The sequence below is a fragment of the Gossypium hirsutum genome, chromosome D07, assembly GCF_007990345.1.
Source record: "Gossypium hirsutum isolate 1008001.06 chromosome D07, Gossypium_hirsutum_v2.1, whole genome shotgun sequence".
Taxonomy (NCBI): domain Eukaryota; kingdom Viridiplantae; phylum Streptophyta; class Magnoliopsida; order Malvales; family Malvaceae; genus Gossypium; species Gossypium hirsutum.
In genome coordinates, this window is record NC_053443.1 from 44409201 (window position 1) to 44481289 (window position 72089).

General features: G+C 33.5%; 2 protein-coding genes and 1 non-coding gene across 4 annotated transcripts; 2 read left to right on the forward strand and 1 right to left on the reverse strand.

Moving 5' to 3' along the window:
- Positions 1-14353: 14353 nt before the first annotated feature.
- Positions 14354-22953, forward strand: LOC107957217 (protein CROWDED NUCLEI 1). Its single transcript, XM_016892671.2, has 8 exons — positions 14354-14932; positions 16349-16558; positions 16834-17087; positions 17283-17553; positions 17630-17713; positions 18383-20460; positions 20956-21070; positions 22340-22953. The coding sequence occupies exons 1-8, from the start codon at positions 14720-14722 to the stop codon at positions 22601-22603; spliced, it is 3489 nt and encodes a 1162-aa protein (XP_016748160.1). The 5' UTR covers positions 14354-14719; the 3' UTR covers positions 22604-22953.
- A 2516-nt stretch (positions 22954-25469) lies between these two features.
- LOC107961171 (uncharacterized) lies at positions 25470-26898 on the reverse strand. 2 transcript variants are annotated; one of them, XM_016897386.2, is made up of 3 exons: positions 26766-26836; positions 26596-26671; positions 25470-26264 (listed from the first exon to the last, which is right to left on the reverse strand). In XM_016897386.2, exons 1-3 carry the CDS (start codon positions 26799-26801, stop codon positions 25663-25665), a joined length of 714 nt encoding a protein of 237 aa, XP_016752875.1. In that variant the 5' UTR covers positions 26802-26836; the 3' UTR covers positions 25470-25662. The 2 variants fall into 2 exon arrangements, 1 of the variants encoding a protein (XP_016752875.1); XR_005916257.1 differs by having other exon boundaries at positions 26070-26264; positions 26472-26671; positions 26766-26898.
- Positions 26899-58051: 31153 nt separating this feature from the next.
- LOC121219767 (small nucleolar RNA R71) lies at positions 58052-58158 on the forward strand. Its single transcript, XR_005916658.1, has one exon. It is a non-coding gene; the product is annotated as a small nucleolar RNA R71 (small nucleolar RNA).
- The last annotated feature ends 13931 nt before the right edge of the window (positions 58159-72089 follow it).

A 72089-nucleotide genomic window follows, 5' to 3' on the forward strand; every position in this document is an offset into this window, starting at 1 on the left:
GAAACATAAATTGGTTCTAATTTGCTTATCTGTCATCGCTATTTTTGCATGTTTTCGGTAAAAGGTAAAATTTTTCTTTTGATGGTATACTTATGGTTTGACCTATTTAGCTATTTAATTTTTTACACATGAAACTTTTCAATAACCTACACTTAGTGGGTAAGAAATTTTTGGGAATTATGAGTTTGCTTGACTGCTTACCTTTTATCATATGTCAAATCTGTAGAAAAAAAAGAATAAAAATAATAATACTCCTCTGATACGAATGTTAAGAGTGAGAAATTGGGGCTGTACATCGGGCTGAGTAACCGGAACGTGGTGCTTGGGTTGTCATCACATCTCGCATAAAAAGGTTCGTGTGGCTGTCCAATTTCTTTACACTCACTCTGCTAACAAGTTACCATGAGTAGGGCGAAATAACCTGCTTAGAGACGTCCGAATTGAGTAACCGGAACATGGTGCTTGGGTTGTCATTATGTCTCGCGTAAAAAAATTCGAAATTGTCCTAAGTACAAAAATAAATAAATAACAAAATAAAATGAAGGGTAAGTCTATCTCTAATAAATTCTGAAATATATTTACTTACTCCTTAGGCTAGGTTATTTGAGATGCAATTGTTGAATTGTGCAAACCATGGTAGTCAAGTCCTATTTTGGAGAAAATTTTTCCTTTTGCAGATACATGCATAATGCTCGAGGACTAGCATGAGCTAAGTAGGGGGATTTGATTAAATGCTAAAGGTACATATTTTATGTAATTAAATTGGTTAATTTATGAGAGTGCACCACTAATCTTTCCATGTTTATATTGAATTTTGTGCAGGGATGCAATTTGGGGCTAAATAGAAGAAAAAGGAAACAATTGGGCTAGATTGAAGAAAGAAACAAAGAAGGAAGGCCAAAGCAGAATTTTTCCAAGATTAATTAGCTAAAATTTTTGTTGACTTAGTAGGAGATTATGTTGGGATTTTTTTGTATATCATGGAATATTTTCCTTAATTTTCTATAACTAGTTGGCTCCTAATTTAGTAAAGCCACTAGTATAAATACAGGCTACATTGTTCATTTATCCATCAAGCAAGAAATCAAGCTTTTATCCTTGAATACATTCTCTCCTCTCTACCAACGAATTTATTTGTAGTATTTAGTTTCCTTTACTTTCAATTCCTTTCCAGCTTGTTACCTCTTAGACCATTTACAATTCCCTTTTCAAACTTTCTTTTCACTCCCAGTAGCTAACCCACTTTAATACATCACAAAAATTCTAGCCCCTCATACTCAATCATGCCACCCATCTTTTTCACCCATTTTTACCTTATTTAATTTATCCAATACCAACATGCCCCAAACCTTAGCCAACTAAATCTATTTTCAACTTTAGGTCGGAATTAGCCTCGTTAAGACCCGTGAGTTACGAACCCGAGCAAATTAACTCCTAAATTCCAATACTTATTATTTCTCCAGATTAAGAGTATGATTTTGTCAACTCACAAAGTCAGATCAACATTAAGTCAAAAGAGACTTGATTTAGTGTGGTTAGACGTACAGTTGGAATTCCAAAAGGATCGATTCTAATCGATTTTCTGTGAACACATTGGCGTGCCAAGTGGAGATTGTTGTTGGGTTCCGTTAAGAAAAGTAGTAACCGGTTTTAAATGTCTCACGCGGTTGAGGGCATTGGTTCGAGCTAGGCTCTTCTAGAATGCAAAGCTGCCAGAGTTCTAAATCACGAATGTTTCGTGGTTGTTCGATCGATAAGGGTTAGTTATTGGACGTTCCATAACTAATTTACACAATGAAGAGTTGGTGTCCTAGGCGTCCTTGGTAGCTATAACTAGCTTATTGGAAAAGGAGAGTTCATCTAATTTTGAGGATTGGTTTAAAGACGAGGAAAAATCCGTGCCTAAAGCTGAGCTTATTCTAATTAATTTTTCTTCAAATTTATTTAACTGTTTTTTATTATTTCATTTTCAACTTTTAATTTTTACGCGTTTTATTTATTTATTTCAGGTTCTAGGTTTTCGATTTTATCCTCCCCCTAATATCTTGGGCACGAAAACTGCCCCGACATAATTCTGGCCAAGAGAGCAACAATTTGCAGTAAACCCAGTCTCTGAGGGATCGACCCTACTCCCTATACTGCTCAAATTGCAAATTAGGCGTAGATTTATATTGGTGGACTCGACTCCCATCACGTTGTGAGGAAAGTTTGCCAAAACTATCTTGTAAATATGATTCTACACATCTGTTTGTAAGTGTCCACGAAAAAGATGATTTACTATTATGAGAAGGTCACTTCACCTATGTTAATGGTTATAATGAGGCGAGTTCAAGTTATAAAGGCAAGCTGGCTCTGCACCTGACTCTGTTCTTACATTTTTATATCTACAGTAGTTACGAAATTCAATATGCTCCGAGTATTCAAATCTGATTTTACAGGTCTGCTGATAATAAGTTCGCAAACAAATTGTAACGCCCCGTACCCGAGACCGTTGCCGGAGTCGGACACGAGGGGTTCACAGACTAAATTCGCTTACTATCGCAGTCCATTTTAAAAATTTCCAGACAGCTGGCTAACTGTGTCGCTGTCACCTTAAAAATCATATCTTGAGTTTCACAACTCGAAAATAAGTTTCGTGATTTTTCCCTGAAACTAGACTCATATTTCCATCTACATATTGTTTTATAGAATTTTTGGTCGGGCCAATTAGTACAGTTTATTAGTTAAAGTCTCCCCTATTACAGGGTGTGACTACACTGACCTTCATGCATTACAATTTGGATATCTCCCTGTACAGGGCTTCAATACTGATTCTGTTTGTTTCTATAGAAACTAGACTCAGAGAGGAATCTATACATATATGGCATGACTCCTAATTATCTTTGGTTAATTTATAATGAATTTCCAAAGTCGGAATAGGGAATCCGGAAACTGTTCTGGCCCTATTTCACAAAAACCTAATTATCTCTTAACATACCACTCGTATGACCGTTTCGTTTCTTCCATATGAAAGTGGATTCATCAAGGTTCATTTAAATAATTTATTCACTATTTAATTCCATTCCTACTATTTTTAGTGATTTTCCAAATCTACATCACTGCTGCTGTCAGCATCTGCCTTTAAGGTAGACTTTACCTATTTCATAGTTTCCATGATTCAACTAGCCCTTTTAGCATAAATAGCACAAATTATGATAGTGATTAACCATTCCCATGGCCAATCCTTGTTAAGCATATCCACACCTCTCAATAACCATATCCATACCAAATGATTATAACATTATGCTCAAACATATATAAGCCATTTTCGCATGGCTATCCAAAATTATACAAAACCGAAGGGTACATGACCAACAACAAAAGGGTAGTCCTATACATGCCATTTTCAGAGTTCAACCAAAAGTGTACCAAAAGGGTTTTGATAGTGTGGGCGACTTCGACTTCAATAATCCCGAGTCCGATAGCTGACGAACCAAAATCTATAAAACAGAGATTCAAAGAACGGAGTAAGCATTTAATGCTTAGTAAGTTTTAAGCAAAACAAAGTGTTCTCAATCACTATCATTGCTCATTCATTTCAACTGTTCGATGAAGTTAATCTAGAGCTTCATCTCGATCTATAATATCATTAAACGCAACACTTGGCTGCCATATATATACTTTCGAATAATAATGACCTAGATGGTCAAATATTTCCAAAGCACATTCTTCATCGATTTTCAACTTTCAATAATCCTTTCCACTTGTTCATAATCACATCCATACTTTTAAGTATTTCAACATGACAAGTACTAAATTACCATAGGCACATAAAGAACCAACATATTCCTTATCACATATATGTAAGCTTACAAATCATAATCCTTACCTTGTACTGGCACATCTAGCTCAACCCAACCCATACTCAGATCATAAGGCTTTTGGGCAGAATATGCACTAATATATAAGAATATTTCATCGCATACTTTATTATACAAACATACCATTACCAATTAGATCATTCTCACATTTGGAGTTATAATATTAATCACATTTACCTACCTCTTTGATACTGATAATTCACCTCGAAATCACTCCACCGATGAGTAAGTAATACGTACCTGAACATCTTGAATACATAATACTTATTTGATGGTAACTTAATGCAGATACTCAATATCAAAGTCTTACTTGAATCCTAGCATTTAGCTTTCGGGTCTTTAAAGCTCGGATATAGTACGAGCACGAAGCCTACGGACATTAATCAGGATAATATTCTCGCATAAAGCCTGCGGGGTTTTAACCCGGATATAGTACTGACACAATTGCCCTTCGGGACTTATCACATTTATACACTTCCACATCCATCACATTGGCCATTCGGCCTTATCACATATATACACTTTCACATTCATCACATTGGCCATTCGGCCTTATCTCATATATGCATGTTCACATTCATCACATTGGTCATTCGGCCTTATCACACATACACATGTTCACATTCATCACATTGGCCATTCGGCCTTATCACATATATATACACTTTCACATTCATCACATTGGCCATTCGGCCTTATCACATATATACACTTTCACATTCATCACATCGGCCATTAGGCCTTATCACATATATATACACTTTCACATTCATCACATCATGTACAGACTTGGTCTTGGCCGAATCTACATCCATCACTTTCCAATGAATAATTCAATTTTACGCCATACTATCATTTCATATTCGAATACTCATAAGCTTACAATATCACGATTTAGAATTCAAGTATGGGTTTAATCAATAGCTTATGAGCAACTAAAACAAGTTTTATCCATGTTTACAACAAAATCACATATTCACTACGAGCTGTTTTCCTGAGCAATGGTCACTAAATTATTTATAACCAGAGCTACAAAACTCCAAATCACTTGCCGTTAATTTTTCCTGAATATAGACTCGTATATCTTCCATCCATAAAATTTCCAGAATTTTAGGTTTGGCCAATCAATACCAGATTTTTCTTAAAGTTTCCCCTGTTTCACTGTTTGACTAATCTGACCACTCTTCACTACAAATCAAATTTCTCATTTTACAGAATTCAAAATGTGTTCTATTTGATTTCATTTGAAACTAGACTCATTAAGGAGTCTAAGCATATAAATTTTATCTTATAACCATTTTTGTACAAATTATAATGATTTTCTAAAAACAGAATAGGGGATTTCGGAGTCATTTTGACACAGTCCCGCACAAATTTAAATATCTCTTTATAGGCAATTTCTTTGCTTACAATGTCTCTTTTATAAGAAACTAGACTAACTAAGCTTTGATTACATATTTTATTCAGCCTATAATTCCACACCAACAATTTATAGTGATTTTCTAAAATCACGTTACTGCTGCTGTCCAAAGCAAATTATTACAATTTGCTCTTAAATTTCCAAGTCCAAACTCTTATGAACTTACCATTTGCGTTTAAGACATATCATGGCCACATCATATCTTATTAAATCAACTCATTATGTCCTATTATGATTGAATTTACTCAACGTTTAATCACTTAAAACTTACCTCGGAAGTGGTCGACGATTAGATATCCACGGCTATTCGTTTACTTTCTCTTTTCCCCTATCCGACTTTGATCCTCTAAGCTCTTGAGCTAAATCAAACAATTTACTTCCCAATCAAACACAATCACACGGCATCCATATACATTTTAGAACCATTCTTAACATATTTACTACTCATTTACAAACGAAATACTCATGGTTTTTAACCTATATTTACGATAATTGGTTTTATTTCTATTCTATTTTTACTAGCTAAGTTTTCAGGTTGTAATTGGACTTTCGGACTTTAGTTTTGGATTTTAATTATCTTTACCTTATGGATTACAACTGCTAGTAGTAGGACACCTTAGTTTTCAAAAGAAACAAATGTTTTTCCTAAACGAGCGATTGTTTAATCTGTTTTAAAAGCTTCCGCAAACGAATAACGTTTTGAAACTATCGATTAAATGAGCAAGACAATTTTGGAACTAATAAAATATTAAGATAAGGAATTCAATGGAAATGGTTTTAACGCGACAACTCAGTTTTCAAACACCCTATCATGTGACATTGCTAGATTCGGCCATAATGTCTGGGCCGGGTTTGGGGTGTTATATTTAATGGTATCAGAGCCAAGTTGCAAAACTCGACTGTGGATTATGGGTTTTATAAAAATTGGGCTTTCGAAAAATTGATTGATTTCCAAATGATTTGAAATGTTTTTATTGAGTAAGTGGTACACTAAGTCTCCGGCGCCGATCCTGTAAGTACTCTGAACTGTGATTTATTTTAAACTACTATAGGTAGTAAATTATACTGAAAACACTTTAGTTAGTGTATACTGAAAATTGTAGAGAAACTAGAAACTATAGTAAGACTGCGATTTACGAAAACGAACTCTGAATAACTGATACTATTTTACAAAAAACATATGTTAATAAACACTGGAACTGTAATTGATTCATAAAACTTATAATACCAGATAAATGTGATTAGATATGAGCATACGAGGTATCCACAGAAAAGGTACTAGAGGCCAAGGTAAAGGCCGTGGAAGGGCTCGAGCTGAATCCACGTCATCGGGCAGTCTGCCAAATTTGGATACAAGTGAGACGCCAGTGTCACCGCTACTAAGACTGGGTCTCAAAATAGCATGGCTGGGGACGATACATTGTCCCAGGCTATGCTAAAGATTTTGGAGAGGGTCGCTGGGCCCAATACTGGATTTGGGGGCCGAGGGTCGGTTACGAAACGACTCCGGTCTAAGCGAGCTGAGTTTCTTCAAGGGTGTTATCGGGTTCTCCCCTAATATGGCCGAGTACTGGATTAAGGCCACGGAGAGGATCATGGATGATCTAGATTGCACCCCTAAGTAGAAACTAAAGGGTGTAGTCTCGCTACTGCGGGACGAGGCTTATCAGTGATGGTTGACCGTTAAGGAGGGCACTCAGCCCGAACGTCTGACCTGGGAGTTCTTTAAGACTGCCTTCCAGGGGAAATATGACGGAGCTAGTTATGTGGATGCAGGTAGGAGGGAGTTTCTGAATCTTACACAGGGGGATCGAATAGTGGCCGAGTATGAGATCGAGTTTCTGAGACTGAGCCGCTATGCGCGAGGTGTGGTGGCATCTGAGTATGAGTGATGTGTCCGCTTTGAGGATGGCCTCAGAGATAATTTGAAAGTTCTGATAGCCCCGCAGAGGGAGTGAGATCTTTCTGCCCTGGTCGAGAAGACGAAAATCTCCGAGGAGGATATGGAGGTAGTCATGATTGGAGAACATCGGTAAATAGTGAAAACATATTTGAATATTTAGCTAGCATGGGTTACATTAAAAATGGACCACGCGGCCAAGGCCAATTTGGGCCAAGTGGGCCACAGGGCAAACCACATGGGTGTGTGATCCCATTTTCACTGAATTGATTGTTAAGGTTGCATAGGCCGCCCAAGTTGACTGTGAACCTACTGTAGGGTCGGTAAGCATCACTTAGACCCCTAATTGTACGAACTGACTGTTTGATTTATATATGTGTTGAGCATGATGATAGTATGCTTGTATACTGAACTGGTTATATTTACTGATATCCTAAGATAGCATGTCATGACTTGTATATTGTATTGTATGAGTTTGGGTTAATTATATTTGGAGGAAGTGTACTGGAAGGCTCTTAAGCCTAACATACTAGCAGCTTAGCTGCAAATTACTGTTTTGTGCCGCATTTGGTACTACCTGGTATGTAGGGATGGGTGGGTTGATTTGATCCCCACGTGGAGTGTAGGTTTGGATAAAGATGGTGTGTAAAGGCTGGTTGGGTAGGACTTTATTACTGAATATTGTACGATTGCTACTGATACTGTGATGGGCTAAGGCCCTACTGCATATTTGATACTCTACTGAGATGGGCTAAGGACCAAACTGTTATTGATATTGAAAAAGGGCTTAGGCCCAATACTGCTTTAATTGTGCTCTGTGATTTGCTATTGTTTGTTTTCTGTAGGATTACACACTGAGTTTTCGTAAACTCACCCCTTTTGTTTCAATGTGCACCGGTAATCCCCAGATCTAGACGGATCGGTGCGGCAGAGGACTCGGCAGTGACCACGATTTTGGACTATCATGGTTTTTAACCCATATTTACAATAATTGGTTTTATTTCTATTTTATTTTTACTGGCTAAGTTTTTGGGTTGTAATTGGACTTTCGGACTTTATTTTTGAGTTTTAATTATCTTTACCTTATGGATTACAACTGCTAGTAGTAGGAAACCTTGGTTTTCAAAAGAAACAAAATGTTTTTCCTAAACTCACGTTTGTTTAATCTGTTTTAAAAGTTGCCACAAACGAATAAAGTTTTGAAACTATCGATTAGATGAGCAACACAATTTTGAAACTAATAAGATATTAAGATAAGGAATTCAATGGAAATGGTTTTAACGCGACGACACGGTTTTCAAACACCCTATCATGCGACATCGCTAGATCCGGCCATAACGTCTGGGCCGAGTTTTGGGTGTTACACTAAAAGTGGGAACATAGTAATAAATAATAGAACAATGAGAGTTTTCAAGATAACTCTTCAAAAGGTAAAGATAACTTATGTTAACAATATGATATGAAAGATTATTGGCCACATATGTGGCGTATGCCCAAATATTTTGTTTCTGTTAATATTCTTTGAGAAAAAATATGAGAATGTAGTAATAAATTATATCATTATAGATAAAAAATATTTATCTTATTTGGTATTAAAACAAACAAATATTATTTCAATATTTGATAGTACAAAATTAGTCGAAAACTCTAGAAGAGTTAATATATTAATATCTTGTGATGGTTAACCTATTGGTATTAAAAGATGTTTATAATTGATCTTATAATGAGATTCTGAATGAGGAAAATATTATATTTCATATGAATCACTATTGCTATAAATATCTATTTTGAAAGGATGAAAAAGAGAGACTTGGGTTTATAATTTATATTTATTTTATAATCTTTTTTGATCTACTTTTGTCATCATCCCCATTAAGGGGTTGGAAGCAAAATATTTGACTTTGAAAGATATATTTATGAGTAATAAAATATGATAATTTTATCTAAAGTTCGTTATGGTCAGATGCACCTGAAGTTGCAAAAAAGTTTTTAGATATTTAAAGATTTTGGCATATTCCCTGAAACGAATGTTCAATATAATTGTTTGGAAATTATATTTATTTTCTTGACTTAGTGACATTATAATATTCACATTGATTTAGACATTTCCAATAGTAAATGTCACAATAGCACTTATTTGTGGATACAAAGTAAAAAGAATGATAGTAAGATTATCAATTTGTTACAATTTAGTACAATTGAAATGCATGTTAAAGTAAACTAGAAGTTTATTGATACAAATGCATTTACTACTTGGCGTGACCAGTTAGACCATCCTGGATCATATATGATGCGAAAATTAATTGAGAATTCATATGGACATTATTATTTAATTTAAAGAACTAGAAGATTCTTTAATTTAAAGAATTCTCATTTGTTGCTTGTTCTCAATGAAAATTGATTGTTAGAAACTCACTAGCTAAAGTTGATATTTAATGTCTTGCATTTCTGAAATGAATATGGGCTCATTCATCCACCATGTGGATGGTTTTAATATTATATGATTTTGGTAGATGCATCTACAAAATAATCATGTATGTGTTATCAACTGCAACCTGTCGTTTGCAAGATTACTTGTTTAAGTGATTAATTTCAGATCATGCAATTAAGACAATTCATCTTGCTAATACTGATAAGTTTATATCTCGATCTTTTATTGGTTGAGTTTAAAATTTTTTGTAAAATTTTGTTATTTATGCACATAATGATTTAGAGAAATTATTGGTTGAACGCCTCTGATTAATGTGTAAACCATTACTTATGAGAACTAAACTTCCTATTTCAACATGAGATTATTTTGATTTACGTGTTTTATGCATCAAGCCAATAAGTTATAAATACTCCCATTACAATTGGCTTTTTTTATCAAGAGTTAACTATTTCTCATCTTTGAATTTTTGCATGTGTGTATATGTTCCAATTTCTCCACCACAACTAATAAAGATGACTGAATTCTTAAAAAAAGTTGGAAGTATATATTAATTACAAGTCTCTTTGTATAATTAGATGTTTTTAATGCATTGGAGATTCTATTATGACATGATTTGTGTTACAATTTTGATTTGATAGTTTTCTCGAAATTAGGGGGAGAGAAATAATAACATGTAATGAGTTAGGGGAGAGTAATTTGAACTAAAAGTTCAACAAGGATAACTCATTACAAGTTAACTGTTAGATGTATTTACAAACTTAATGAGAATAACCAAGTTATATTTTAATTTGAATTAAAGTTCTAGTAGGACAACCAGTTAGAAAAAATAATAGATTGATTGGTTTCAAAAATGAAAATTCTTCTAGATCGTCATATATGGAGGTGAATGCTCTAGAAGAGACCCAAGACATAACTAATAAATAAAACTCTAGAAGATATTCAGGTACTTGAAACTTAATTTTAAAATAATGAAAATAAGAGATATTGATAAGTTATATCAATTTGAGAAAATGTGGAATCGAATAATAAAAGTGGTTGACAATGATTTTGCATGCAATATTTTATTGAAATAATGAAATAAAAGGAAGATCTTGAATAAATCTATTGAGAAACATAGATGTGGAATAAATTGATCAAAATAGAAAGACGCAACTCAAGTATAATTAAATTCGTGAAGTTTTTGGACCAGTAGTCCAAGTATCTAAAGGAATAAAGCCAGTAAGGATGCAATTGAAGTAGTTTTGCAAAAGCGAAATAAAAATATGTAGTTTTTCGCTAAGTCCTAATATTGATTATGAAAATATATAATATTCTTTTGTGGTGGATGTAATAACCTTTAGATATATTATTAAATTGACAATTCATAAAAGATTTAACTTGCATCTAATGGTTATTGTTACAACCTTTTATAAATCATTATAGAGTAAAGTTTATACTAAAATCCTTGAAGGATTTAGGATGCTAGAAGCATATTGAAATTCTCGAGAAATTGTTCATTTATATGAATTGAAATAATTTGAACATATGTGGTAATTTTGACTTAGTGAATAGTAGTTGAAGGAGGATTATAAAATTATCCCAAATACCTATTTGTGTTTTCATAAAAGAATCATGATTAAAGTTTGTTATGATTATTGGTGAATCTCTTGAAGAATGGTAATATAAATTTCCCTCACTCATGGCTTTTAAAAGAATAGTAATATAAATGCTTTTCAAATAGTCATTTGAAAAATTAGTATTCAAGATTGAATACGTAGAATACGAGAAAATATGTCATGTTTTCATGAAGGGGAGTAAATTCGCGTTGCACTCTTTTTCCTTTAATCGAGCTTTTGTCTCATTAGGTTTTCCTAGTAAGGTTTTTAATGAGGCAGCATATTATGCGTATTATAGATTGTGTACTCTTTTCCCTTCATTAGGTTTTTATCCCACATGGTTTTTCCTAATAAGGTTTTAACGAGGTACATTATTTACCAATGGACATCCAATGGTGAAAGTTTTAATGTATTTTAAATTCCAATAGTTATTTAGAATTAGAGGTGAGCAAAATTCGATTCAACTCAAAAAAATTAAAAAAAATTCAAATTTTAAGTTAAACGAATCGAGTTATTCGAGTCAACTCGAATTTTTTCAAATTTCGAGTTCGAATTGAGTTGAGTTTTCGAATTCGAATAAATCGAATATCAAACTATAATATTTTACATTTTTACCCTAAACTCCCAAACTTTTTTATTTTTTCCTAAAAACTTTTACTCCTTCACACTTTCCCCCCAAAACTTTTACTCCCTCCCATCTCAACCCCCACATCTACCCAAAATCCATTTCCCACCAAAATTTTACTTTCCAATTTACTTTTCCTCAAAATTTTACTCCCAAAAACCCTCATAACTTTTTATTTTCTCCCAAAGTTTTTACTCCCTTCCACTTTCCCCCTAAAACTTTTACTCCCTTTCCATCCCACCTTCCATCTACCCCAAACCCATCCCCCCCTAATTTTTTTAATATTTTCCCTCCAAAATTTTACCTCCTATTTACTTTCCCTCAAACTTTTACTCTCCAAAACTTTTTATTTTCTCCCTAAACTTTTACTTCTCACCCTTTATTCCCAAATAAAAAATCAAAATTATCCAAAAAAATCCCTAAACATAAATAATAATAATTTTATTTATATCTACTATTTATATTATTAAATTAAATTTCATATTTTATATTATTTATATTATTGAATTGTTTAGTCATATTGAATATTTATATTAAAATTGAATTATTAATGATGCTATAAAATATTCGTGTTACAATTTTATATTGGTATCAATTTCTCATTTTATCTTTAAAATAACTTTCATAAAAAAACACATTTTTACATTTAATATATTTTTTAATTCCAAAATACATAGTGACAAGAATCTGAAGATAATTGAAACAACTAAGCAAGCAAAGAAGCTAACCCGTATATAAAAGATTAATAAATAAATTATGAGGTGATGAAAGTTAATAAAAAATTTGATTACGGTGGAAAAATTTTATTACGGTGGGTGATAATAGTTACAAGGACCCAAAATTATTTTTTAAAATTTAACTCGAACAAATATATTTGATTTGATTCGATTCGAATTCCATCTCACTCGACTTGATTCGAGAAAATTTCAAATCAAATTAGGATGATAAAATATGATTCGTCAACTCGATTAACTCAAAATTTTTTTATTCGATTCGATCGAACGCTCACCCCTAATTAGAGTTAGATCTCTACTTCTTTTATACTTCTTATACTATAAATAGAGACTCTGAAGAAGCATTGTAATCATCCCTTTTGATCAATAAAGTACATTATCTATTGCTTTCATATTCTTTGTTCTTTATTCTCTCCATCTCTCTTTATTTTATAACACTTAAATAATTTTTTCTTATATATTGAATTTATTTTTTCCTGATTTTGGAATTTTCTTCTCGTCTTTTCGCCATAAAATAAAGGGGAAAAGAGGTTTTATGTTTCTTTAAATTTTTATTTTTATTTTTGAAATTGTTTCTTTAGAAATTAAAAGAGTAGCAACTTGAAAAAGAAGAAAAGGCAAAAGAGTAGAAAGCCGCAAAATTATACTTGCCTTTGCCAACTTAGCCATCGTATTACACATACTTTGCTGGGCCCTCCAACACTCAATTTCATGTGCCTCCTCATGCTTAAAGTGCCATTGACCTATCTACCCCTCTCACCACTTGTTTGTTTGTCACCACCCAACCTACCTTTAGTTTCTTCTCATTTTCTAAACTTCAAACTTTATGTAAGGTGGAGCGATGGTTAATATCTTTAGAATTTTAAACTTTACTTTGTATCAAAAATAGAATTAGATATTATTTTAGTAAATTTTCATATAATAATATTTCTAACAAATTTAAGAAATTCTTTCTCTAGCAGCATTATTACATACATCATAAATGATAAATACTCATTATTTTAAAAATAATTCAACCTAATAATTATATATACATGTAATAAATGTTTAAATTTATAAATTTATCATTTTAAATTTTAATAAAAATTCAAATTTATAAAAATAAAAAGTCAATAAATATAACTTATTATTATTATTATTGAGTAGTGAAAAAAAACTCAAAAATTAAAGTTTTTTAAATAATTTATTATAGGTTTGACCAAATAAATTATTTTTGTTATAATATCTAAAACTACTTATAATTTATCCTCAACTTATAAATAATAAGATAAATTATTATATTAATATCAATATTTATATTAATTAAATTAAAACTCAATCAGCAACTCACAAAAATAAACTTAAAATAACATTTAATTATATATAACTTTTAATGAGATTAGAATTCTACCTTTTCTTATAAAAATTTCCCCTTTTATTTATTTATTTTTAAGGCGTCTACGATGATGGCTACTCGGGGGACAAAAGAGATGCTTATCTTCTAGCCTACGAGCTTAACAGCTTTAGACACCGTGGCATTTCCATACCAAGTATTTTAATAATTATTATTATTAATATACCATTATTCCCCAAAAAGAAAATGTAATTTCTCAAACAGTCCTACTTCACCATCTTATTTACACCCTACCCTCCTCTAAACCGTCAGTTACCTACCATAGGCAATTCCGTCTTCGCAAAGAGACACCCTCAGAGACGCACGTTGAGAACATCAGTTATTTCCCCAAAATGTCCTAAAAAGAAGCATAATGTAAAGGGTAAAATAGGAATTTAAATACAGTACAGGGGGAAGCGGGCCCATGAGTTAAAATGAAATCAAAGAACGTGAGTGATCCGCGCAAAGGAAAAAAGGTTGGCTGAGAAAGGATAGAGAGAGAAGAAAAGTACTCAGAGACGTTCTCGGATTTGAAACACCACTCTTCGCCGGAATTTGGGATTCCATTTCAAGTCCGGCTCCTGGGTTTTTTTTTTCCTATTTTCTAACTTCTTCCAGATTCTCTAGCATAGAAGAAGCAAACAAAGAAACACGAGAAAATATTAGGGCTTTTCATAAAATTTGGGAATTGTGGCAATTAGGGGTTTTTGTTTTCCCCTTTTTGGTTCTTTTTTTACTTGAATTTTAAGACTATCTGAGGGACGAATTGGGGAATTCACCAAATGTTTACGCCGCAGAGGAAGGTTTGGTCGGGTCGGTCGTTGACGCCATGGAAAAAAGTGGACGGGTCAGTTTCGGATCCAAACTCCAACGGGGTTGTTGTGGGAAAAGGGAAAGCAGCGGCTTTTGTTGAGTCAGTGACTCCTCATGGGGACGACCTCGGATCAGAGGACCAGGAAGGAGTGCCCGAGAAAGTTTTAAGACTCGAAAATGAGGTTATTTTGTTGTAATATGCATTATATATATATATATATATATATATATATAGGCTACTCTAATTTTGTGTATGTTTACATTTTTTATAGGGTTAGTTGAGAAATTGGTATGATTAAAAAATTACCACCAAATAACTTGTTTAAAGTCAAATTGCTTGATTTAGGTTATTTGGCTTAGATATACACTTTACTATGAATTTCTCATTTAATTCTTGATTTGTTTAACTAGGAACTTAAATTTATATTTACCGCTCGAGGAAGTTTATTTGTCATGTTAGTTTGTCTTTGTTATGCAATTTTTTTACTGTTTCAATTTAGTGCATGAGGTGCTGAAGTGGATACTCCATTTTAGTAAATAGTTTTGGTGTTTGGTTTAGGTAACCACCATATGTAATCATGATTTAGTTATTTGTAAATTGCGATTCTGTGGGATATGCAGTTATTTGTACCCAGCATTGGTCATGCATTCAATCATACCCCAAGGGAAAATCACTGAAATATGTAGTAATGGTCCAATGTAAATATTAAAGATTAGAGAGTTGGAGTTGTGAAGTTTGTCCTATGCGTATTGGAATTCGTTTTCGCCTTTTTTCATATGGATTTAGGGGTCTGATAAATCACTGAAGCTTGACTCTGTGGTTCCATGTCTATAAGCGAGTGCCATACCTAAGCTGTTACTACTGTATCTATCTCCACTATTTTTCTGTAGTTCAAAAATCTTCAATTGCTTTGATCTGTTGCTAAAATGTCCATATGTGCTAACATAACATGTCAAGAATAACTGACTCTATAACCCACCTTTTTCTCCTTGTTTTTTGTTAAACATCTTAATTTTTTGTTACTAGTGAATTACTGATGCTTCCCTGTCATGACATTTGCAGATTGGTGGTAGTCCAGTAACATGAATAAATTGTAGTAATAATTAGGATAAAGAAATATTTCAGATAGAATTTTGGTAAACATTAACCTCAAATTGCAGATCTTATAACCGGTCAAAGAGAAATGTGCTTATGCTAACTAAGCTACTTGATAAGTGTCACTAGCATCACACTGTGTTCTTTTGTCTTTTATGTCTAAGTAAAAATTGGGCCCATAATGTTTGTTACCAGCTTGTTGGAAGTGTCATTGTTGAGAAGTTTGGACTGCCTAGGGCTATAATGGAAAAATTGGATGTTTTTGGTTGCTTATTTTGCTGTGTAGACAACACACACACCCCTACACACATACAATCCATCCTACATTGTGTGTCGAGTGGAGAAGTTTTGAACCTTTATGTCGTTTCTGCTTTTTGATGATTTATGTTATTGATGTATTGAAAAGTTATCTGCTCAATTTGATTGCTATGCCCTATTTAATGGTTTTATTCTTTGTTCTATGTTGCACTATCTCATTTGAAAGATCCATATTTTGTGCCAGCTTTTCGAATACCAATACAATATGGGGCTTCTCTTGATTGAAAAAAAGGAGTGGATATCTAAGCATGAAGAACTCAATCAGGAATTGATGGAAGCAAAGGATGCTCTCAAACGGGAACAAGCGGCTCATTCAATTGCAATAAATGATGTTGAGAAGCGTGAAGAGAATTTGATGAAGGCCCTTGGTGTCGAGAAGCAGTGTGTGCTTGATGTGAGGATCTTATTTCCTGTTTTAATCTTTCCTCTGAAAGATTTTGATTGCAGTGTTCTGGTTTTATCTTTTGCTTTGTATTTTTTTTTTTTGTTATATGGCAAAGTGGAGGCAAGATACTTTTTGGATTCTTTTAATGGGATGTTTTTATGCTACTCGTGCATCTAATTCTTTACCTTTTGGACTTAACAGTTGTGTGCTTATTTATTTCTTCATGTTATATATATGGGGGTAATAATATTCACTAACGTTTAGATTATGGTTTTTTGTCACAGCTTGATAAAGCCTTACGAAACATGCGTGCAGAGAATGCAGAAATCAAGTTTACAGCTGATTCAAGACTTTCTGAAGCAAATGCTTTGATTGCCAGTGTTGAAGAGAAATCCTTGGAGGTGGAGACAAAATTGCGTGCAGCTGATGCCAAGCTTGCAGAAGTGAGTAGAAAGAGTTCACAGATTGAGAGGAAGTCGCAGGAGTTGGAGTCCCGTGAAAATGTACTTCGGAGGGAACGCCTCTCCTTTATTTCAGAGTAAGCTCCAACCTTCCTTTCTTATTTTTAATCCTGTCTTTTTTTTTTCTTTGGAAGGAGGGGGCAGGCTAGGTGTGAATATTGTGTTTATATACCTTCCTAAGTGAGTATGTGTTCTTTCAAAGTTCTCTTTTTCTGTTTACCCAAAGTATATGTAACTTCTCATTTAAAGTTTATTATTATTATCATCATCAGGCAAGAAGCACATGAGATCACTATGTCCAAACAGAGGGAGGATTTGTGGGAATGGGAAAAGAGATTGCAAGATGCAGAAGAGAGGTTGGCCAAATCCCAAAGATATGTCAACCAAAGAGAGGAGAGAGCAAATGAGAATGATAGACTCTTGAAGCAAAAGGAGAAGGACCTTGAAGAGGCACAAAAGAAAATTGATGCTGCCAACCAAACTTTGAAGGAGAAAGAAGATGATATAAACAGCAGGCTAACAAATCTAACTTTGAAAGAAAAGGTGAGCTATTTTTTATGTTGAGCAGTTGTTTGTATGAGTTAATATTATTTTATTTATCATTATCATCTGGATGCAGGAATGGGGTGTTGTGAAAGAGAAGCTAGAGATGAAGGAGAAGGAGTTACTTGTCTTTGAAGAAAAGTTGAATACCAGAGAGAAGGTAAGATTTTGCAAGGTTTTGCTTCTTGTTTTTCACAAAATGTGTTATAGCTCTGTTTTTGTAAATGATAAGGGTGAGCATCCGGTCAGTTTGGTTTCAAAATTCCTAAAACTGATTAAACCAAATTTAACTTATAAAACCAACTGAATTAAGTTGATTAATAAAAGAAACCGAATCTGAGTTGGTTTGGTTTGTTTAATCGGTTTTAACTATTAAAAATAAATTATTCATATTATTATATAAAAATAATTATATAAAATTATTGTGTATTATATATAATATATTAGACATAAGTTTAAATTAATTTATAAATCTATTTCATTTATATTTTATAAAATGTATTTAAAAATAAAACCATAAAGGTCAGTAAATTCAGTATATTCAGCTATAAATTTTAAAAACCGATAACTTAACTAACCAAACAAATCAATTTTCAAAACCAATCAATTTCAAAAGTGAATAAACCAAACTAAATTAACCAGGTTTGATCGGTTCGGTTGGTTAAATTGTTTGAAACCTACTAATCCTCTCCTTTTTGTTAATTTTTTTTTCTCCATTTGGTCTTTTACTTGTATTTTTCTTGAGAGTTATATATAATTTTCTTGGAGGGCTAGGTATCATTTAGGATCTTGTCTTTGACACTTTTTTCTGTTTTGCATTTATTGACAGGCCGAGATTCAGAAGCTCATGGATGATCATAATGCCATTCTGGATGAGAAGAAGCGCAAATTTGATCTGGAAATTGATGAAAAGAGAAAATCCTTAGATGCAGATTTGAAAAGCAAGGTGATTGAAGTTGAGAAGAAGGAAGCTGAAGTAAAACACATGCAAGAAAAGGTTTCTAAACAACAGCAGGCATTAGATAATAAATTGGAGAAACTAAAGGAGAAAGAAAAGGAACTCGAATTAAAAGTGAAAACCCAGAAGGAAAGGGAGAAGACCATCAAATCTCAGGATAAGGATTTGGAGATTGAGAAGCTGCAGATGGTTGCTGACAAGGAAGAACTTTTGAGTCTTAAGGCTGAAGTTGAGAAGATAAGGACTGCAAATGAAGAAAAACTACAAAAGATACATGAGGAGACAGATAGGCTCAGGGTAACTGAAGAAGAGCGTTCCGAGTATCTTCGCTTGCAATTGGAATTGAAGGAAGAAATAGAGAAATGCAGGCTTCGAGAAGAACTACTGTTGAAGGAAGCTGAGGATTTGAAACAGCAGAAGGATAATTTTGAAAGAGAGTGGGAGGAGCTAGATGAGAAAAGAATAAAAATTGAGAAAGAGTTGAACAGTATCAGCCAACAGAAAGAGAAATTTGAAAAACAAAACCTTGCTGAAGAGGAAAGGTTAAAGAAAGAGAAGCAAGTAACTGATGACTATATAAAGAGGGAGCTGGAAGCTCTTGAAGTTGCCAAAGAAACTTTTGCTGCCACCATGGAACATGAGCGGTCAGTTATCGCTGCGAAAGCTGAAAGTGAGAGAAGCCAAATGCTTCATGACCTTGAGCTTCTGAAAAGAAAACTCGAGATTGATATGCAAAATAGACTTGAGGAAATGGAAAAGGAATTAGGAGAGAGAAAAAAGTCATTTGAGGAAGAAAAAGAGAGAGAACTAGACAATATTAACTATTTAAGAGAGGTAGCTAGGAGAGAAATGGAAGAGTTGAAACAGGAAAGACTCAAGATAGAAAAAGAAAGGCAAGAAGTTAATGCCAGTAAGATGCATCTTGAAGGACAGCAAATTGAATTACGAAAAGACATCGATGACCTTGTGGAACTCAGCAAGAAGTTGAAGGACCAAAGAGAGCAACTTATCAAGGAGAGAAACCGCTTTATTTCATTTGTTGAGAAACTTAAGAGTTGCAAGAATTGTGGTGAAATTACCTCTGAGTTTGTGCTTTCTGATCTACAATCTCTACAGGAAATAGAGAATGAGGAAGTCTTTCCTCTCCCTACTTCAGCAGATGAGTATATCAGTGGAAATGTTTTTGGAAATTTGGCTGCATCTGAGAGGCAGAAGGATGAGATGTCTGCACCTGTAGGTTCAGGTTCTCCAGTTTCTGGTGGAACCATGTCATGGCTTCGTAAATGCACCTCAAAAATATTCAAATTCTCTCCCAGTAAGGACAGTGGACCTCATGCTATTGCAAAACTGAATATGGAGGCCCTGCTCTTTGGTCAAAAAGATAATTTGGAAGGCACATCAAAAACTGAACATGAGCCGGAGCTCTCTTTTGCTGCTGCAACCACATCTTTGGATATTCATGGGGTCCAATCAGACTCCAGCAGAAGAAATGTTGATGTTGGTCATGACCTCTCAGTTGATAATCAGAGCAACATGGAAAGTAAGGAACAGGAAGTGCATGGAGATTCTCAGAGTTCTGATTTGAATCGTGGAAAGCAGGTTCACAAGAGAGGCAAGCCTAGAGCTAAAAGAACACGCTCTGTGAAGGCAGTTGTCAAAGATGCTGAAGCTATTATTGGGAAAACCTTAGAATCAAATGAACTTGAGCATCCTGATGAAAGCAGGGGTGAATCTGGTCTTGCTGATGGGAGAGCAACTAGAAATGCAAGGAAGCGGAATCGTGCTCAAACATCTCAAACTCAAACAGCAGACACTGAGCAAGATGGTGATGACAGTGAAGGACGTTCTGATAGTGTTGTGGGGGGCCAGCGAAGAAAGAAGCATCAAAAAGTGGTTCTGGCTATGCCAATACCTGGCGAGAAAAGATATAATCTCCGACGGCTCAAAATGTAAGTTACTATTTAAATGCATCACATGCATGTGTATTCATTTTGGCAAATGTACTTTGATGGTTGCCCTGTCATAGCGCTGAGGCAAGCACCTCTTGTTCAAAGTTTGGGTTTTTTACAATGTGTTTTTGCTAATTTGTTGTTTATTTATGTAGCTTACAATAATTCAGTTAATGATTTATGCGCTTTTGTATCCACCTAATAAGTAGCAAGAAGCCAGAGGTAAAAGACTTAATTAAGTGTACTGGTTACATTGTAAAATGCTTCGTGAAAGGAATCTTTTTCTGGTGATTGTAAAATAACTTAATGGCAGATTCCTTAACTCATGTTAAATATGTTCTGTTTGCAACATGTTGTATAATATTGCAATTTAGTTTACAATGTGAAACTTGCAGATAATGTTATTCGGTTCCAGTAGAGTAAACTTTAATGGATTCTTAGAAGTACCTTGTTAATCTTTGTGAAGTAACTATGTGGAAATTCTGATTAATGCAGTGGGGTCACAGTTGCTAAAGATACAGCAGATCATGTTAACAACTCTGAAGCTCCCGTGCCTGCGGGTGAAAATGGAGATGCAAGTGAGAATGGTGGCGCGGACTTTCTGCAGCAGGTAAGGGTCTTGGAATTTAGTTTTCTTGTGCCATGTACCTTGTAGCATGTGCATGTTTGGTGATCCCTGCTCAAACCTACATCTTAAGAAATAGAGTAAACAAATTTTGCTATTTAAATGGTCAATTGTGACTTGACAGCATGGTTTGACGCATAACGGTAATTCTCTACATTGTTGAGTACATTTTCTATGCATAGAAGTGCTTTAGTCCAAACAAACCGAGAAAACTAGGAAATCAATTTGGATTATAATGTTCAGTTCGGAATAGTTTTCTGTTTGGAAGTTAAAAAATGGTAACTATTCAAACCGAAATAAATTATATTTGTCATTTAGTTTATAATCTTTTTATAATATAAAAAGAAATATTTTATTTCTAGTTAGTGAAAAAATTTAAAATACTATATAAAAATACTTAAAAAAAAGAAAAGCTGGTGGTCTGAATTGATCCAAATAACTGGTATTCGATTCAGGTTAGTTCGATCAATTATGGCATTCAATTGTCCTTTAAAAAAAACCAGAAAACTGCATGTCAATCACAAATTTACAAAACCAAAGTGAACATGTTTATTTTCTTAAAAGTCCATGGAATTATATGTTTGTGATCGTATGAGCTACAAGGTTCATTGTTCACTAAGGCTGAGCAAAAAAAGAATCAAGAAAACCGAAAACCACTTTGAACCAGTGTTCAGTTCGGTTTTGGTTTGGTATCGGTTCATATTTTACTTAGAAGTTTTTGCTTTGATTTGGTTTTGGTTTGTAAGTTAAAAATACTGCAATTATCCGAATTAAAATTTATTTTTTATTTAATTTACAAGTAGCTATTATTTATTTTAATATAAAATAAATCTTATATTTCAATTTATTGAAAGTAATTTAAAATTACTATATAGAACTTTTGTAATATAAAATTAACTGATGAATTGAACTGATCCAAGCTGGTGGAATTTGGTTTGGTTTGGTTTCCTAAAAACCATTATATTGCATAGTAACTGCAGATTCTTTTCCAAAACCGATCTGAATCACTACCACCCCCACTTAAGCTTGACATGTGTCGCGGAGAAAACGAGGGAGGAATAAAAACTGGAGAAACGAAAGAGTTGGAAAGCTAACGGTGAGGAGTGTGGGGAAAAACAGAAAATGAAGTACTTTTACTAGATGAGGGCAATGATTGCAATATTGCAATTTAAATTTCTAGTATCAACTGCTTACTATTTATGCTAGTCATTATGAGTTCATGTTAAATAATCTAGTTTATATATTTTGTGGCAGTCTGAAACAGCTCTTGACGCTAAGGATGATGATGCTGGTACAACCAAAAAATTGGATGCGCATACAGCATTAAGTGAAGAGGTGAGTGGCACACCCAAAGGGGTTGGTGAGTATGGAGATGGTAATGACTACAAAAGTGAGTCGCGTAGTGAAGGGCTGAAAGGTGATGGTGAGGATGATGGAGATGAAGATGAGGAGGATGAAGTTGAGCATCCTGGCGAAGTCTCTATAGGAAAGAAGCTTTGGAATTTTTTCACCACGTAAAGATGTGGATCTTATTCCTAGGTTGGCAATATCATTCACGTCTTTGATTGTATCAGCTGTTTTAGGTTTGCTGGTAGGAACACCTTGATCTAGTAGTGTGTATTAACAATTTAAATGTTGTAACCAAGAAAAAAAACACATTTATTCAGGAGGGAGAGTGGGTTTTCTTCACCTTTTTTTTGGGGTTAGGATTCAGGTCTTGGGCTTTTTTTTTCTTTATTGTACTTAAGTACTAGTGCTAGATGATTTGACGTAGCAATGATTGGCTCCTTCAACCATATTGTTTGTATCAAATAGTACATGTATTTTTCATATTTGCTGGAATTATTGTCCGACTGCTGTGATCTCAATTACTCTTTCAGCTGTAAAGATATTAGACGTTTGATGCGATACCAGTTGCATCATGTTTCGATACAACTCGACGATCTCAGAATTGGCCTAAGCTCAAGGGGCTCGAGGGGCCTAAGTGTAAAATGAAGCTTAATTACAAGCTCATTCAGCTTACTAAGCAAGCATGGCAGTTTATTGCAAGTTGAATTTGTTTCTTTTAATTAAACTTATCTTAAATTAATAAATGAGTTGTTGATCAATTAATTTAACTCATCTTAAGTTTTTAATAATTGAGTTATTATTGAACTTTATTTAATAAGATGCTTTTTAATTAATCTAGTTCCTAGGTTCACTTATTGATGCATGAGTTAAGTTCATTTAATTATGCTTCTTTAATTAACTAGTTGCTGGAATAATTGTTGCATATGTTTTTAGTTCATGTACTTAAGTAATAATGTGTGTTATGTTTAATAAGTGTTTACATGTGTTTAATAAGCTCATTTTAATGTGTTTATTGCAGGTGTCTTTTTAGCTCATAACCGTTATGACTCAAGGCTGATATAAATTAAATAAAGTGGTTGTTCAAGTCATTTTCAGTTACAAAGTAAAGGGGCTGTTATAAAGGAGGCTTAAACATCATTTAAGGAGTTTTTAAGAGCATTTTTATTCCTTTTAAAATTCAGCAGCAACCTTTCTTCTTCCAGCAGTTTTTGATCTTTCAAGAGAATTAATCAAGCATTCAAAATATCATTAAGGAGCTGGTTAATAAGTTGGTGTCTACTCGGCTGGCTAAGGACAACTCAAGAGTCATTTTCAAGCAATTAAAGTCATTCAATTCAGCTGAATTGAAGTGAATTCAAGAAAGGAGTTATTTGGTTCAAGAATGAGAAAAGACTTGATTTTTTATTTCTATTTTTATGGCACATTAAGTTGAATGTTTGTGACCATTCGGCTAGCCTATTCTAGCACTATAAATAGATGTAATCAGCCTTAGAAAGGGACTTTTAAGACTTTTGCTGAATATATGCTGAATTTGAGTATTGTGAGTTATCCAATTCTCTTTGATTCATTTGGAACTAATCTGACTTATCAAGCATAGCTTGTGGCGTCTATCTTTCCTTTGTTTGCCGAACTTATCACCTTTGGTGTGGCGTTCAATATACCTTTGGTTCCTATCATAATTGATAGTGGGTCAAGGTTCTTTGCTGTTTCCTTAAAATCGTAACTCACCTAAGAGCCATTTTGAGACTCGGGTCAACAATCCATTATTTTTGGTTCATTCTCGGTCTTAGCCAATTATCCATTATTTTATTGTTGGTTCATTCTCGGTCTTAGCCAATTATCCATTATTTTACTTAACCATTTATTCTACTACATTTGTTTGAAACCATTTTACCTATTTTGTTTCATTTTAACCGAAACGAATCTATCCTTACTCAATTCACGATCGGGCAATCTTTGGTTTAGAAGTTTTTCACTTAACCACCTTTTGACTTTTACCAGAAAATTTTTTATTACCTGGTTTCCATTTTTTTTAATTTATATTTTTTTACGTTTTTTGTAAGTATTAGGATATATTTGTTTACATCCAAATTCCCACTCATTTTCTAGTATTTTAGTACAATATTTATTACTTAATTTATGTTTAACTTGTTTAGCAGCTTTACTTTGCAAACAATATAAAGTATTCTTTCTTTTGCAAAGTTTATCCTATTTCCTATAGAATCTAAATTTTCTATCGGAAGACCAGATGTTTTACTGTGCTTCTCTAAATAAGATATATATTTGTTTATACATATCTCATCCCAAGGTAGGGGTAGTTTATGAAAATATTGGTTTTTCTAAAATTCTATATTTTCATTTTTTTAATTTTTGATATTCGTGAAGAAATTTTTTAGAAAATTCTTCTAAATATCTAATATCACATAATTTAATTTTTGAAAGGATATAACTGGATGACCTATCTTGATCTTTTTTTTATCAAAATATCCACAAAATTCTGTTTTTAGAATTAAGGTTAACCCTTTTAAAAGATCTTTAGGGGTTCCTATCTGATTGATTAATTGCCCCTTTTGTTATTTACCTTTCTCAGACTCTTCCCATCGTCTAAGAAATTGTAGAAAATCTCCTTGAAATGTTCCTACAAAGTAATTTAAGAACTTTTCTTTTGACCCTATGTTGTTTACAACAATAGTCATTGATTGTGCCCAATCATCTATGGTTTTTTCATAGTTTGAGATAGGAGTATTGGATAAATCTAAGTATATTCCTCCCTAGGCCACATTTCTTTTATTTAAGTAATCTATTCTTGGTTGAACAGGTTGACTAGATGTTTCTTCTGAGTAATCAGGTTTAACATCATTTGTATCTATATTTTCGGTTTTGTTATAAAAAATCCTAACTGTGTATTTATTAATTTCAAAATCTTTATTTAAAGACCTAAGATAATCATCTGTTTGATTATCTGACTCTATTTTCCTTTTTCCATACGGATCTGTTGGTTCAATATCCATGGGTTTTTGAAGAGAAATATGAATTATTTTTATTGTTACTACTTGCTTTTTGAAGAGAAATATGAATTTAAAACACATAAGTTTGTTTGGATTACATTCTACATCCACCTAATTATGCCTTACTTTCTACATCCACCTAATTACGGAAAGCAGAGCAGTTGGTTTAATCATGAAGGTGACCCTCAACAGATTTACCATATTTTGGTGTGCATGTATTCATAATTGGCTATTCTTATTCCTGTGCTGAATGCAAGTGTTCCTGTTTGGAGATGGATTGTTGAGGAGGTACCCTTGCAAGCTGGTTTCAGTCATTGATGGAAGATTTAGATGATTATAGTCATAAGTTGCCAAGCTGCTGCTGGATGGAACGTCATGAAACATACCAAATTCATGTGGTGGTAAGCCCACAAAGCCAGCAACATTGCGTCCAAAACCTGCTGGATCCAACATAGATACCATATGCCGATTGTTGGCAAATATGTCTCCATCCCCCTCCATTCTATGCATGCTTGTTTCTTCTATAAAATTCCAGTCAGTCGTGCCTGTCATGGAGTTATTGCCAATATTGTGCTTCACATAGTTGCCAAAATCATCTTCAACCTCATAGCCAATTTGGGAATTATTGACCCCATTAATCCTTAGATATTGCATTTGATTCTTGTTCTTGTCACTCTCTATGAAGTTGAGGTTTTCATATGGGGACCGAAACTCTGCATGTTTTCCAGATTTGATCAACTTCTTAATTAATTTAGTTGGATCAACTTTTCCTGTTACTGTAACCACTTGGAGTTCTTCATCTATGTGAACTGAAAAAACACCTTTAATCCAAAAAGCAAGAGCCATAAGTCTCAGCAAACCAGTAAAAAACAGTAATTACTAGTCTACAACTGACATCATAGAAATATATATTTTATATATCAACAGTGATCAATGATAATGCCTAAGCTTTAAACTTATAAAAGATGATTCAATTGGTTGAGTATTATTAGCACCCTGACAAGCATCAAGGTATGAGTCTCACTAACCGTCTATTTAGTGGATAATTTATAAATATTACTTTCAGCCATTTCGAGCAGGTGGCATGTATTGACCCTGGATTAGGATCCTCCTCTGACCTAAATTTTTTCTGTAAGAAAAGAGTAAAAGAACCTTCAATTTTCCGCAGAAGTTTCTTCACTCTCTGCTTGCACCCATCACAGTTGATGTTTACATTGAGCACATATGTCTATTAGACAAAAAAGAGAGAGAGAGAGAAAGGAAAAGGTTTAGTGAATGGGCATCATGAACGCAATACTAAAAATAAATGATATTATAGAAACCTCAAAATTTCCGTGTCCCAAACCAGTTGTTAACATTCTCAAACAGTATTGACTATTAGTCTTTTTTTTCCCCTCCCTTATTAGCAAGTGAATAGTGAAGATCTGTTTGCTTTATATAAAACATTGAATGGGGAGGCAAATATTTTGTGAGTGTCAGGGAAATGAAGTTGGGACCATATCAATGACTCAGTTGGAGAAGTGTGTGATTTGATTTGATTTTGACTTGGGCGGAATCAGCCCTTGTGCATCATTATCTCGTGATTTCTTTCTGTAATGAAATTTGAAAAGGAATCATGCAACCAAAACTTAAAGGCATGCATAGAGCTGTGTGAAGTAAAGTAACTTATTATTTTGTTTACGAAACACGTATGCCATGAATTGCTCAGATAATGGATAGGTGCTTGAATTAATTAACAACAAGTCAACAAAAATGGATAGGTATTAGAATTAATTAACAACAAATCAACAAAATAAAAAGTATAACCTAACAAACAAACTCCAAAGCATATCTAAAATTTGTTGATACCGAGAATCAATTGGGAAGTTGGCGAAAACTGCAAGGTGATTCATCCTTAACGATGGAGTAGAGAGAGAGCGAGATTGTAAGGGGTAGAGAGTAGAGATTGTTTATGTCTTTTTTTATTGAGATAACAAAACTTTAATACGAGACACAAGATGTCACGTATAAATATTTTATTGACAAAGGGATCACTTCGTGTTTTTTTTTGGTAGAGATGATTATGTGACCATATACAAGTTTTCTTGACTACTACTAATAATATTATTGGTTTTGTCTTGTTGCATCATATGTTTAGTGCTTACACAAACAACCTTCGTTAAAGGCAGACAAATTGTTAATGATGCATTCTATGAAAGGTAGAGGAGGAAGAGGTTTCATATTGAACCTTGACTTTAAAAGCTTGTTAGATGGTGAAATGAGACTTTTTTCTTCTTCACATTAGATGGAATAAGTTTTGGGAAAAAATGGATATATGGATGAAGGAATGTGTGCAGTAAGCTTTGGTGTCTATGTTGGTTAATGGATCTTCAATGGATCTTCCATCTCTTTTTTTTCTTTTTGATGATGATGATCAATAAAGCTGAAGAGATGGAATGTGTTATAAGCGGCGGGTTTGTGCCACTAGGATTTTATTTATCCCATTTACGATTTACCAATGATACCAGTTTATTCTTGAAGGATGACAGAGACTCCATTAAAAAATGTGAAACGCCTCTTATGGTGTTCCAAAGTTGTCTAGCTTGAAGATAAATTATAGCAAATCTTAGCTTTGTTTTTCTTGGAATCTCGAAGAGTAGGGCTTAGAAGTTGCTAATTTATAGGGTTGTGTTAGGTCCAAAAATAAGAGGGGTAAATTGAGATTTAAAAAACTTTTAAAGCTTCGGTAGTTGCAATAAACTTAGACTGGGTAGTAGATAAAGCAACACATTTCTGCATTATAGATTGCCAAGCCACAACTCCCCCTATAAAAGTGATCAAGTAACCCAAAGTAGATGTAACACCCCTATACTTGACCCGCTCGACGGGTTCGGGCACCAAAATATTACATTTGTTGCCAGAGTAACTTCAGAGAAATTATGTTAACAAAAATTCTTCCTAATCAAGTTAACAGTATAATTTGAAGTAAAAAAATTCTGATTTCATCTCAAACTCTAGTTGAGATTTCATCATCTCTTTCAACAACTTATAGGCCGTTTAAGCTCTTTGGAGAGCACTGTACGATGAAAGTTGTAAGCTGTGTTCGGGGGGAGTTATTGTCTATCGTTGGCCTCTATGGTAGAATCAGTTGGGGGCCTGAGAGGCGGTGGTTTACCCTGTGGCGGATGTCAGCGGTTCGAGTCCACTTATCTATACAAACATTTTTATCTTTAGGGACAAATAACAATTTATTTCAAATATTTTATAAAGTACAAAACTGGTTTTAGGGGAGTCATGTATTGATACCCTTTGTATGACATCGTTACCCTGACTCAAGTATCGATACCTCTGCCTAGTATCGATGTAACAGCCCGTTTTTAGTGAAATCAGAACAGTGGTTTCGGGACCACAAATCTGATGTTAAAATATTTATTTTATTAATATTTTAATGTTTATAGCATGTTAGTAGTGTCATATAAAAATTTCGTTAAGAAATTTTATCGTTTACATGCTTAATTTGATAAAAATAACTAAATTGAATAAAGTGCAAAATTAGAGATCTATAGTAACAGGAGTCAAATTGCTATGAAATTGGAGTATGAGTGGCCTTAAATGGTAATTAGACCATTATTAATAATAGTGGACAAAGATGATTATTCTTTTTGTCCATTTTCTTCTAGCCGATTTTCTAAGGAGAAAACACCACCATTTTTGATCTTAAACATTTGGCCATCTCTCTTATTGTGCATGTAAGTGCATTTTTGTCCCATTTTTAATGATTTCTACATTTTTAGAGTTGTTGTAGCTTAATCTAGCTAGCCTGGGGACTAATTTGCAAAGCTATTAAAAGTCTAGGGTTTTACCATGAATGCATATGTATTTTTTGTGATGTTTGATTGAAGAAAATGAATGTTTGTTGTTAGTTAAACAACTTTTGTTAAGAGATTTATGTCAATTAGGGATTAAATTGAAAAATAGAAAAATATTCATGGTGAAATTGTGAAGAAAATGAAATGTAGGGCTTGCTAAGGACCTAATTAAAATTTAGCTATAGTGGGTTGGCCCCAAATTGCATGAACTTCATTTTATAGGATTAAGGACTAAATTGTAATGAATATAAAATTATAGGAGCAAAAGCGTAATTTTTCCAAAATATGAGTTTTGGATTGAATTGAATAGAATGAAGTTTAAATGAATTAAATTTAATTATTTAGATAAAGAAAAGCATTGTACGGATTTAGATCGAGGAAAGAAAAAAGTGTAGGATTAGTCGATTGTATTTCTTCGTTTGTGATCGAGGTAAGTTTGTACATTTAATTAAAGTTTTAATACGCTTGAATTAAATGCTATTATGTTGTATTATGATATTACGACTCTACGGAATATCCAACGAAGTTTCGATGACTTTCGCATCCCATTTGAACCTTAGTAATATATAAGATACAAATGACATGTCATTAGGGGTTATCGTGTTTTGGCTGCTGGTCCTGAATGTCCTACCGGTGGTTGAGTTCCCGGTATGTGTTGCGGTTACTTGATAGCTTGTGTGAGCAACCCTGTGTAGCTACGTTTCGACCGATAGCTTGTGTGAGCAGACCCACTTATGGCTCGAGAGTGAGCATTTATATGAGAAAAGAGAAAGAAATGGTTTCAATCATATGTTAGCACACAGTGTGTGAGATTCCCACGTATCCGATTTATTCTAGTGGTTCAACGGGAATAGAAAGGGAAGGAACGGCATATATTTCGATAAGTAATGCTATGAAAGCATGGGAAAGGTATGAGTTGATGATGATTAAAATATGCCTAGCCATGTTCATGAACATATGAGTGCTTATATGTTATGTTTATAAAAGTTATTATGTTATGCAATGAATTTTCTAAGTTATGTTGTTATCACTAACTTGAATGGTTGTTGTTGCTAGGGCTTGTGCCAAGCTATGTTGGATTAATTCAACTTACTTTTAAGCTTATATATTGAAATGGTAAGCATTGTTTATGATTTACGAACTTACTAAGCATTATATGCTTACTTTGCGTTATTTCTCTCATGATTTTTTTGGATAATCGGAAGCTTGTTTGGTTTGGAAGCTTGTCGGAGATCCATCATCCTATCCATCGGCTATATCGATAGATTTTGATGTTTTTGAGTCATGGTTATAATGGCATGTATAGGTGTCTTTGTTTGATGAAATTAGCCATTATGTGTGGCTGGTAAATTTGCTATTTTGGTTGATGAAATAGTTGATATGATATCATGTATATATGGTATTTTAAATGGTTGTTATTTTGGCATCTAGATACTAAAATGATGGTAGTGAATTGGTGATTATAGTGGTATGCTATAAAATGTTCATTGGTATGGAATGAGGTAGTACATTAAGTTGTTAATGGCTAGTTTTGGTAGCCTTGAATGTGTTTGGCATTTGGTAAATTTATTAAGATAGATGGTAGATATGGAAATGGTCATAATGGTATTTGTTGTGCATGGAAATGGTATGTGAACATTATGGTAAATGTAGTATTTAAGTTGTGCAATTGGTTGATTGAATTATGGATGAATTTAGTAAGTGTTTGATCAAGTCTAATTGTTGAAATTGAGGTGCCATTTTGACATATTGGTTGAATGGTTAGTTTTTCTGGTGTTTAAGCTTGTATATGCAAATGTTAGGCGTATTTTGAATGCATGAATATAGGTACATTTGGGTTGCGTAAGTGGCTAGACTTTGGGTGAGAAAAATGGCTTGGAAATGACCTATTTTTCGTTTACATGTCCAAAGACACAGACGTGCGTGACACACAGCCCTGCGGCATGGCCGTGTGTCCCTTGTAGCTTACAAAGGGTTGCAAGTCAGGCTGTTACAAGATCTAGCACACAGCCTGACACACGGGCATGTGAGGCTATTTCGAGGGGTACACGGCCTAGCACACGGGCGTGTAGCTTGGCTGTGTGACCCAAGTCAGAGAGTTACATGGGCACGGACATGGGCTGGGACATGGTCGTGTGTCCCTACTTCAAATGCCCACACGGCTAGAGACACGGGCGTGTGTCTCAGCTATGCGAGTCACACGGCCTGGTCACACGGCCGTGTGATCCCTATAGTTTCAAAATTTGTTTCTTTTCCCATAAAATCCTATATGTTTCCGATTTAGTCCCAACTTGTTTCTAATGTGTTTTAAGGCCTCGAGGGCTCGTATAAGAGACTATATGTTGAATAAATGCTATGTTTTATATATGTTGAATAAATGTTTGCTGTATGATGTTAACTTTCGGTAAGACTCCGTAGCCCTAATCTAGCGACGTATACAGGCTAGGGGTGTTACAATCGATACCAATTGAGCTTCAATGTTTATAAAAATCAAATAAATTCATTTTGGGTCTATATGCTCCTTAACCCTTGCGTCTCATAATTTTTATACAAAATGACCTGATATGTTCAAGACACAAAATTTATTATCAAGATAATTATCCAACAACTCATTTCTTGAATCACGTGATATTTCCTTGATCAATTCCATATGCATGTTGTTTATACTAAAATTTATTAAATTAATACATTTATCAAAGTTTTACAAATAAGTCCATTAAAGGGCTTGTACTTTCTAAAATTAATTTGCCTTTTCTACATACCATATATATTATCAACATTTACCAATCGATTTACAATTAGGACTTCCTCAATTCTTTTTATATCTTTACTTACTTAATATATTAACAATGTTTTTGGACTTCAAAATCTTGCATTGCAAAAATTTTCCTTGCATTAGAAATTTTCCTATTATTATTATTATTATTATTATTATTATTATTATTATTATTATTTTCCTTCTCCTCCTCCTCTCCATTACACATCATTTATGTATATGTATTTACATAGAATCTTTAACTTCAGTATGACATGCCTAAAATCTACTTGGCCAATTGGAATGTTCAATGATTTATTTAGCCCTTATACTCAGCAATATTACTTCTAATTGTACTGCAACACATCTATATGCCCATTTCTTACCTGTAATCATGTTGCATATGCTTTGGCTTTTTAAATCGTGAATCATGATTAATGAAAATGAGATGGATAGTTGATGCCTTTCCTGATTTTTAGGTTTGACAAGGAATTGAACAAGTAAGTTGCTATTAAAGTTATTGATTTAGAAGAATCGTAAGTGGATACCTTTGTTATATTTTCCTTGATTTATTCCTCATTAAAGTGTCTTGTAGCAGGTGCTTGCTATGAGCAGCAAAGTATGAATGAATGTGATTATCAACTTTACAAATATACATAGTAAAGTTTAAAGTATGAATCGAATTGCTATGAGCAGCAAATTTAGGGATAAAATAACGTCACACCAAATTGCTATGAGCAGCAAAGAAAATTTTTTTAATTGCAAAATGCCAACTTCCCTTCTTTCCCATACTGCCAGAAATTTTAGGGACTGCACGACTTGTGGTTGATTTCGATAGGTGGTGGACTGGTGAGGAATCTGTGAATGTTCTCTTAGAAGTCGCAGGCCAAGGTAAAGTCTTCCCTTTCCAGATTCGGAACTTAATTTATTTATTTTTATTATTTTAGAATTTTTATATTTATAATTTTTTTTCCTTATCCTAAAAAAATGTTTTTTTTCTTGAAAATCACAAATTAATTTTATTAATTTAAGGCAATCTAATAAGTTTATATTTGAATTTTTTAGACAACCGTATTTTATTTTTCTATTTCCCACACTTGGATATGATAATGGTAGCAGTGAAGTAGAGGTTCTCACACCGAAAAAGGTGAATAAAATCACAAGTTTCCCTCTCATTATCATTTCCCTAAAATGAAATCATTTTGACTTCTTTTTATACAAGACTTTCGTGATACAATCCCAATCATTCATACATACCTACGTGTATATATATATTAGATTATATACATGCACGACATGAATGAATTGATATAATAATTAAATATGGTAATACTTGAGTTATTAAAAACTATAATATTTTGAGTTTGAGTCCTATAAATATATTTTGAGAAATTATTTAGTCAATTGCTGGTGGAGTTTTAACAGCGTTGAAATGTTATCATGTGTCCTAAAAAAATTAAAAATAAATTAAAACAAGCATGTGCCATGAACTAAATCTTTGTTTTGAGCAGGTAAGTCTATGGAACAATTTTTTATCCTTGTAGTTCATGTTTTATTTTGATTTTTCTGTGATTAAACTCTAGTACTCAGGGCAGTAGTTGTTGAGATGTAAAATCTGTTGTCTATCTGCCTAAATATATGACAAAAGGCTGAAGTACATATTGGAGATACTCTCACATGCACATTCATTCGTTTGAAACACGATATCTAGTTATTTGTCTTTGAACTGAGTTGGATTTTTCCATGCTTATGTAGGAACACATGTCCTATGCCCCATTTTCGTTTAAGGACCGCCAAGGAAATTCTGAAACTGAAAGCTGATTGATCGTATGTGTATGCCGGCTTTCATCAACTACTTTCGAAGGCCTTACTAGGAATTGAAATGGTGTGCAAAGAGATTGCTTCTTCTGATATGATTTTTCGATATAAATACTGGACAAAGTATGGATATTTTACTGCTGTTAGTAAAATAGGATTCTCTTCTTAGGATCTTAGTTTCTTCACTTGTATTAGACTTAACAATGGCTTGCATTGCATTGGTGTTGATTTTACCAAAATTTCGAGGTTTGCAATTTTTAATTTTTATTAATTATTTACGTTTTCTCACTTTTATTAATTATTATTATTTAAACTTCCTTTATTTGCCTTTCTTTTATCATTTTCATAGAAAATTTAATTTAAATAATATTTTTTATTTATCCTTAAAAGTATATTTAAAGTTCAAATTTAAAAAATAAAATAAAATATAATATTTATGTTTTTGTGAGAAGCGTCGCTAAAAGTTTTTTCTATAGTGGCGTTTGTGATAAAAAGCGCCGCTAAAAGTCATTGTCTTTAGCGGCGTTTGTGGAAAAAGCGCCGCTAAAGGTCATGGTCTTTAGCGGCGTTTATTTCGAAAAATGCCGCAAAAGTTAGCGACGCGTTCAATAGCGACATTTTTTGCGGCACTTATCAAAGCGCCGTTAAAGGCCTAAAAAAGCGCCGCTAAAAGCCTGTTTTGGTGTAGTGATTACCATATAATTTTAAATTTAAACATTCAACTCCAAAAATTTCAAAAATCATAACCTAATTCATTCAAACACATGTATATCGTCCCTAATTCAAGCCATTGAGGCCCTAGAAACACTTTAGAAATGATTCGAGACTAAATTAGAAACATTTAGAACTTTATGAAAAAAGTAGAAAATTTCACACTACAAGGGTCGCCTGGCCACACGATCATTCGAAATAGGGACACACGATCGTGTCCCAGCCAGAGTCTACGCCCGTGTAACTCTCTGACTTGGGTCACACAGCCAAGCCACATGCCCATGTGCCAGGCCGTGTAACTCTCAAAATGGCCTCACATGCCCGTGTGCTAGGCGTGTAACTGCATGACTTGCAACCCTTTGTGTAACACCCCAAACCTAACCTAGACGTTATGGTCGAATCTGACGTGCCATGTTAAAGTGTCTTTCAAAAATAGGACTTGTTGGTAAAAATTTATTTCCAAATTAAAAAAAAACCTCTTTGTTAGTGTTTAACAAATCATCTAGTCAAAAAGTTTGCCTTGTTATCTGTTATTGTTATAAAAGGTTGATCTAAAATCGAGGAAGTTTTTGAAAACACTAATGTTTAGATTTCGTGTTTTTGAAAACAATAATTATTTTGAGAATTCGTCTTCTGCTAAACTAGCAGTTTAAAATAAGTAAGCAAAAGCCCAGTTAAAAATTTAAACAAACATAAATGGCCTTATTACATAAACAAAACCGAACACAAACTTTAAACTTAAAATAAAAGAAAATGTAAAAGAGCTGCAGTTGAGTGGCCACCTCCGAGTCCTTTATAGCATCAAATCGCCTATGACTGAGGATTACCTGTACAGTTAAACAGAGGGGTGAGTTTACGAAAACTCAGTGTGTAATCCCCTAACAAGCAAACAGTAGATAAATGCAACTTTGGCCTGAGCCCGTTACAATAATAGTCCAGTTCAGTGTGGGCCTAAGCCCTTTTCCGTAACAGTAAACGATTAGGCTTGAGCCCATCACAATGCCAGTAATCAGTAGGGCCTTTGCCCAATTTCGGTAATAGTATCAGTGGGGCATTGTCCCATAATAGTAATATATAACAGTCACTCAGTGAACAGTATGTAATATCATTAATCAGTGCAGATATGCAGTTAGAAATCCTACCCAATCCAGCCTCCACACACCACTCTGTCACGCCAAACACACCATGTGGGGATTAAATCGACCCACCCAGCTAGACACATGGAGATTAGCAACGGTTGCGACACTAAACAATATTGCAGCAAAGCTTCCAGTAAAATAAATGGCATATAGCCATCAGTAGGTCCACAGTCATCTTAGGCGACCCGTGCAACCTTATTAGTATTGTACACTTCCTCCAAATATAACAACCCATCCCAATGCAATATATCGTGACATAATATCATATGTGTATGCAAAATGTCATGCTTAATCATAGTCATACATATCATAGAGCAAATTAGTCATACATAACATAAGGCCATAACAGTCATTTCATCTCTTAGGGGTATAACGGTCATCTTACCCTATAGGGGTATTTCGATAATTTTACCTTATGGGGGTATTTTGGTTATTTTACCCTATGGGGGTATTTCGGTCATTTTATCCTATGGGGTATTTCGATCATTTTACCCTATAGGGTATTTTGGTCATTTTACCTTATGGGGTATTTCAGTCATTTTACCCTATGGGGGTATTTTGGTCATTTTACCCTATGAGGGTATTTCGATTATTTTACCCTATAGGGGTATTTTGGCCACTTTATCCTATGGGGGTATTTCGGTTATTTTACCTATTTTGGGGTCTCGGTGCATATATCGACCTCTTGAAAGGTTCGCAGTTGCCTCGAGCAACTTGGGTAACCTAAATGGTCATAACAGTGTAAATAGGCACAAGGCCCATTACTCGGCCCAAGCGGGCCTACATGCTCATGCGGCCCATTCAGCCTAGATTTCGCCACGGCTATGAGATCTACATAACCCAGTCCACTACTTGCCACAAATCATGGATTTCATCCGTGTAGGGCCCACACAGCCCATTTCGGCCCAACGTGGCCCATTACGGCCAAAGCCCATGAAAATGCTCATTGATGCCTCTATAGTCTATCGCCCATGTTTCGCGGGTTGGGCTTACCATACTAACGATCGCACGCCTATGTGGTCTCAAACACCGTATTTTCGGCTTTTCAGCTTTTTGCCGTTCTATGATTGCAATGGGGTGTTTACACACCTGTTTACGAGAAGATGTGCAGACAGTCCTCGAACACTTCCGAACCTATGTTCACCCGTAACACTCGGTTAATCACATATCAATTGAATTTAAAAAGAATCCTATTCATTACACATAACTTCTTGATTGACAGTCACTTACCTTGATTGAAAAACCGAATCCCTGAGCAGTTCACTCAGTGGAACAACGTTGGTCACTAGATCTTGGGGTTATTACCTGCAATCCAGTTGAACCCCTTAATATCAATTATCTATTAAATCTATTTAAGTCAAAACCAACACCAACTTACCAAAAGTATAAAACCGTAAAATAAGAATGGTATACAAAATCGACAGAGAGCAAGGAAAAAGTCGGCACAAAGAGGGTAGAAGAAGGAGAGCAAATCAGCAATAAGGGATGAGAATGGTTTAGGGGACGAAGATGTTTCGGTAGAGGATAAAGAAAGAAAAAAATGAAAAAGTAGAGAAGATAGACTAGCCACCAGTAGAATTACTTGGAAAAGAAAGAAAAAGAGACAATTGAAAGAGGCAATATTCGACCAAAGAGAGGTTGCCAACACCAAAAAAATGAGACAGAAGAATATGCAAAAACCATTTACCACATCGGCGTTCAAGCAAAATGAGTGAAAACACCAAACAAAACTAGAATGAAAAGTATAAAAAAAATGAGCAGTATGCCTTCTAGCCGAATTTTCTTGAGTAACAAAGTCCATTTTTAGCACACCTCTCCTCTCCACTCACTTCCATTGATTTTCTCCTAAAATCTCTCCCCTTATCCCTCCTTGAATCACTCCACCGATTTCTCCTCAACTCCCACAACAGCTCCATTCAAAATCCATTCAAACTCTCCTTTAGTTGTGTTTCAGTTCAACTCCACTACCTACATAGCTCAAGCAGCAAAATAAATGCTCCATTGCACAACCCAGGACTTAAACCTCAGACCTCACAGTTACAGAACACGCTACCTTGCCACTAGACCATAAGCGCTTTTTGTGTCATAAAACAAGCACTATTATTTATAAGGCCTATATGCTAGTGTCCAGATTCATTTAAAAGCAAAACTAAAAATTTTGCAAAATCCAAGACTTGAACCCCTGACTTCTCAGACACTTCCAAACACTCTTAAATCACTTAACCATTGAAGCAGACATTCATTTATGTCATTTCCTTGCACAACTAAATATTTTTGTGTAGTCTCCTAACTGTTCCCTTGTTCAAAACCTATTTCTTCTAGGCCCAAAATTTGGGGTGTTACACTTTGAAACCTACAAGGGACACATGGCCATGTTGCTTGGCCGTGTGTCGCACATGGCTGAGACACACGCCCATGTCTTAGGTCGTGTGGACAAGAAATAGGCCAAATTCAAGCCCTTTCTTTCATTCAATTCAAGCACACACTTACAAGCCATTTGTATATACAATCAAGCCTTAAAACATACCTAAAACATGCATAATAAAACTAATTCAATAGGTCATTTATCCATACAACCAATATGCCAAAAGACACCTCAATCACAAATCATCAAATAAACCTAAACGTAAACATATTTATGCATGAATCAACCATACACAACTACCTACTTCCATACCAAGCCGTAGCACAAATGACCATGTACCAAGTCACAATCAAACATGCCAAATTGGTCATTCAAAATATACCTTCAATTGACTATTTCAACACCAACCATTTAAGCATTAAAATACAAAAAGTTCACCAACCATAATACCACATATATACATGCCAAACATAACAACTTGTAACACCTTTAACCCATATTTGTCACCAAATTAGGGTTAGGAGGCATTACCATGCATAATACCACTCAAAACAGACATAAATTAAAACTTCATAAAACTTAAACCATTATCATATTTAAAATATATGAACTCCCACTATTACAAAATACAACTCACAATTTATTAATCTAGTTTTTACATGCCATAATTAAAATTTAAAAACAAACATTTTAAATACCAAGACTACGGATAGGGTGATGATCTTGTTGACAATTCCCGAACTTGAAGCTTGATATTTAATAACTATAAAACAAAAGACATAAACAAATAAAATAAGCTATTATAGCTTAGTAAGTCTATATCACATCAAAATTTCAATAATATATTACATAAATATCGAATAATTTTCTTACTCTATAAATAAACATTGAAATCTTCACATATGCTATTAAGTGATACACTGAATCAAATATACGTATACATCAAGATATAACCCAATAATTACTTATATATATTCTTTAACTTCTAAAAACCGAATATACAAATGTATATTTATATAGCAGAACACATCTTTATTTGTCAAATTATAAATCTCTGAACTCAAAGAGATTTAATAAATACACTTATAAACATATATATGCAAAATGCATACATATTTACGTACATAAATATACTTCACAAATATATAAAGGTTTATTAAGCTCATACTTTTCTCATAAACAATTAATAAAGATTTATGTGTACTTACCAGGTACATTTATTCATTATAAAAATAAATGCATTATCCGCCTTTCATAATCTATCACATTTGTCTGTATATTAATCATAAATAATCAAATACTTCCATGATCAACAATTCCTTGCAGATGATATGTATACCTGTTTAAGTTTCAATATGCACATAGATATATATCTTCAATTTCTTAAGCAAATCACACATATCAATTTGTATATACCTTTCAATTTCATTTAATAATTCCAGAGATATAAACACAAAATTTATCGGTAATCTATACCGAATAGAAATACAAACTTCCTCAATTACTAAAATCTGTTCAATTCACATAATTAGACAAATTCACCAGCAATTAGCCTACTAGGTTTTAGAAACCCGATTCAATTCACCGGCAATTAGCCTGCTAGACTTATCGTCTGAATTATTTCACCGGCAAAAAACCTGCTAGACATAAAGTCTGAATAACTTCACCGGCCTTAGGCCTGCTAGGTTTTAAACTTGAAAATTTCAATTTCACATATACGAAATACTCCTTAAGTAATTCTTTAAAGTAATCACATAATTGTAAAAGATCATATTCAAACATAAGAGAGTTTATAAAATCCTATCTTCAATTCAATTCAAGCATTTGTAAATTATATGCGCACACATATATTCATATACATTACTACTTAACTAAATTTAATAAAAAACTTTACATACCTAAATACACTTATTCGAACCTAACTAAACATATATATAAGTATACGTTTGATGCTATCCATATATGTATATATTTAAATATATACTTAACACTCATCATTGAATTATATTAAATACCTATTCGAATGTAAACATATATGCATCAATTCATATAGAACCATTCAAAATTTCTTATCCATATACAATATACATACCTTTAATCAAACTTAAAAAGTTATACATAATTGTACATATACCTATTTTCGAAACTTATTTTGCATTTATAATCCCCATATCACCAACTATTTTCAAATAAGTCATAAACATATAAATATATATATTGAAATATTTAAACAATGTATATACATATATCTATGTACTATTCTTCATTATATTTATTTTCAAAACTTATATAAACATATATCCTTATAGTCGAATATAGCTTACACACAAATACTATCCATATTTCAAGTCTATTGAACCAAAGTATACTTGATTATAAATAAAAAATAATTCAATACACACATATATATACTAATTTAGTTCCATTTAGTAGCTAGTAGACTTACCTCGGACGAAGAAAAATCGAAGTCGGACAATTATTCGACTACTTTGGCTTTTCCCCGATCTAACTCTGATTTCTTTGGTTCTCGATCTAAATATATTCAAAATGAGCTAATTTAATTATTAACACACTAAATTTAGTCCAAAAATACATAAATGAGAAAATTACCATTTTGCCCCTGATATTTACATTTTTTTTTCAATTTAGTCCCTATTGCATAAAACACAAAATACACAAAATTTGCCCATACCACAAAAGAGCCGAATATTCATGGTCCTCATACAAGTCCACACATTTCATTTATCTCACATTTTAGTCCCCCATAAATTTAAATTTCACAATTTAGCCCTAAATATTCAATTTCACCAAAAATTCAAATACAAAACATATTAATCTTTCACCTATCTTTCATATTTCATCAACAACTAACAAAAAGCTCAAGTATTCATCAATGGTAAAACTTAAAATCACCATCAAATTCTAAAATTAAAACATGGGCTAAATAGTACACGAAACAACGATCACAAAAACATAAAAATCATCAAAAACCAGGACCAAAATATACCTCAATTAAACCAAGAAATTGCCGAAACCCTAAAGGCCATGCTTGAGTTCTTCCTAGCTTATTTTCGACTTTGGAGAAGATGAATGACACAAATTTTGACTTTATTTTAATTATAAACCTTAATTTGTTAATTGACCAAATTAACCTTATTATTTTTAATTTATAAAACATATATACTAAGGTTAGTAATGTAATATGCCACCCACTAACTAGTTTATGGACTAATTACTATTCAACTCCTTCCACTTTAAAAGACAACCTCATTTGAGTACTTTTAAAATTTAACCTCTAAATTTTTATTTTGCGCGATTAAGCCCTTTTTATCAAATTGAGCCTTCAAACTATCAAATTTTCACACGAAATTTTCACACATATAAGTTAACATGCAATAGACATTAAAAACATTATAAAAATATTTTTTTGACTCGAATTCATGGTCTCGAAACCACTCTGTCCGATGAGGGTCAAAATTGGGCTGTTACACAACTAGATCATAAATACAAGTCCACCTATACATGCCATTATAACAATGACCAAAATATCAAAATCTACCGATATATTCGTGGGATAGTGTGATTCTAAACCAAATGAGATTCCAATTATCTATAAAAAACATAGGAAAGAAAACTACGTAAGCATATAATACTTAGTAAGTTCGTATTAACATAAAACATAACTTACCATTTCATTACATAACATTAAATTTTAACATGATAATATCCAACCAATAGCTTGGCACAAGCCTAAGCACCAAAAACAACACATGTTAGCATACTTGAACATAATTCATATGAATTTAACATAGAAAACCATTACACTTGAACATAATTCAATTGGATTTATCATCTTCCATAACATAACAAAATTTCCATGTATCTCACCATTTCAATCTTTTTCATAAACACATACCTTGGTTCATATTGAACACTTACACTCTCCTTTCCAATTTATGCCTGTTGAACCTTTTAGAATATCACCAGTTTAGCGGGATAGCTCATACAAAGTGAGCTAAACATATAATCGTAACATTTTCCTTTCCTTCTACATCGTGGCTCATACGAGCTGTGAAATGGGTCTGGTTACACGAGCTGTGGGCCAAAATGTAAGCTACACGATGTTGCTCACGCGAGCTGTGGAGTATCCATAAAAAATGCAGGACATCAACCATCAGTAGGACATTCAAGACCAGCATCTGAAACATGAAAACCCTAATGACATGTCATTTGTATCCTACGAATTCCTAAGGTTCAAACAGGGCTCAATAGTCGTAGTAACATCGTTGGAATACATTAATTAATTACATAACAATAAAAAAATTTACATATAGCTCAAAAGATAGCATTAAAACATTACACAATTACACGAACTTACCTCGACGATAAATGTGTAGAAATGAAGTCGACTAATCCGAAGCTTTATCTTTACCCCGATCTAAATCCGTACGAGGTCTAACTTGATCTAAATAGATAAATTCAATATATTTAATATTCATTCTATTCAATTTAGTCCAAAATTCATACATTTTCAAAAATTATGCTTTTGCCCCTATTATTTTGATTTCTTTACAAATTAGTCCTTAAGCCCGTAAATTGAAAATCATGCAATTTCATCAACTTACTATGCTAGATGAATTCAATATAATCCCATAGAAACTCATACAAATCAATATTTTACAATTTGACCATGTATTTTACACATTTTACAAATTAATCCCTAATTCACTTTTTCAACAAAAATCACTTTACAAAAGTTGTTTATTTATCAACAAAGATTCATTTTCTTCCATCAAACATAAAAGATCACATGAATACATTCATGTCAAAACCCTAACCCTTTAACAGTTTTGCAAGTTAGTCCCTGGGCTAGCTAGATCAAGCACAACGAACCCGAAAACATAAAAATCATTAAAAATGTGACAAAAATCACTTACATGCAACCTAGAGATTGAACCGAATGCTTCAAAGCCCTAAATGTGTTCTTTCTTCTTCAATTCTGGTGGATGAAGAAGATGAATGAAATAAAATGGATTTTTTGTTTTATTAATTTTAACCTTAATTACATATTTACCTTTATACCCTTTAAAAACTTTGATAATTTCCATAAAACAAAACTTATAAATGTCCACTAACACAAAAATTGTATAATTACCACCTAAGTACTCTTATATTAAGGTTCTATAGCAATTAGTTACCTTTGCTACTAGAACTCTACTTTTTCACCTTTTATGATTTAGTCCTTTTGACTTAATTAAGCATGCAAACGTCAAAATTTCTTGATGAAAATTTAACACGACCCTAATATAGTCTCATAAATAATAAAATAATAATAAAATAAATATTCCCATGTCATATTTGTTTTCCTAAAACTACTGTTCTGATTTCACTAAAAACAGACTGTTACATCAAGTGCATACGCCAGAGCTTGGAGTCGATGATAATGAGAATGAACCTGCTATGGATAATGTGAATTAAGAGCCTGAGGAGTTTGTTAATGAGGATGTAAATCCAGACCCTATTGATGATGCTGTATCTCGAGCTTTGTTAAGCGTGTTGCAATGAGTTACTGGAGCCCAAACTGGTACTAGGGGCTGTAGTTCTATAACTGAGAGGCTTCATTCTTATAGAGTTGAGTTGTTTAGGGGAGTTGCTAAGACGACCCCTAAAGTAGCCGAGTATTGGATGTAGGCTACTGAAAGGATTTTAGATTATTTGGATTGTACCGAGAACATAAATTGAAGGGTATAGTGTCGCTCCTTAAGGATAAGGCCTATTGTTGGTGGAAATATGTTGTTTGGGGCACTCAAGCTGAGAGAATAACTTTAGAGTATTTCCAGAATGCATTTTAAAAAAGTATATAGGTTCTAGATGTAACACCCTATACCCGACCAGGTCACTGATCCCGAGTAATAGGATGCTACACCACCGTCACACATCATACGCAGTACAAAACGTCTCATTAGTAGGCGAACATCATCAAATTCAAACATTTATAGATATTCAGAGACAATAATACTCTGGGCGACATAAAATCATGCTAAACATACATCAAACAGACTTATAACAATGTTGAGGTATACTTTAAGATCACTTAACAAAAATTTAGAATAAATCACGTAGGTATCAATACACATTCAATGGTGTCTATAATTCTCATAGATGGTATCGATACCGATAAAAAAATCGGTACCAAATTAGCATTCTGTTTTCCTGTAAAAATTAAAACCAACAAACTATCGATACCTTATAAAAAGTATTGATATTGTTACCCTGAGTATTAGTACTCGAGAAATGGTATCGATACCAAATTGAGTTATTGGCTTCTTGTACATTCAAAATATCATGGAGGTATTGATACTAAATACCCAATTATCGACACCTCTCTACAAAACAACAAAAATAACACCAAAACGGAGCATCTAACTCAATCAAACATATACCACTTCAACAAGTTTATAAAACCTCAATATTCATCGTCAACACATCCATATTTTTAGTTCAATGCGTCATCAATAATTTAAGCTAAGTAAACCAATGAACTAACATCAAACGTCCATTAATTCTATGAGTAATAAAATTAAGCAATCATTTAAAACATCATGGCAATAATCAACCAACAATCTACCACATTACCTTATTCCTACAACTCAAAATAATAGCAATAATATCATCTACTCAATCACTAAGCCTAACTTGGATCACTTCCTTGTAATTTTTGCACCGCTTACACCGTGACATTAATTGTTTGCAAAGGTTCAGAAAGAGTGGGTGAGGTTAAACAAGCTCAGTGGATGTCGAAATAATCACAAAGGATACATAACATTAAAGGTCAAACATGAGTATACTATAACACATTCACAACCATATTCTAACCAAGTGAAAATAACATATTCATGCTTCATTAAATCATATAACTAGCATATACTCTCACATGCAATTACACTCAACTCATATAGATATAATTCATTTGACAATAATTCATCAAGACAAAACAACGTATTCATGCTTTAATAGCCAATAAATATAGCTTACATACACATATGCATTTACATATATTATTCACTTTATGATAATTTGGCAACTTGGAAACATGAAACATAAAAGTGAGCTCTATCACCACACACTGGATACACGGATATTCGTCACACCAATGACTCAAAGAGTTTAACATATTGCAAAAGTGTAGCATAAAGCTAAACAATCTCCAACATACTAACATATCCCAATGAATGGAGCTTAGCTCGACATTCCCTTATCTTTCCATCTGTCCTAGGGTCTCATTGCCCACAACACAAAACAGATGGGTGAGTAGTCATAATCCTATGGCATGCCAACTATATCAAATGATTTTAAAAGATCACAAGGACAAAACATCTGCAAATACACATATTTAATTACTATTTCAATGCGCATAATCTCTGTTTAGAATCATCAATTCATATAAAAAATTTGTTCACAATTGGATTCACATTTATTTACACTTTAAGTGCCACAACTATGCTCATTGAGCCATCATATATCCGTCCACATAGGTGTGCATTAAAATTAGTTTATCACATACAAGATTGACACACATTACTTGCTACATTAGCATCACATTCCGCAATTCAACACATATTTACTTACCATTTTCTGCACAGTTTCACTGCACATTTATATAGCTAACACAACATCATCACTATCATTCTACATATTTGCTATGCTCACAACTAACACATTCACAAGAGCTATCACAATATATATCACATGTCACATTATCACAACTTAATACTCAATGCACATCACAGAATCACATACTTTGCAAATTAAACGAAGGGTACAAGAAAGCTTACACTTGCAACTTAGAGTGGGGGTTTACGCTACTCTTAAGCTCCTAATTAACACTAGTAATGATGTCTACTAGTAGCGATTCCAAACACTCACTGTTCACACTTTCGCCAGATTATCGAAAATTTAAACTACTTTTCCTTGCCTTTCGGCTTACTTATAGAAGGCTCCAACGATTTTGATGTTTCACACATAATAAACACACAATATACACAATCAATTAGCAGTCATAATACACCTTAAACAAACAAAAACACATGTCTAAGGCGAGTTCCTCTTGGAACTAAAATTTTTGACTAACAAACTTGAAACTCAAATATCTTAATCTTTATTGATTCCCATTGCATATTGTCGATGCAATATTCTTTCATTTGAATGTGATTCATTCGTTAGGAATTTAGAGGGTTCAAGTTGCTAGAATGATTATTTGCCTTAATAAATTTTTTGTAGCCTTAATAGTTTCTATTTTATATGAGGACAAGTAAAAACTCAAGTTTGGAGGCGTGAGAGCACTAGAAAGAACATAGGTTTTCCTCCTTACTTATTGGTTAAATTGTTCCCATTTAGTTATCCTTAGCATATATCTTAGCAATTTAAGTTTAGGAAATTGCATTTTATAACTCAGTGAATCCTAGCCTATTTTATCCTTAATTTTCCTATTCTTTTGCATTAATGTCGCTGCATGAGTTAATTCAAGATTGTGTCCAGAATTGTCATCGCACCTAACAACTGTCTGAATAAGAACTAAAAATGTGTGAGCTATCCAGTATGGTATAACCAAATTGTATATACAAGGATAAAATAATTTTGAGGGAAGGAAACATGTATATTGGAGGAAGATATAAAAGGTTGACATGAGAAGAAAAATAGGGGAGGAGAGCTTTTCTTGACCACCATCTTCTTCATCCTACCTTGAAGCTTGCGGCTATGGTAGCTTAAGCCTCTCACGGGTGAGCCAACGTGAAAATTTATACAGATTAGCTTATGTTTTCTGTTTGTATGGAAGTACACATGAATTCTTGGTTAAATGTTATCTTATTCAATCTTGCTTTTATTGTTGAATCTTGGTGTTTGAATGTTTCTTAACATGGAAGTGTTATTGTAGTCACTAACAAAGGAAAGTACAGTGACAGTTCAAGCCAACAAGCATTACAACGGAAGTTGAGTGAGGATTAGAGGAATTTAGTCCACTTGTTCTTAATAGTGCCATATTGCCATCATCGAAAGGTGGGGTTAATGTGCATGTTTAAGTCTCAGATTAAATAGAGGAGTGACACTTGGTAAGATATACATTGAAATTTATTGCCTCGACAATCACCTATCCTTTTATACCTTGTGAGCACTTAGTATTCTGCTAAAGATTCATGCTGGGGATTCTAGTTTATCATTATCATATTTTATTTTATTGTTTTCAAGTTGTTGCTCTGACAACTATCCTCACAATTTATCTCGTTTCTATCTAGTTATTGCATCGACATTAATATACAAAAGACAACCATCCCTTTGGGATCGATATTTGACAGACTCACATCTGTCTACTATAGTTGCATCAACAGTGTACGCTTGCAGATTATTATTGTGATGTTAAACAACCAATCAATAATACAAGCATAATCATAAACTTCAATTATATCCACAAGCTTGGCATAAGCTTAAGCACATCAACAACACATGTTAATTCATTTAAACATGATTCATATGAACTTGACATTGATAACTATTATACTTGAGCATAATTCAATTAGATTTATCATCCATCTCCTAACATATCATATTTTTCATGTATCACCATTTTAAGGAGTTTCATGCATACATGCCTTAATTCATATTGAACACTTACCATTTCATTTGCGTAACACATAAGACTTAAATATAACATTAACCATAGTCACAAGTTAGTGATTAAACACATAACTTAGTAAAAATCACCACATAATAAAATAACTTTCATGAATATAGCATATAAGTATTCATACTTTTCATGAACATGGCTATACACACTTTAATCATCAATAATTCATACCTTTCCATACTTTCGTAACATTGCCAATTGGAACACTTACCGTTCCTTCCCTTTGTATGCCCATTGAACCACTTAGAATAATATCAGATACGCGGGAATCTCACACACTGTGTGCTAACATATGGTTGAAACCATTTCTTTCCTTTTTCTTTACATAGATGCTCTCTCTTGGGCCATAAATGGGTTTGCTCACACAAGATGTCGGTCGAAACTTAGCTCCACGGTGCTGCTCACACAAGCTGTTAAGTATCCACAACACATGCCGGAACTCAGCCACCAATAGGACGTTCAGAACTAGCACCTGTAACACGGTAACCCTAATGACATGTCATTTGTATCCTATATATTCCTAAGGTTCAAACAGGGCTCGATAGTCATCGTACGTCGTTGAATTTCCTTCGTTTCTTAACAAGATAAATTACATAATAACATATATATATTAATTCAATCACAATAGAATCACATACTAACATTAAATCTAATCAAAAGTATAGAAAATTCAGTTCATACGAACTTACCTGACTAAATTACAGAAACGTCAAAGTATAGGGGGCATTTTGGTAATTTTCCATTCTCCTCGATTTTCCACCCGATCTTGATCTAAATGAATAATTTCATTCAATCTATTAATTTAGACAGTAAAACAATGTATTTTATGCAATTTAGTCATTTTGACATTTTTACAAAATTGCCCCTAAAGTTTTACTTTTATTCAATTTAGTCCTTGAGCCTAAAACATACAAATTAACCAATTTTACCCAAAATTGAGCCTAGAAAGATACTTATGGAATCCAATACAACCCATTATTGCAACAATTTCACATCAAATCCTTCTATTTTTACTATTTCAATAATTTAGTCCCTAACTGATAAATTCATCAAAAATCACTTAATAAAATACTTTTAAATAACAAATAATATCTCAAATTCATCATTTAACATCAAAAATCACAATATTCATCAATGGAAACATTCAAAAATCTTTAACAATTTCAAAATCGAAGGTACGTGCTAGCTGGACCTAGTTGCAATGATCTCAAAAACATAAAAATTATTAGAAACAAGTCCAAAACCACTTACCAAATTAACTTGTGAAGTTGCCAAAACCTCAAGGTCTAAAAATGGTGCTTTTGTCCTTATCATCCAGACCAAAAATAAAGATGAACACTTTTTGGTTTTATTTATTTTATTTTAATTTATTAAATTACCATTTTAACCTTGGTAAAAAATAAAACACTAAATTCATGCCCATCATTGTCCACTAAATTCTTAAATGTTCTAATTACCATTTAAGTCCCTTTTCCTCTATTCAATTAACTAATTTATCACTCAAATCAAATAGTGATCAAATTTTACATCTTTTATGATTAAGTCCTTTTAATTAATTAACTATCGAAACGTTAACATTTTTCAACAAAACTTTAATACCACTTTAATGGCACTCCGTAAATATTTATAAAAATATTTATGGCTCGATCTATAAAAACGAGGTCCCGATACCTCATTTTCTAAAACCACTTGACTTTAGGGTTTTACCACTTAAACTTAATAAATCGTTTATGCAGCAAAATCACTAAATAAAAAAACATTTTTTAAAACCATATTTGACTCGTAAATATTAAATCATAATATTTACGAACTTACTCATCGGATTTGGTGGCCCCGAGTAATGCGTAGGTTTGTGCAAGTGTACACAGTCGTTATCAAGTAATAAGTAAGTATCGAGTTATCATCTCCACAGGGATTATATTTGCGTTAAGTCACTTAATTTGTAAAATTATATTAACAATTCGGTAAATAAAAACACAATATAGTTGAGAAGTGGTAATTAAAATATATTAAACTAAATGCAATGATCTCTAATGCAAATTATCCTAAGTATGCAGACTTTATGAATGAAAGAGATTTTAGTAAAATTAAACACAATTTGCAACAATTATAACATAAATAAACTAGTATAATTACTTTAATCAAAATCAATTTATTATCAACATGCTTAATAACATTCGAAAAGACATTCCATGGTAATTCGATCTTTCATGAGTTTGGAAACCACATTAGGTCCTTTCGGAATCCTTTACTTAGTAAATACACATTTTACTAATCCTTAGTTACTAAGAGTTTCTTAGCATTCGTGTGAGGTAACAAGGACGTGTTAGGTTTGAAACAATTTAATCACACAAATCTAAAAACTATGCAGATAACAGAGCTTGGTCAGAGTTGTTATGCAACCTTCAATTTAATCGGGCCAGGATCTAAATTGAGCATGCACATTTAAATTATGTGTCCATTAGTCGTCGTCTGATCAGGATTGCTCAGCTAATTGAGGTGCATTTCAATCACGAATGAATGAAATAAAGACTTAGCTTTAATTGAAAACATGATCGATTGAGGCACAAACATTACAAACATGAATCAAATAAATATTATTTAATCAAAGCAATCATCCTAGCTTAAATAAAATCAAGCTAACATTGTTATAAACAAGAATGAAGAACACATAACAAACATCTTTATATTAAATTAAAGAAAAGGAAGATTAAGCCTAATTCAGAGTGGCTGTCACCCAAGACTCTGACTGATGAGGCTCCTTCGTTCCTTTGCTTTGCTCCTTTGCTGATGGCTCTCAAAGGTGGCCGACCAAGGGTTTTTTAATAGACTTAATTGCTAAAATATCTATGAAAAGATGATGCTAGTCATGAGAATGGAAAAGGCTAAGAGAATTTGGAGAAAAGAGAGAATGATGAATGATGAGAATGAATGAGGAATGATTGAGGGATGCTTGAGGGATGATGAATGAAGGAATGAGAGGGTCTTATTTATAGGTGAGGAGAGGGGGATAGTTTGCTAAAAATAGTGGATGTTAAACTCTTCAAATCTCCTCAAATTGTGGTCAGCCATGCTTAGTTTCTTTTGACTTGATTTTTTGCTTGGTTTTTAAGCAATTTTGGATATCAAACAACTCAGAACTGAGACTCGTTCAATTGTAAATCTTCAAGCAAATCTCTAATTTCTTCAACACTGCAAGGACCTTGTGTAATTAAACCAAAGAATGGTTTGAATGGACAGCCATGTGTAGCCGAATATTGGGTTGACTTGGTCTCCAATTTGGACGATTTTGTAATCCAGCAAAGCTATTAGACCTATCCAGAATAAATCAACAAGTTAGAGGACCAGAAAATTTATACAATTTAATTAATTAATTTAAAAACCAAATTATTAATGAAATATTTTAAAATGAATTATTAAATATAATTTTATATTTTATTATTTAATTTAATCGTGCATGACCCACTTTATGTCTTAAAAATATAATATATTCAAATTAATATAAAATAAGCCATTTATTGCGGGAAAACTATATAATAAAACATAAAATCACATTTTAATAATTTCTATGTCCTAATTTCATATTTTCACATATTTCATTAATTTATTAAACAATTAATTAGTTTTAACAACGCATTTATGTAAAAAGGTGATAAATTACATAGGAAAAATCCTATATATTTTTCCGTTTACACACCCCTAAACTTAAATCATTGCTTGTCCCGAGTAATGTTTATGCACAGCAAAAGGTCTTGCTAAGACAAAATTGTTAATTGTGTAAGCAGTATCAATCTTTGTCCCATAATCATGCATTAATAACTTCATGCTTATTGATCTTCTTTATTAGCAAGTAATTCATATGCAAACATTCCTTAAGATTATACTAAGCTTCAAAATATGTCAACATGAACCATAGTTTGCATGTATGTCACAACCATAGATAACATTCTTCATTCAACATAATTTCCTATCAATCAAGGAAACAATCACAAGGCTTATTTATGATCTTCATATGTTGAACTTAGGACTTCCTCTCCACTAATGTAGGTGACATAACCATCAAATCACTAGGTCTTTTATAAGGTTGTAATGGGGCCCAGTTAAAGGTAGGGATTTTAAGAGATGAGACATTTCAGTTTTAAAAACTTAACCTTTAACTTTGTCTTGGTTTTCTCGTAATAAAACCATTTTCTTTAAGTGAACCTTTGGAACACCCCCAAACTTATTTTGAACTCAAGCTCATACATTTTTCCTTTTTGGAGTCTGAGTGAACTTTTCTTCGCTATTTTTTAAGCATGAGCACATACATCTTTATGAAAATTTCCTCAAATGTTGATTCTCAAGAAAACTTTAGTTAAGATAGGTGCAAAAAATTAGGATAATTTTAAAAAGATGGTAACTGGTTTATAATGTAGGTTTATTGCAAAAATAGGCCTTGAAGCTCAACATTACAGTTTCAAGGGTCTAATATGATAGGGTTGGCTTAAAAAGACTCAAACAGTCTAAAGAAATAGTTACTGAGTCAATTATAAAGATATAAACCTTCATGCATGTCTAATCTCAAAAGAAACTAAGTTTTCATGGCAAACATTACTAAGACTAAGATCATACAAGCATTTCGTTCTTCATGATGACATACTTTCACTTAGATAAAATCATCATTCATACTCGTATACAAACTATCTCAGTAACAAAAAAAAAGATCTCTAAACATTTATTTATTAAAACATACTTATGAAGGAAATAATTGAAGCATACTGGAAAAAAAATTTAAAAGTTTGTGCAATTTATTTGCCTTACCCCCCTTTAAAAGGAAGCAATGTCCTCATTGCAATAACACAGTAATGAATGAATACTGAACACTAGGTAGGGTTGTAAAGAAAGAGAGGTGAGTCATTAAGACTGCTTAAATACCAAGTCTTCCCTAACAACCCAATCCCAGACATGTTCATTCCTATTACCATATCACTTAGTCTTATTCTTTCTAAAGAAGTGTTAAGTTTGTTCATGCTTGCTATGTTTTATTCTGTAGAAATTAAATCCTAATTACAAAAGAAATAAATTCCTAAAGACCTAAAAATAATTAAATAAATAACAGGACAAGAATCTCCCTTTTATTTTTCTGATTTATTCCCCTTGTCTTCTTTAGCTCCATCTCCGCTTGCATCGCCAGTATCTTCCGTCTATGTCTCAAAGATAGCATCTGGGAACTTAGGAACAAAAGTATTAGAGATATTCTTAAAAGTATTTTGAATTGAATCATCTCTAATTTTTGCATATTTCCAGTAAGTTTGTTGTTGATTATGCATGAACTTGCACATATCCATCAAAATTGACAACTCTGATTTCCTAGAAGTACTTGCAGACGTCGGCATGGGAGTTGTATATTCAGGTTGAACACTTAGCTTGACTGGTTCTTCTTTTGACTCAACCCTTGTTTCAGGAATGTTCGGTTCCTTATCAGAGTCTTCCTCTTCAGTGTCTGTGACTGAATTAGCTTCAGTTTCAGTTCCATCTATTGACTCCTTTGTATCCGGCTCAGTTGGCTCTTCTAGCTCGCCTTGATTCAGTTTATGCACCCTCTCTATTAATCTTTCAAGATCATAATTTGTAATGCATCCTTGAACATATCGCCCCTTCAGATTTGCTTGTGTTTTAACACGAGCCTTTAAGCAAACTGAAGTGATTAACGATGAGAAATAAGCATTTCCTGCCTTTTTTTAGCACAATCGTGAATCTCCTGAAGGATAATTTTCCAAACATTAATGGACTTTTCTGTCAAAATTGCATATAACAAAAGCATTCGTTCCATCGAGATGGTGGAGCTATGTGAGATAGGTATAAAACTGTAGCAAACGAAATAAAACCATACCTTTGATACTCTTTTTAAGTATTATCTTCGACAAGAATGGCTCCCATACTTTCTTATAATCCATTGGGATCCTGGATTTGTTACAACATCAAGTGCTTGTTGAAGAAAATCCCATCTGATATTGTTCATCATAGGGTAGTACTCATTTTCTTCAACATCAGGTAAATTAAACAAATCATTGATGGACTTAGAAGTAAGAGGTACCTTTTTCTCGAACTAGTTCATCATCGGAAAGTGAACGAGCATTACAAAATCGTTCCCACTTGAGAACATTGATTTTATTTTTAATCGGTATAGGAACAACCATCAAATCATTACTCTGCAAGTCAAAACCTTTTTTTGACATCATAGGTTGATGCTTGAAGAATTAATCAAATCTCTCTTTTACTTCTTCATCGATCAAAATCGGGTTTCTAGGAGTAGTATTTGAAGATCTGGTTCTTTTGCGAGACATGGTATCTTTTCCCGAAAATTCAGCAAAATTTCAGTACAAAAGAGACAAGAGAAATTGGCAAAGTGGGTAGAACTTGCTATGGCAAAAATCTTGCGACAGCAATAGGGAATTTCGACAAAAAAGGGACAAGAACTAGTGTTTCTATCGAGATTTGAGGTTGACAGCATAAAATGGAGATTTAGGGATTTTTAAGGTGTAAGAAAATTGCTTTGAGGGATATGAAGATTAGTAGAATGGATAGGGGTTTATATAGGGAAAAATTAGGGTAACATGTAGCAAAAAATTAGCTACATTAGGGTTACTTGGGTGGCAAGCAATGGGTGTGACGATAAGGCATGGATTTTTCCCTCATTTTTGCTGTCTTGGGCCTCAAACTCAGACTGTATCTTACTAAAAAAATTGATTAGTACTTGGGCCAAATTTGATCCCCTTTATTAACATAAAAATTTAAAATTTAAACAGAACAAATGAAATTTAAAAAAAAAAATTGTAAGTCTTAATTAGAAAATTTCTTCTTAACAAATTACATTAAATTAATTCCCAAAAAAGGTTGGAGGGTCACAGCGGTCCTGCTTAAGTTCCAATCTCCTTAGACAGAATTAATTAAATGTAATAAGTTAAGAAAATAAGTTCTAATTATTTATTTATTTATAAAATGAGTTCATGAAAAATTAAAGGTCTGTTAATTTGAGCAAGGATTCAACTTGCTCAACTTCACCATCCCAGTAGTGTTTAAAATGTTGACCATTAACTTTAAACGTACCTTTGTAATTGTTGTATAATTCAATAGCTCTATAAGGATAAACTCGGTAGATGGTATAAGGTCCTTTCCATCGGAATTTAAGCTTCTCAGGAAATAACTTCAACCTTGAATTAAACAATAAAACTTTCTGACCTTCTTTAAACTCGCGAAGTTGTATATGACTATCATGCCATCTCTTTGATCTTTCTTTACACATTTTGGCATTCTCATAGGAAAACAACTTCAACTCTTCCAACTCATCAAGTTGTAACATCCTTCTCTCACCAGCTTGCTAAAGAGCAAAGTTCACCTGCTTCAAAGCCCAGTGAGGTTTATTCTCCAACTCTAATGGAAAATGGCATGCCTTTCCAAAGACTAACTGATAAGCAGTCATTCCTAATAGAGTCTTAAATGTTGTTCGATAGGCCCATAATGCATCATCGATCATTTGAGACCAATATTTTTTGCTAGGGCGTACTACCTTTTCAAGGATACCATTGATTTCGCAATTCACTCTTTCAACTTGCCCATTAGACTGGGGGTGATAGGCGGTAGCAATCTTATGCTTCACATCATATTTGTCAAGCAACCACTTAAGTCATTTGGTCACAAAGTGAAAACCGTCATCACTAATAATAGCTCTTGGTGTCCCAAATCGTGTAAACACATGCTTATGTAGGAATCGCATGACTACCTTAGCATCATTTGTAGGGTATGCTTTAGTTTCAACCCACTTGGATACATAGTCCATAGCAACAAAGATGTATTTGTTCCCATACGAAGAAGGAAACGGGCGTAAGAAGTCAATGCCCCATAGTCGAACAATTCAATCTCCAAAATGTTTGTCAATGGCAGCTTATTCCTCCTTGATTTATTTCCAGCCCTTTGACATTTATCACAGTTTTTCACATAAGCATAAGTATCTTTAAATAGTGTAGGCCAAAAGAAACCTGCTTGCAAAATCTTTGCTACAGTACGTGAACCTCCAAAGTGTCCCCCACTTGGAGATGAATGGCAATGATACAAGATCTCAGCAATCTCACTTTCAGCTACACACTTTCAGATTATATTGCCTGTACATTATTTAAACAAAAACAAATCTTCCAAAAGATAATACCGACTATCATGAAGGAATTTTTTCCTTTGTTGGTATGTCATTTCTCGTAGAATTATTCCACAGGCAAGATAATTGGCAAAATTAGCAAACCATGGTAGTTCATGAATTCGATTTACCTCAAATAAGTGTTCATCTGGGAAATTCTCGTTGATAGGCACACATGACTAAGTTACCTCTTCTTGCTCCAACCTAAACAAATGATCAACTATTTGATTTTTGACACCTTTTCTGTCATTCTTGGAGTAAAAGTATACAACGAATTAGCCTTGGTTTTCCATCTTTCTTTGTGAGCAAGTATTTAATGGCCGCATGGTCAGTAAATACTGTAACTTTGGTACCTATAAGATATGAGCAGAATTTTTCAAAAGCAAAAACTATAATGAAGAGTTCCTTTTCGGTTACCGTATAATTGCGTTGGGGTCCCGTCAAAGTTCTACTTGCATAGTAAATAGGGTGAAACACTTAGTTTCTTCTTTGACCTATCACAGCTCCAACGGCATAGTCACTTGCATCGCACATCAACTCAAAAGATGAGTTCCAATCAAGTGTAAGGATTATTGGGGCTGAGATTAACCGCTTCTTTAGCTTCTCAAAAGCTTCCAAACATGCTTTGTTGAAATCAAACATTGTATCTTTTTCTACTAACAAACACAATGATTTAGAAATTTTTGAGAAATCTTTGATAAACCTTTGATAAAAACAGGCATAGCCTAAGAAACTTCTGACTTCTTTCACATTCATTAGGGCCGGTAATCTTGCAGTTACGTCAACCTTTAATTTATGTACTTCAATTCCTTTTTTTGAGATATTATGACCTAAGACAATCCCTTCCTTAACTATAAAATGACATTTTTCCCAATTAAGAACAAGATTCATCTCTTCGCATCTCTTCAGTACCTTAGCAAAATTACTCAAACAGATATCATAAGTGTTACCAAAAATAGAAAAATCATCCATGAAAACCTCAACAAACAATATAATTTATTACCTGTCAGTTGATCTAACATCTGATCCATAAAAGGTAACAGAAAATTGTCCTTCCGAGTGGCTTTGTTCAACTTTCTGTAATCAATACAGATTTTCCAACCGGTAACAGTTCTTGTTGGAATTAACTCGTTACACTTATTTTCAACAATCGCGATTCCACCTTTCTTCGACACACACTACACCGGACTTACCCATGAACTATTTGAAATAGGATAGATGATTCCTACATCTAACCATTTGATCACTTCCTTTCTCACAACTTCTTTCATAATAGGATTGAGCCTTCATTGGCCATCAATTCAAGCTCTTTCACCTTCTTCTAAAATGATTTTATGCATGCAAAAAGAAGGGCTTATACCTCGAATATCAGCTATGGTCCAACCAATTACTTTCTTGAATTTCTTTAGAACAATAATTAGTTGTTCCTCTTGATCTTTTGTCAGTTCCGCTGAAATAATCACAGGTAAATTAGAACAATCACCTAAATAAACGTATTTCGAATGGGAAGGAAGTACATTTAGTTCGAGTTTAGGTGGTTCTTCAATTGGCAACTTGGGTTGCACAAATTCTCTGACCTCCAACTCCAACGATTCAAACCGTGTGGATTGAATAAAATTTCCCGGATTGGCTTCCATTAAAGCCATGTTTTCTTCACCTTCTTCATCCTTCAAAGGGTCAAGATCTAAGGCTTTCTCCAACAGATCTTATTCAAAATTGCTTTCCATAGTGATACGACCTCGGTTTAGTGGTTGATTCCGAGTTGTTTAATTGCCCGATCGTTAAACGAAGAAGTGAGGTTTAATCTCCAATGGACTTGGTGGCTGAGCTGCAGAATTATTAGTACTATTAGCGGTTAACTATTTTATCATAGAGGAAATAGACGATACCTGAGCTGATAACGAAGTGAGGGTGTCAACTTCATGAACTTCGGCTACACGTCTTCCTGAAGTTTTTCGATTTGTTGGTTAGTGATAGTTATTACTCACGATCCTCTCGATGATCTCATAAGCCTCATTATAAGACTTAGGCAAAATTGCACCATTCACGGAAGCATCTGTCGATATCTTGTATTTGCATTAAGGCCATTATAGAATGTCTTCAACTGGACACAATGAGGAATCCCATGATGAGGACACTTACGAAGTAACTCCTTGAATCGCTCCCAAGCCTCATACAAAGACTCATCATCCAATTGTTGGCAAGCTGTGATCTCGTTCCTTAACTTAGTGTTTTTGCTAGATGGGAAATACTTAACTAAAAATCTCTCTGCTAATTCTTTCCATGTAGATATGGAACCTGGTGGCAATGAATTGAGTCATGCTCATGCTCGATCTTGCAACGAGTATGAAAACAAATTAAACCTCAGTGTGTCTTCAGTCACACCGGCTATCTTGAATGAATCACTCACCTCCATAAACAATCGAAGGTGGAGATGTGGATCTTCCGTGGGCATACCTCTAAATTGGTCCACCGTTTGTGGCATTTGAAACATCACTGGTTTCAATTCAAACTAGGTTGCCTAAATATCTGGCCTTCTAATTCCTGGGTTTAACTCACTAAAAAGTGGCACAGCATATTGTCTGATGCATCGATCCCTATCATCGGTAATGAGGATAGGATTTCGTACATGATCGACTTCATTACCTTGGTCTTGATTCTGATTTCCAAGGTCCATCTCGACTTTTCTTTGAGCTATTCGTTCACGTCTTCTTTGTCTAAAAGTTGACTCAATATTAGGGTCTACAGGGAGTAAATCGATGATTCGATCTATGCTCATAAATACCTGAAAAGAAAATCACAAAAATTAAAAAGAATAAGTTAGTAATGTTATAAATAAATCAAATTGAAAATAAATAATTTCACAAAAAAAGACTATGGGAACAGTTGACAATCCCCGACAACGGCTCCAAAAAGTTGTAACGCGTAGGTCTGTGCAAGTGTACACAATAATTATCAAGTAATAAGTAAGTATCGAGTTATCGTCTCCACAAGGATTGTATTTGTGCTAAGTCACTTGATTTGTAATATTATATTAACAATTCGGTAAATAAAAACACAATATAGTTGAGAAGTGGTGATTAAAATATATTAAACTAAATGCAATGATCCCTAATACAAATTATCCTAAGTATGCAAACTATATGAATGAAATAGATTTTAGTAAAATTAAACACAATTTGCAACAATTATAACATAAATAAACTAGGATAATTACTTTAATCAAAATCAATTTATTATCAATATGCTTAATAACGTTCGGAAAGACATTCCGTGGCAACTCGATCTTTCATGAGTTTGGAAAACACATTCAGTCCTTTCGGAATCCTTTACTTAGTAAATACACATTTTACTAATCCTTATTTACTAATGGTTTCTTAGCATTCATGTGAGGTAGTAGGGACGTGTCATGTTTGAAACAATTTAATCACACAAATCTAAAAATTATGCAGATCACAGAGCTTGGTCAGAGTTGTTATGCAACCTTCAATTTAATCGGGTTAGGATCTAAATTAAGCATGCACATTTCAATTGTGTGTCCATTAGCCGTTGTCTGGTCAGGACCGCTCAGCTAATTCAGGTGCATTTCAATCACGTATGAACGAAATACAGACTTGGTTTTAATTGAAAACATGATCGATTGAGGTACAATCATTATGAGCATGAATCAAATAAATATTATTTAATCAAAACAATCATCCTAGCTTAAAAAAATCAAGCTAACATTGTTGTAAACAAGAATGAAGAACACATAGCAAATATCTTTATATTAAATTAAAGAAAAGGAAGATTACACCCAATTCAGAGTGGCTGTCACCCAAGACTCTGACTGACGTTGCTCATTCGTTTCTTTGCTTTGCTCCTTTGCTGATGGCTCTCAAAGGTGGCTAACCAAGGGTTCTTTAAGAGGCTTAATTGCTAAAATCTCTATGAAGAGATGATGCTAGGCGTGGGAATGGAAAAGGCTAGGAGAATTTGGAGAAAAGAGAGAATGATGAATGATGAGAATGAATGAGGAATGATTAAGGGATACTTGGGGGATGATGAATAAAGGAATGAGAGGGTCTTATTTATAGGTGAGGAAAGGGGGATAGTTTGCTGAAAATAGTGGATGTTAACCTCTTGAAATCTCCTCAAATTGTGGCCGACCTTGCTTAGTGGCTTTTGACTTGATTTTTTGCTTGATTTTTAAGCAATTTTGGATGCCACACAACTCAGGACTAAAACTCAGTTAATCGTAAATCTTCGGGAAAATCTCTAATTTCTTCAACACTGCAAGTAGCTTGTGTAATTAAACCAAAGAATGGTTTAAATGGACAACCATGTGTAGCCGGATATTGGGTTGACTTGGCCTCTAAATTGGACGATTTTGTAATTCAACAAAGCTATCGACCTATCCAGAATAAATCAACAAGTTAGAGGACCAAAAAATTTATCCAATTTAATTAATTCATTTAAAACCCAAATTATTAATGAAATATTTTAAAATTAATTATTAAATATAATTTTATATTTTATTATTTAATTTAATCATGCATGGCCCACTTTATGTCTTAAAAAATATAATATATTCAAATTAATATAAAATAGGTCATTTATTGCATGAAAACTATATAATAAAGTATAAAATCACATTTTAATAATTTCTATGTCCTACTTTCATATTTTCACATATTTCATTAATTTATTAAATAATTAATTAGTTTTAACAATGAATTTAAGTAAAAAGGTGATAAATTACATAGGAAAAATCCTATATATTTTTCTGTTTACACCCCGAAACCATTGTTTTTGACACCACTGAAAAACGGGCTATGGCACTTATGGTTAAGTAACAGTGGAGTTGTCCTTGATGATCCGATTTTCCATTTTTAGCAATTTTTCTTCAAAATCCTAATTTGTGTTATGTCTTGTTTAAAAATAAATGTCGTTAGCATTTAACAAAGTAATTGAAGTGGTCTAGTGGTTAAGCACCTTAAGTAACTCCTAAATGACCCAAGTCCAAGTCTTCATGTTATCAATTATTATTTTTATTTTATTGCACAAAGTTGGCAATCTTTTCCTATGCAAAGCAGTCCACTCTAGTTCATGTGACTCCTGTTTTCAAATTGCTAAGTAAATTGTTTTTAAAATTTGAAAGGGTAACTCCCAAAGTAATTGTTTTTTATTCTCTAACATCTTTGTCCCCCTATTGAATGCCTTGTTTGATGAGTTTGACCTTGTGCCATCCACCCCTTTCCCCCATCTTTTTTCATTTGTTTTTTTTTTGTGTTTCATCTTTCCTTTTTGTTCTCCTTCATTTTCACCACCTTGTGTCGCCCCTAATTGGTTGCTCCTCCTTGATTTTCTTTTATTTTTGCTCCATTTTATCTTAACAATTTTGCAAATCAATACCTAGGCTAGGTAGATTAAGCTATAACGACTTAAAAAATATAGGAATCATTACCATGCAAGCTTTAGAAGGTTTGTCAAATGTTAAGGCTTCTCTAATGGCTTTTTCTTCTTCAATTTTTGGCAAGAAGATGAATGAAGAAGAAAATTGGCTTTGTTTTACTTAATTTAGATTTTATTTACTAAATTACCTAAATAACCTTTATTATTAACCTATAATTCACATAATAAAGTGTCCATATATGTCCACTAGTAATTTATATGGTCTAAGTCAACATAAAACCCTCAACCATTTAATTTCATAACTATTAAATACTTTTTGCCTATAGAACTCAAGTTTTGCACTTTTTGCAATTTAATCCTTTTATCAAATTAAACATGCAAACGATAAAATTTCTTCACAAAAATTTTATATGACACTACTTACGTGCTGTAGACATTAAAATAATAATAAAATAATTTTTTTGACTTCAATTTTGTGGTCCTAAAACCATTGTTCTGATTTCATTGAAAATGGGTTATTACAACTCTTCCCCTAAAAAATTTTCGTCCCCAAAAATCTACCAAAAATAAATTAGGATATTGCTTTCTTATAGCTTCCGCAGGTTCCTAGGTGGCCTCTTCTATCCCGTGGCATTGCCAAAGAATCTTCACTAAAGCTATACTTTTGTTTCTTAAGTCTTTAATCTCTTAAGTCAAAATTTTGATCGGTTTTTCACTATACGACATGTCGGGCTGAAACTCAACCTTTTCCGGAGAAATTATATGTGAAGGGTTTGATCGGTACCATCGTAGCATAGATACATGAAACACATTATGAATCTTTTCTAATTCTGACGGTAAAGCTAGTCGATACGCCACTGGCCCTATTCTCTCGATAATCTCATAAGCCCGATAAATCGCAAATTAAGCTTCCCTTTTCGACCAAAACTAAGAATCCTCTTCCAAGGCGATACTTTCAAAAACACTCTATCGTCGATATGGAATTCCATATCTTTACGCTTCAAATCTGCATACGATTTCTGTTGATCTGAAGCAACTTTCAAACTGTCACGAATTACTTTCACTTTTTCTTCAGTCTCTCTGATCAAATCAATTCCTTGATTCTTTTTCTCATTGAGCTCAGTCCAATACAAAGGAGTTCAGCATTTACGACCATATAAAGCTTCGTATGATGCCATTTTTATACTTGACTGATAACTGTTATTGTATGCAAATTCAACCAACAGTAAATATTTCTCCCAGTTACCTTCGAATTCTAATACGCAACAACGAAGCATATCTTCGAGTATCTATATTACTCACTTGAATTGACCATCTGTTTGGGGATGAAATGCGGTACTAAAATGTAATCGCGAACCTAAAACTTCCTGTAACTTACTCCAAAATTGCGAAGTAAACTGAGGATCTCTATCTAAAATAATTGAAACTGGCACCTCGTGCAGTCTAATAATTTTAAAGATGTATAACTCAGCTAATTTCTCAAGGGAGTAATTTACACATACCAGAATAAAATGTGCTTACTTTGTTAGACAATTAACAACAACCCAAACAACATCTTTCTTTCTTGGAGATAAGGGTAAACTCGATACGAATTCCATAATAACACGCTCCTATTTCCACTCATGTATCATCACTGGCTGTAACAAACCAGAAGTTACCTGATGTTCAGCTTTTACTTGCTGACATACTAAACATCTCGTTATGAAATCTGAAATCTCATGCTTCATTCTCGGCCACCAATACATCTGTTTCAAAACATTTTACATTTTCAGCAACTCAAGCCATCTGCGATATCTATCATAATGAACTTCGTACAAAATCTTCTGAATCAACTCTGAATCTCTCGATCCACAAACTCTACCTCTAAATAGTAAGCAATCATTAGACCCTATTTGAAAATCTGAATCAAGAGTCGTCTCACATAATTTTTGTTTAGCTACCAACGCATCATCGTATTCTGAGCTCCACAAATCTGTTTTAGAAATAACGGTTTAGCTTTTAGCTCAGCTAAAATGAACCATCAACGGACAATGACAGCTGCGTATTCAACGCTTGCAAAGCAAACATAGATTTTCTACTCAGAGTATCAGCCACTACATTTGCTTTACCCGTATGATAATCAATAATCAGATCATAATCTTTCAACAACTCAAGCCATTTGCGCTGTCTCAGATTCAAGTCTCTCTGCAACATTAAATACTTCAAACTCTTATGATCGGTATAAATGTGACATTTTTCACCATACAAATAGTGTCGCCAAATCCTAAATGTAAACACAATTACTTTTCTAACCAAAACTCAGCTCTCTCAGGATCATCATCAACTGTAAACCTAAATTATTCAGCTCCATATTTGCAGATTTTATCAACAAGTGGCTTACTCACGCATAAAGGTTCCAAACCTTGAGGAACTACGGGAACCGATTGGGGAATAGGTGGGGGTAGAGGTCATTGAACAGCTAGATTAGTTCAAAAAAACTCTATGAACCACTCGTTCATCATTTGAAAGAAGGCTTTTTAGCCTCTCCTCCCTAGCCCTCAAATATAGGCTCCAAACGACGTTGCTCCGTGAATGGAGGCTTGCGTATTACTTTTAACATCATCAGAGTCTGCTCGGTTGGAATCCGTTACTATATGAAAATATAATTCAAAATGTGGCAGGAGTTATCACACTATCAAAGGTTACAAAATGGCATGTATATCTAGACTCACAAATAGTACATTCAATCCAAGATCGACAAAATCGTAGGTCTGATACCAATAAATGTAACACCCCTAGCCCATATCCGTCAACGGATTAAGGCTACGAAGCATTACCAAAGTAAAACATCATACAAAGAATAATTTAATGCATAAATAAATCTCAAGGTAAAACATATCAAAATCAAACCAAAAACATGCATATGGTCCCTTATACGAGCCCTCAAGGCCCAAAACAGACATTAGAAATTATTCAGGACTAAATCGGAAACATATGAATTTTTTTGGAAAAAGTTAAAATTTTCAAACTGCATGGGTCACACGGCCAAGAGGCACGCCCGTGTCTTAAGTCGTGTGGGCATTCGAAATAGGGACACACGGCCGTGTTCAAGCCCGTGTCCACACCCGTGTAACTCTCTGACTTGGGCCATATGGCCAAGCCACACGCCCGTGTGCCAGGCCGTGTACCCTTCGGAATAACCCTATACGCCCATGTACTAGGCCGTGTACCCTTTGGAATAACCCCATACGCCCATGTGCCAGGCCGTGTAATAGCCTAACTCGTAACCCTTTCAAAGCTACAGGGGCACACGACCGTATCACCTAGCCGTGTGTCACACACGGCTGAGACACACGACCGTGTCACCTAGCCGTGTGTCACACACGGCTGAGACACACGTCTGTGTCTCTGACTGTGTGGACAAAAATAGGTAATTTCCAAGCCATTTTTCTCACCCAAACTCACATTTAATGTACAAGCCACTTGTACCTAAAATCAAGCATTCAAAACTCACTTTGCATATGCATATCCAAGCTTAATCAACCTAAAATCTAACCATTCAACCAATATGCCTAAATGACACCTCAATTCAACAAAACAATTTTACTTTAACATCTAAGCAATTCAATCCACAATTAAACTACTAATTGGATCATCCTAATACTATATTTGCCACAATGTTCATAAACCAAATATGCATACATAATCAATACAAAATATCAATATACACAACTAACTTATACCATACCAAATTTATCAAAAGATAATCACTTTCAAACTACCAAATCAAGCCAATTGCAACCTTATGAACTATCCCTTTTTTCACCCTTCACCAACTCATATTACAACATTTCCCATACCATCATTTTAGCCAACACAATAGTAAGTTACCAACCACACAAGATACCACATAAATTATTAACCATAATATCATATTTATACAAACCACACTTAATGGCTAGAATTCATCAAACAAAACACCTATACATGCCATTATAACCATGATCCAAAATCTTAAAAATATACTGATATAACCGATGGATAGTGTGATGAAATCTCCGATAACTTCCAACCTGAATCAGCTTCTGATATCTAGAAACAGAAAGAAATTAACACATTAGGTAATAACCTTTCTTAATTTTCCGCATATGATGCCATAACACACCAGTTACGGTCTTACACGATATGGTATTCTTCCAGTATGATTCCATAACCCACGAGTTATGGTCTTACATGATATGGTCCTTTAATGCCATGGCCATGGACTTGTCCTTTCAGAGTTTCGTGTTTTTAGTCTCGACGAACCCCTTTAGACGACTCTAGAGATAGACACAAACTCATCATGCAAATCACGTGTTGACGACAAACATATTCATTCTTACCAGACACACATGCATTTCACATCATACTCGTTTATACTTTGAGACACATTAACACAGTTCTTATCTTAAAGATTTCTGTTTCTCATTTCAACCGTCAGATTTTAGGCATTACACGCTCTTCTGTTCATCCTTCATATATTACTTTTCTTAGCTTAGATTTCATGCTTTTACTACATTTTGTAGAATATTCTAAACATACATCATACATGCAAGAGTCAGCTTAGGGACTCATCTTATAACCTCAAATGTAGTTTAAACTTCAGATCTAGGCTTTCATTGTGAAATCAATAGTTGGGCTCCTGATCCGTCATTCAGCCAGATGCTATAACCTTCTTTGCCTTGATAAAAAAAGGTACTTTGTTATAACCCATTCGAGTAACCTTTATCATTACTTTAAACCCAGACATTTCACTAAGCCCTATTTCTCCAAGCATACTTATAGATTTGTGTTCGCTTGTCAAGAAGAGTCATGAAACGTATCTTGTTGTGAAGAAAATCACTAGAAATGTTCAGGATTTCAAACTCAACTCAGAGTTTCTGTCTTTCTTTAGTCCTATATCTTAATATTTTCAGATGAAATGGGTGAAGAAGATAGCCCTCTTTTTAACTCTACCAAAGTGTCCCTTCAACTTAACCCAAGTCTCCATAGGGACTTGGTAAACATCACATCAAGACTGAGTGGCCTTATCATAATCTACAACCTCTAAGAACTTATTCAATTACTCATTTCCCTTTTAACCATTCTACTCCATGTTCGATTAATTTCTAACCAACTTTCCTCACAATTTAACTGGCATGGGACCATAACGGTCACAGGGTGTACTACGTTATTGGCATGAACTCACATTCTAAAGGTCGTTTTACATAACCATAAGTCTCATTTCGCTACTTCTAGTTATCTGATGCGGAATTCTTATTTTCCTATGTTTCTTTCAGAGTCTGCCAACTATATACGTCGCAATGGGCTTTTGGGCGAACGCTACTTCACTTGTCATACTTCTTTATAATTATGTACCATAGATATATTTTTATTGTTACTCCTTGATTCATCATACTTACCTTCCTTTAAAGTTAGCCATACTTATTGTTCCTTTCTTTTTGTTCAAAGCCCGTCGGATGAAAGCGTCGTTCGTGCACTTGAAAAGTAACTTACACTTAATCAAGTCCCAACGTTGGGAACTTAAAACTAATTCTTTAAACCCTATTCTTATGGATAATATTTCAAACTTTCAGGGCTTCACCCAGAGGTGTACCCATAGATTTTACTTTCTTACATAAACCCAATCGTTTTACTTATTTAGAACTTACTTCAAAATACCCGACCACTAGGGCTTCCTCGAGCGGGATGTTACAATCCACCTGTACTTGCCATCAAGGTAGCTTGTCTACAATATCCAACTCACTTGAAACTCACAGGCTACGAATCCCTCCTTGATGTCGAGAAACTTTGATCCTTCGACTTTTAGAAATTTGATGAGGGTGGTGGACTGGTAAATCCGTGCTTCATTCTTTGTCTATCAAAAGTTCTACTCATATCTTGAACTATCATCTCCATCGTATGAGCCTTAGTCATCATAGCAGTCAAACTCTAGCATTCAGATGTTGCCCTAGACCGTAAATTTCATCTTAGTCCCCATTCAAACATATCACATCAAGCTTTCTCTGCCTGGATCATGTCTTTTACATAGTAGCTGAGTCTAATGAACTCTTGTTTGTATTTCATCACTGATATCTGCCCTTGTTTGAGATACAAGAATTCATTCTTCATCTGCTCAACATTCATTTAATTTCATATCTTTCTCAGAATTTATCCAGAAAGAATTCTTAGTCAATCAGTTCTTCAAAGGTCACACTAGTTAACATTTCCCACCATTGATACGTCCCCCCTCAAGTAAGGAAACTACACACACGAGGTTGTCTGTCAGTGTACACTTTAACTCCTTTAATACTTTGAAAACACGTGATAACCATTGTTCTACCACTGTAAGGTTTTCACCTCTAACTCTTCGAAATTCTTTAGCACCACCTTTTCTTATCTTTTTCACAAGATCACTCTTAAGTTAAGTTGCAGCTTGCATTGGAGGTGCAATAGGTAAAAGTCATATAATTTCTGGTTGTGGTTGCTAAGGTTGTTGAGGATGGGGTGCTTGAGTTGTCCCCATGAACTTATTAAACATATGAGTCATCATAGTGAAGAAAATGTTTTGAAAAGCATTCCTAGTAGCACCAAAATTATTTGTAGGAGTTTGGTTCTAAACAAGAGATACATGGCTTGCAATCTCCTCACTGGTTACTTCTCTAAATCCTTCAAACATTTTCTTTAACAACTATAATAAAACAACATATTAGCTTAAAATACAGGGACTAACCCAGAGATGTATCATGCATGGTGGGACGTGACACATCCTTCAATTTTTTGAGAATAGTTCAACCTTGGCTCTGACACCAAAACTTGTAACACTCTCTACCTGACCTAATCAATGAATTTGAGTTAAGAGTGCCACGACATAAATCGTACGAGTTTATCAATAAATATTTGAAATTTATAAAAAAAGTTCTTAGTGTAACCCTCAGTAGAACAAAGACAAAACAATCAAATTAGTATTACGCCAAATTAAACATTCTAGATAAGACATATGGCGAAAGCCTTATATAAGTTGATAAATTACATAAAATTTAAGATGGTTTAATCTCATACAATAGTTTCAATGTGCATCATTGGTGATTAAAATATCTCTCAAAATCATTTGACGTATGTGTCAATGAGACAATCTTATAAAACAAAATATATTAAATTATACACATATATATATCAAAGGTTTATAAAGATTCTCATAAAACCATATCTTCACAAAAATGGTAGATCATTACACAAGTCAGTTACAAAGCAGGTCTACACGCCACCTTCACAAAGGTCATACATGATAAAAAATTTAACAAATGGCTTACAATCAACAGTTCTCTGGCGTAGTCCCTTCAACTGAACCACTTCATTCAATCAACACACCTGAGAAGGAAATGATAATAGGGTAAGTTCAAACAAACTTAGTGAGTTCCATAAAGAAAACACGACTAATGTATAGTGATACTACTGATAGCAAACTTTAATATCATAAACATACTTAACATTTTAGATAAGTTCAAATGTAATAATCATAATACACCCAATGGCATTCACAAAATACAAACAGACTCAATATGCCAACTTAACATGACACATAGGCGGTTATACGCCACCAACTTAACCATAACTTATACACAACTCATCCTTATGCCAGCCTCATACCTAGAATTTAGAGTCATTATCATGTGGATCAGTCGTATTTATATACACACACCCCTTAACACCTCATATCATTTAAATTCATTCGCGTATGTTTTATCGTGATTTTCCTATCTGATTTGCAATTTAGTTGCCCTACTGAAGGCATCACAAACATATTCCCCTTCTTCATCATAACATCTCATATGTCATATATCACATATCACATATTGATTGAACTAGCTTGTGCAGTAAAAAGGGTGTTACACATTAAAACATAAACAGACCATACCCACACTAACAATACTGGTTGAACACCACGAGACCAATCGTCACATTTACGTTGTTGAGAAAGAACACTTACCCTACATAGTTCATACAATAATAGAATTTACAACACATGGAGTAAGAAGGAACTCACCAGAAAGTCTAATATAGTAACCTATTCAGCAGGTCATTTCCCCTTGTTGCTTAGACCTTCATTAGCTTCTTGAGCTAGAAAAGAGACAAACACATCTATCAGATCTTCAAACTATTGAAACTTGACATGCATGAATGAATCGATAACATGCAACCCAATCGGTAGCATGCAACCTAGAATTAGGAAGTTTTCTTTCTCAAGAACAATTATAAAACCTATGCATAAATTACTGTAAACACATAAATTTCTTCGATAATGACTTAAGGGTTTACCAAAATTTACCAGAAATCTAGTGATAACAATGGTGTTGGCTAAATGTAGGAACTTTTTACTATTTACTATAACATAGAATTTCTAAAGCTTCAGCGAAATTGCAAGGAAGAAGAAGAATAAGAAGAAGTGGAAGCAAAAATGTGCAAACATGTTATTCTGATGTCTTTTTATAGAAGAGACACTTAGGAACAAAACTTAGTGGAAAATCAAAGGATCCCACGATTGCTCTAGAAATTTGAAAAGAACTAATTAAGTATTAAGTCATCTATAGTATTCTAGTTCAATTCTAACTAGGTCTCAACTAATCAATTTATTTACATACATAGAAAAAGAAATTGAAATTGTTAGAGTATGCCCAAAGACCAATCTTGAGATGATTGTAATAATATACTTGTTTTACCTCGTTTATTAATACAAGGCATTGCCATTATTATATCAGTTTCTTTTTTGTGTATATATATAATCTATTTTATAATAATGTCCTAAGAATAATATGATTATTCTTAAAAGGTCCTTAGTTGAGTATTATTGTGGGCTTGGACAATAATAATGCATTAAGGCTAACATGTAGTTGATTGATGACAAAGTGCTGTCATTGACATAGAGATGTCAAAATCCTTACATGAGTATATGTTAGAGAACGACATAGTGTTGTCTTGGAATATTATGTAATAGTCACAACATTACTCATAGTGATAACTATGTATACGATCCTTAGACTTGAGATCATCATTGTCCCAACATAGTGAGTTGTATATTTTGATACAGTCAAACGGCTACTGTAACAAGTTGTACTATAAAAACTGATGTTGGGTATGCCATAATCTGTGTAGTGGGATATGATTGATCAAGATAGGATTTGTCCCTCCTACAAAATGGGAGCAATATATTATGTCACTTGATGAAGTAAGACTAGAAATGCATGGCCATGCTCAAATAAGTTAATGTTAATATGGGATATTACACTTATTTGTTTATTGTAGTCTACTTTAGGTATCAAGAAACATGAGATTGGACTTTGCAAGTGTGACTATTACATGACTTGTGTCCAATCGAGATATAAAGGACAAAAGGATATAATACATGAGAATTTATCACAGAAAGGTTATGTTGAACCACGACTTCTTGTAACTTGGGTAGTGATGATGCATTGCTAGATGCCAGTCATTACTTGTAACATTAGAAGTGTTCTAGTATTACTACCAATGTTACAATAGCCTACAGTGTCACACCCTATGGTTGAAACGAACAGAATCTAAACACGGTATTAAATTTAATTGTCACGAGAACTATATTAATTATTGAATTAATTTAATTTTACGGTTAAATAATAAACACAATATATGTACAAATTCGTTATACAAGAATAGAGAACATAATTAAAAATAAATGTATGAATTTGATTCATATCAAATATAATTATGATCTATTTACCAAAATTATTAAAATAAAATATTATAATAATTAATTTCGGTCAAATATAAAATATATATGGAAATTAATATCCTTTTGGAAAGGATATAACACTGTGATATTTTCATATATATTCTGGCACCAAAAAGAGGATTCCATTTTATTTATTTATTTATTTATTTATTTATTTATTTAGGGAATACTAAATAAAAGGAAAGGAAACATAAAATAAAACCCCTAGGGTGCAGAAAAGTGTTTACCAATATTAACCATAAAAGAAAATAACCTAGGTCTACTAGCCGCATTCCTTTGTGGAAAAACTGTCTAAAACGTTTAGTGAGAGTTTTTGTTTGTTCGTTCACAATAGGGTGGACTACATAGAAGCCGAGACGATTCTGTTACGGGTTTGGATCGACAACATGTGTAATAGTCGTTTCTTAGTGAAATTGAAAACGTAGTTTTGGGACCACAAATCCAACGAGTAGATATTTATTTTATTAATATTTTAATGTCTTTCGAATATTAGTAAGGTCGTATAAAAATTTCATTAAGAAATTTTGTCGTTTGCATGCTTAATTTCGTGAAAAGAACTAAAATATAAAAGGTGCAAAAGTAAAGTTCTAGTAGATAAAGGTATCAAATAGCTATGAAACTTTAAAGTGAAAGCACTTAGATGGTAAATACACCATTTAAATTTTTAGTGGACAAAGATATCATCTTCTTCAGTGTGATGCTCCACCAAAACTAGGAAGAAAACCCTTCATTTTTGCACCTTTAACATTCAACTAGCTCTCTCTTTCATGTAAGTGTGATTTTGTACCCTTTTTAATGATTTTTATATTTTTAGGATCGTTGTAGCTTAATCTATCTAGCCCAAACACTAATTTGCAAAAACATTAAAGGATTAGGATTTTTCCATGAAGGTGTTTGCATGTTTTTTGATGTTTAATGAAATATTATGAGTCCTTATTGTTAAATAAACAAGTTTTGTAAAGTGATTTTTGATGAAAATGTCATTTAGGGATTTATATGTA

Excerpts from the sequence above, each read along its gene's own strand:
- LOC107961171 (XM_016897386.2), bottom strand. The coding sequence starts at position 26,801 with ATGTTAACAACTGGTTTGGGACACGGAAATTTTGAG. Across the intron at positions 26,672-26,765 it reads TGGGACACGGAAATTTTGAG|ACATATGTGCTCAATGTAAA; the intron begins GTTTCTATAATA and ends TTTGTCTAATAG. Across the intron at positions 26,265-26,595 it reads ACTTCTGCGGAAAATTGAAG|GTGTTTTTTCAGTTCACATA; the intron begins GTTCTTTTACTC and ends TTTGGATTAAAG.
- LOC107957217 (XM_016892671.2), top strand. The coding sequence starts at position 14,720 with ATGTTTACGCCGCAGAGGAAGGTTTGGTCGGGTCGGTCGTTGACGCCA. Across the intron at positions 14,933-16,348 it reads TTTTAAGACTCGAAAATGAG|CTTTTCGAATACCAATACAA; the intron begins GTTATTTTGTTG and ends ATTTTGTGCCAG. Across the intron at positions 21,071-22,339 it reads GCGCGGACTTTCTGCAGCAG|TCTGAAACAGCTCTTGACGC; the intron begins GTAAGGGTCTTG and ends ATTTTGTGGCAG.